The following is a 72,089-nucleotide window of genomic DNA, read 5'->3' as shown; positions in this document are numbered from 1 at the left end:
ATTTGGCTGCAAAACTTGTGCTATTCTTCAATAAGAAAAATTAATGATCCCAGAGGTAATTCAGAGTTCATTAAGCCACTGCCTTGGTTTCATAAGGGCAGAAAGCTTTCACTAGAAGCTGTGGGGTGGGGCCACTTCTGTCAAAGCAGTGGTGTCTGTGAAGCTGTCACATAGAGGGGAAACATAACTAGCACCCCACTGAGTCATGGGGTGACGTTGCGTCTCCAGTGGGCCTGGAGGGCAGAGAGCATTGAGTCCAAGAATATGATACTTAAGCCTTAAGTATAATGGCATTTGCCTTGCTAGGTTTTACACTTCTGTAGGATCCATCACTCCTTTCTTTCTTCTTATGCTTTTCTTCTGAAATGGAAACATCTATTCTATGTCTGTTTCACTGTTGTAATTTAGAAGCATAGAACTTGTTAGGTTTTATAGGTCATAGCTAGACAGGAGTTCTGAATCATACCTCGAGTATCATCCATATCTAATTTAGGTAATATTTAGATGAGACTTTGGATTTTAGCATAAATTCTGGAACAAGTTAAAAGTTTTAGGCTGTTAGGATAAAATGAATGTATTATGCATGTGAGAAGGACATACATTTTAGTGGTCCTGAAGTGGAATGATATGGACTGCAAGTTTGTGTCCCCCCAAAGTTCTTATGCTGAAACCCTAATTTCCAAATTGCTCATTGGAAATGGAGCCTTTAGGAGATAAATAAATTATGAAGGTAGACCCCCCAATGATGGGATTAATGTCCTTATAATAAGAGATACAAGAGAGCTGTTTTCTGTCTCTCTCTGTCTCCCCATTTCTGTCTCTGTATCTCTGTTGGCTGTGTGATGATACTAAAATGTAATATACATAAAGGTGAAAAACAGCTCAAAGATAATAAACAGGACTAGAAAAAGAAAAACCAAAGGTTGGCTATAGTTTTTTGTTGAAACATAACTTTTCTATAGTCAAACCCCTGTTTGATCAAAAATAAAATAAGAGTATTCCCATTTACAAAGTAAGTTTGTGCCCATTAGTTTGGGCATATTTACATAAGTGGAGCAAAAATGGTGACTAGCTTTTTAAAATTTTATTTGCTGGAAGTAAAAATAGGGCTTTTGAAGTTTTTTTTTCTGGAAATTCTAATATTTGAATTATTAGAAGTTCATTTTTTTCTGGAAGTTTTAGGAATACTTAAGTTATATAAGTATTTTCTCTAAGCTAATTAAAATAAATCTATTTTGAGAAAGTTTATGAATTAATTTAGTCATATGTTCTGGAGGTAGAAAATATCACATATACGACTCTCTCTAAAAATCAATGGGAGAGAAGACAAAATGGCGGCAGAATAGATGGATGTGGCCTGAGCCTTGTCCTGGAGCAAATAGAATGAGCAGCTAAAACAAATAACATCCAACCCAAATTGGCGAAGGAGACTCAGCTGGTGAGAGTTTGCAGCCGGGAAGGGCAGAGGACCCCTGGAGAAAGGTAAAATCAAGAATTCACTGAGCAGGAGAGTCTGCCAGACCTCTGAGCCCAGAGGGTCAAAGGGAGTCTGCACAGCACCAAGCCACATCCTTGGGGACAGGCACAGTGTCTGACTGTGGAAAGAAGGTCCACAGGACTGCTGGAGGCAGGGGATTCTAGATCTGGGTTCACAGTCATGAAAAGCTGAGCTCAGAGGGGGCAGCTGAAGGGCTGACCAGACTACGCAGTGCCGGCAGGAGAGGAGCTTGTAAAGGCGCAGTCCTTCCCCTCTCTGTGGCCTGTGATTTTCTTCACTGAACCTAGTTAATAGGACCTTTCAGATACAGACACTTACCCGTGGCTGAGGTGCGGGAGAAGGTGCGTACTTGTGGAAACTGGGGAGAAGTGGCAGTGAGTCTGGCACTGAGTCATACTTGAGCCTGGACCTGGGCAGCCATTTTGTCCTGAAGAGATATCCCCTCCCTCCAGTCTCCAGGCAACCAATACAACCACACCGAGATTCCACCCTGAATGGTACAAAGGATTAAAAAAAAAAATCTGAGCCCTAACCTGTTTGGCTCAGTGGATAGAACGTCGGCCTGCGGACTGAAGGGTCCCAGGTTCGATTCCGGTCAAGGGCATGTACCTTGGTTGCGGGCACATCCCCAGTAGGGAGTGTGCAGGAGGCAGCTGATCGATGTTTCTCTCTCATCGATGTTTCTAGCTCTCTATCCCTCTCCCTTCCTCCCTGTAAAATATCAATAAAATATATTTTTTAAAAAAATGTGAATAGTCCCTGAGAATCCACAGGGACTGGTGTAAAGACAGACCTTCAGTCCCAGCAACAGGAAACTGAGAAACAGTACAGTACAGAAGACTGGGATCTTAAGCCAGCCAAAGAAACAACACTTTACTTTTTCATTTTTATTTTTATTATTATCATTTTGTTATCTCTTTTTTTCTTTGTTTTCTGTTTTTGTTTGTTGCTTTATTTTCTATTTCTTTTTGCATTATTTTTCCATCCACTCTATTTTATATTGTTTTTATTTTTAAATCCATTTTTGAAATCAATTTTTTTGTAAATTTATTATTATTATTTTCCTCTCATTCTCTCTCTTTTTATGCACTCTTCCCCTTTCTACTTCCTCTATAATGAATTGAAGTCCTCCCCATATTCATCCAATTCTTAACATATAAGCTCAGCCTCTACAGATTCTGCCCCCACCCTCTTTGTTGGGTGTTTGGTGTTTGTATTTTTTTGTTTTATTTTTTGTTTTATATATTGGTTCTGTGGGGTTTTCCATATATATATATATATATATATATATATATATATATATATATATCCCTTTTCTTCCTTTTTCTTTTCTCTCTTATCTTTTTCTCTCTCTTCAATATCATTTGTGCTCTCTTATCTCTCCCCTAATTCTCTTTGCTCAGGTGGTCACTTATATTGGGGTTATTGGTGTCGTGAGTGCATTCGTGCTTTGTTCCCTTTGTGTTGTGTCTTGTAGAGGTGAATTTTATCCTGTCTGGCCAGGGTGCTAGAGAGCGAGCCACGTAACCAGACAACTGGAGAGGAAACTCCATCCACGAACGGGTCAATAACACCTCAGACCCAACTACAGAGGCAGGAAGAAGGCAGCAGTGAGGGAGAGAGCATGAGTGAATGAGGGAACAAAAGAGGAGTGTGTGGTTGGTTGGGGTGTGTGTGTGTGTGCGTGAGACACAGTTAGATCCCGCAGGACCTTCGGGGGCAGGCTAAACAGGCTCACCTAACTAGGCAGCCTCTGCTACCATTGCAAACAGTACCGGGAGGCTGGCTTATCCTCAGAGGCCTAGACTTTTTGAAGGGGAGAGCTGCTGTAACTGGGAGCCTAGCCTCACCTCCACCCAAGGTGACCTCAGATAACACCTGGGACTCTACAGCCACCCCTGCCAAAGACCTGATAACTCGGCTGTGGTCCCAGTCACACCAGGCACAGGCTCTTGTGAGTTCTGAAGCATGCTCCCTTCTGACTGGCCCAACACTTTAGCCCAGGGCATTGCAACCACGTGAGCAGCAGACACGTGAGCAGCCTGCTCCTGTCCAAGGAGCAGCAGCCCTGCGAGCAGCCTGCTCCAGCAGCAGCCTTACATGGCCTGCCCCTGTCCAAGAAGCAGCAGCTGTGTGAGTGGCCTGCTCCCCTGTCCAAAATGTAATAACCATGTAAGCAGCCTGCCACGTCCGAGGAGCAGCAGTCGCATGAGCAGCCCGCCTAACTGAGGAGCGGCAGCCCTGTGCATCCCGCCCCTGCCTGAGGAGCACACACCCTGAACCTGCCTGAGGAGCAGCAGCTGTGCAAGCAGGCTGCCCCCTTCAGGGGAGCAGCAGCTATGTGAGAAGCCTGTCCCCCATCTGAGGAGCAGGAGCTTAGCGAGCAGCCTGCACCCGTAAAAGGAGCAGAAGCCCTGCAAGCAACCTGCCCCTGTCCAAGGAGAGGCAGCCTCACGAGCATCCCACCCCATGTGAGGAATAGCAGCAGCACACAGCCAGCACCATCCAAAGAGCAGCAGCCACATAAGTAGTCTGTCCCTGTCCGAGGAGCAGCAGCCACGTGAGCAGCCCACCTCCATCCAAGGAGCAGCAGCTGTGCACAGTCTGCCCTCATCTGAGGAGCAGCAGCCTCATGATCAGCGCACCCCATGTCCAAGGAACAGCAGCTGTGAAAGCAGCATCCCCCACCAGCCAGTGGAAACACCACTGCTGTGAACAGCACCCACCAGAGGAGCCGCTACCAACAGAGGAGCAGCCCCTGCATGACTCGACATCTAGATCAGTCAGTGAGACCAAAAATGGGTAGACAAAGAAACCTCCCCCCCAAAAAAAAGAAAAGGAGGAATCGCCAGAAAAGCAGCTAAGTGAAACAGAGGCATGCAATATGTCAGAGAAAGAATTCAGAATAAGGGTCATACACTTCATAAACCAGATGGAGGAAAAAATCAACAACTTATGTAAGAATCAAGAAGAAATGAAGAGTGATATAGCTGCAATAAAAAACACCATGGAAAGTTTCAACAGTACACTAGGAGAAGCAGAGGACTGAATTAGTGAATTAGAAGACAGGGAAGCAAAACACACCCAAACTGAACTGCAATTGGAGAAAAAAATCCTAAGGGAGTTATGGCACAACATGAAACGAAACAACATATGAGTAATAGGAGTTCCAGAACAACAGGAAGAGGAACAAGGGTTAGAAAACCTATTTGAAGAAATAATGTCAGAAAACTTCCCTGATGTGGAGAAGAAAAAATTCACAGAAGCACAGAGAATTCCAAACAAGATGAGCCCCAAAAGAACCACACCAAGAGACATCATAATTACGATGGCAAATGTTCAGGACAAAGAGGGAATCTTAAAGGCTGCAAGAGAGAGACAGAAACTTACATACAAAGGATCTCCCATTAGATTATCAAATGATTTCTCATTTGACATCTTCAAAGCATTTCACTCCAAAGCCACAGAATATACATTCTTATCAAGTGCTCATGGGACATTTTCAAACATAGACCACATATTGGGTCACAAGCAAAGTCTCCCCAAATTCAAGAAGATTGAAATCATATCAAGCATTTTCTCAGACCACAATGGAATAATCCACTTATATAAAAACCCTGGGTGGTGTTCATCACGACCAGAATCGAGACCAAGTGGAAGGAAATCAGTCCTGCAGGGGTTGTCTTGGCAACGGCTGCACCCTCCCCTGAGCTGTTTCCTGGAGCTGTTTCCTGTAAGGGCGGGGTTTGAGGCAGGAACCCGCCCTGGGAGCATGGAGGCATATCTTTATAAAGTGTGCCATGCCAACACAGCCAAGGGTGAACCTGAGTGGGGGCGGCTGAAAGGCTTAGAAAAGACAGTCAAGAGAATGAAAGCCGGGTCTCGGTGGGACGATACCTCTCTGAGAGACAGTGACCATGCCCACAGCCATGCCTTTATTTTATAGCAGATGCTACGAGGCAAAGTAAGGGCGTGACCGAGATGTTTACAACATTCTCCTGGGTTTCAATCCTACTCAACTACATGCACCTGAACTCTATCAAGCCTACATCACTCAGGCACGTGGGGCCACGTGTTGGGACCATAGGTTCAAGCTTACAACGCAGCTGTTGGCTATAATTGTGCTGGGAGGGCCCTGCCCTCCAAGCTGGGACTTGCACATGGCAATGAGAGGACTGTGCCCTCTCATCAGTCCAAGGCTTGAACCTGTCCAAAGCACTGTAGTGGCTCCCCAAAATAAAGTTTTAATTCTGTTTCTTTGTTACTAATGTTGTGGTCCCACCCCATAACAAAGAAACAATTTCTGGAGGGTGAGGCCCAGGAATCAGGATTTTAAAAAGATTCCCAGGTGATTCTAATGTGCAGCCAAGGTTGAGAACCACTGCTATAGATAATATTAAAAATCTATCTAAACATGCAATTCTTTGTCCAAAAAATGAGCATGTTCAAAAATTAAATGAAGAAAATTTGGATATACTTGATGGAGATTTTCACACATATTTGAGTGATGATTCCATTGATTCCACAGAAGATGCTGAAAAGGAAAATTTTCCCATCGAATTTCTTTTTTAAAATATATTTTATTGATTTTTTACAGAGAGGAAGGGAGAGAGATAGAGAGTTAGAAATATCGATGAGAGAGAAACATCGATTAGCTGCCTCCTGCACATCCCCTACTGGGGATGTGCCCACAACCCAGGTACATGCCCTTGACCAGAATCAAACCAGGGACCCTTCAGGCCGCAGGCCGACGCTCTATCCACTGAGCCAAACCGGTTTCGGCGAATTTCTTAATAGTATTACTCCTTCGGGAATGCCGTGTCTTAAATTAAAATTGAAAGTGGGTGCAATCATCATGCTATTGAGAAATCTCAACAGTAAATGGGGTCTTTGTAATGGTATGAGATTTATTATCAAAAAATTACGACCTAACATTATCGAAGCTGAAGTATGAACAGGATCTGCAGAGGGAGAGGCTGTTCTGATTCCAAGAATTAATGTGTCCCCATCTGTCACTGGCCTCCCATTTAAATTGATTCGACGATGGTTTCCCATGATGCCAGCATTTGTGATGACTATTAATAAATCACAAGGACAAACTCTAGACAAAGTAGGCATATTCCTACCTGAACCTGTTTTTGCACATGGTCAGTTATATGTTGCTTTCTCTCGAGTTTGAAGAGCATGTGATGTTACAGTTAAAGTTCTAAGTACTTCATCACAAGGGAAATTAGTCAAGCACTCTGAAAGCGTTTTCACTCTTAATGTGGTGTACAGGGAGATATTAGAATAAGTTTAATCACTTTATCAGTCATTGTTTGCATCACTGTTGTTTTTATATCATGTTTTTGTTGTTTTCATATCATGTTTTTGTCATTTTTATATCATGCCTCTATTGTTGTTATATCCCTTTGTTACTGTTTATTTATTAATAAATTTATATATTATTTTCATATACATTTTACTAATTTCCTTTCATCTCTTACACTTCTATTATAGAGAAAGGGCAAATAGCAATATTAATTCCCTTTTTAAAAAAATATATTTTATTGATTTTTTACAGAGAGGAAGGGACAGGGATAGAGAGTTAGAAACATCAATGAGAGAGAAACATCGATCAGCTGCCTCCTGCACACTCCCCACTGAGGATGTGCCTGCAACCAAGGTACATGCCCTTGACCAGAATCGAACCTGGGACCCTTGAGTCTGCAGGCCGATGCTCTATCCACTGAGCCAAACCGGTTAGGGTAATTAATTCCCTTTTAATGTACACAAATTTCGTGCACCGGGCTACTAGTATTAGAAATAAACTACAATAAAAACAATCCAAATAATTCAAACACTTGGAAACTGAAAAGCATGCTATTAAACAATGATTGGGTTTCCAAACAGATCAAAGAAGAAATTTAAAACACCCTGGAAACGAATGACAATAAAAACACAACAATCCAAAATCTATGGTACACATTGAAAGCAGTCTTGAGACGAAGTTCATAGCTCTACAGGCCTACCTCAAAAAATAAGAAAAAATGGTAATAAATTATCTAACTCTGCAACTTTAAGAATTAGAAAGAGAGCAACAAGAAAAGCCCGGAGTAAGTAGAAGGAAGGAAATAATAAAGATCAGAGCAGAAATAAACGACATAAAGACCAAAAAATAATAGAAAAGATGAAACTAACAGCTGGTTTTTTGAAAGAATAAACAAGATCGATGAACTTCTAGCCAGGCTCACCAAAAAACAAAGGGAGAGGACCCAAATAAACAAAATCAGAAATGAAAGAGGTGAAGTAACAACCGACCCCACAAACATACAAAAGATTATAAAAAAAATACTATGAACAACTCTATTCCAACAAACTAAACAACTTCGACAAAATGGACATGTTCCTAGAAAAATACAAACTTCCAAAACTACATTAGGAACAATCAAAGAACCTGAATAGGCTGATTAGTACTGACGAAATTGAAACAGTAATAATAATAAAAAAAACTTCCAGCAAACAAAAGCCCTGGACTGGATGGCTTCACAGTGGAGTTTTATCAAACATTCAAAGAAGAACTAAAACCTATCCTTCTCAGACTATTCCAAAAAATTCAAGAGGAAGTCACCCTTTCAAGTTCTTTCTATGAAGCCACCATTACCCTAATCACAAAAGCAGATAAAGACACTACAAAAAAGAGCATTATAGGCCAATATCCCTGATGAACACAGATGCTAAAATCCTCAACAAAATTCTAGCAAATCGAATCCAGCATTACATTAGAAAGATCATACACCATGACCAAGTCCGATTTATTTTAGGGATGCAAGGCTGGTGCAATATCCACAAATCAATAAACGTGAAAACTCACATAAACAAATTGAGAGACAAAAATCACATAATCTTATCAATTGATGCAGAAAAAGTGTTTGACAAAATCCAACACCCTTTCTTGATAAAAACTCTCAGCAAAGTAGGAATAGAGGGATCCTTTCTCAAAATAATAAAAGCCTTATATGACAAACCTACAGCCAACATCATACTCAATGGGCAAAAACTAAAACCACTTACCCTAAGAACAGGAAGAAGACAGAGATGCTCACTTTCACCACTCCTGTTCAACATAGTACTGGAAGTGCTAGTCATAGCAATCAAACAACAAGAAGAAATAAAATGCATCTAAATTGGAAAAACAAGAAGTAAAATGGTCATTATTCGCAGATGACATCATATTGTACATAGTAAACCCTAAAGACTTCATCAAAAAACTACTAGACTTAATAAATGAATTTGGCAATGTAGCAGAATATAAAATTAACGCCAAGAACTCTATGGCTTTTTTTATACATCTATAATGAACTCACAGAATGAGAAATTAAAAAAACAATCCCGTTTACCATCAACAAAAAAATTAAGATACCTAGGAATAAACTTAACTAAGGAGGTGAAAGACCTGTACTCAGAAAACCACAGGATGTTGAAAAAAGATAGAGGAAGATATAAACAAATGGAAGAATATACCGTGTTCATGGATTGGTACAATCAACATCATTAAAATGTCCATACTACCCAACGCAATCTATAGATTCAGTGTAATACCCATTAAAATATCAATGGCATATTTCAAAGACCTAGAACAAACTCTCCAAAAATTCATCTTTATCAAAAAACACCCCCGAATATCTGCAGCAATCTTGAGAAAGAAGAACAATGCTGGAGGGATCACAATACTAGAGATAAAGGTATATTACAAAGCCACTGTTCTCAAAACTGCCTGGTACTGGCACAAGAACAGACATATAGACCAATGGAACAGAACAGAGAACCCAAAAATCGACCCAAGCCACTATGCTCAATCAATATTTGACAGAGGAGGCAAGAGCGTACAATGGAATCAAGACAGTCTCTTCAATAAATAGTGTTGGGGAAATTGGACAGATACATGCAAGAAAATGAAACTAGACCACCAACTTATACCATACACAAAAACAAAATCAAAATGGATAAAAGACTTAAACTAAGACTAGAAACCATAAAAATATCTCAGAAGAACCCACAGGCAGCAAAATAGCAGACATATATCATAGCAATATCTTACCGATACAGCTCCTATGGCAATGGAAACTAATGAGAAAATAAACAAATGGGAGTACATAAAAATAAAATCTTCTGAACACCAAAAGAAACCATCAACAGAATAACAAGAAAGCCCACTACATGGGAGATCATATTTGCCAATGTTATCTCTGATAAGGGTTTAATTTCCAAAATTTATAGGGAACTCACACAACTTAACAAAAGGAAGATTAACAATCCAATAAAAAAAATGTTCAAAGGACCTAAATAGATACTTTTTGAAAGAGGACATACTGAAGGCCAAGAGACATATGAAAACATGTTCAAAGTCACTAATCATCTGAAAGATGCAAATCAAAACAACAATGAGGTACTATCTCACACCTATCAGAATGGCTATCATCAACATTCAACAAAGCAAAGGATGGGGAGAAAAGCAAGCCCTCTTGCACTGCTGGTGGGAATGCAGACTCTTGTAGCCACTGTGGAAAACAGTATGGCATTTCCTCAAAAAATAAAAATGGAACTTCCACTTGACCCAATAATACCACTTCTAGGAATATATCCCAAGAAAACAGAAACACCATTTAGAAAGGATATATGCACCCCTATGCTCATAGCAGCACAATTTACAATAGCTAAGATTTGGAAACAGCCTAAGTGCCCATCAGCAGATGAGTGGATTAAAATACTGTGGTACATCTACACAGTGGAATACTATGCTTCTTTAAAAAAGAAGAAATTCTTACCATTTGCAACAGCATGGATGGAACTGGAGAGCATTATGCCAAGCTAAATAAGCCAGTCAGAGAAAGATAAACATCACATGATCTCACTCATTTGTGGAATATAATGAACCTCATAAACTGATGAACAAAAATAGATACAGAGACAAAGAAGCATCAAACACGCTGTCAAACCTCAGCAGGAAGGTAGAGGAGGGTTGGGGTGTGGGTAAGAGATCAGCCAAATGAGTTGTATACATGCATATAAGCATAACCAATGGACATAGTCACTAGGGGGTTGAGGGCATGTGCCGGATGGGTGGGGGAGGCCAGGGGGTGGTCAATAGGGGAAAAGGGAGTCATATGTTCTATTATTTGTAATACTTTAAACATTTTTAAAAAGAAATAGATAGATCTAATATGAAAATAAATAAATCACTGCCAGTTCTGTATTATAAAAGACCTCAGACAGAGTAAAACAAAAGCCTGTTAATTATTCTCAATTAACCAGCATTAATCAAAGGGCTAACAAAAATCCCTCAGCCTCTTTGGAAGGCTCATGGAAGCTTTGTTTAAGCATACCAACATTATCCCAGATTCAGAATTGGGACAACTAATTTTAAAGGACAAATTTATCACTCAGGCTATCCCAGATATCAGGAAGTTTCAAGAATTGGCTAGTGGTCCCAAAAGTACTTTAGAACATCTCCTGAAAGTTACCACCTCTGTATTCTATAATAAAGACCAAAATGAGGAATAAGGAGAAACAGGGGAAGCCAGGCCAAAAACAAGGCTCTTTGTGCCAAGCTTCAGCAAGGCAAGGGCCCGAGTCAGAGCCCGGAGGTGAACGGTCAGTCCCAGTCACCTGCTACAACTGTAGACAGGTTGGACTTATCCGCCAGAGTTGCCCCAAGGGGCATGGTGGCTCCTAAAGCCCTGTTCTGCCTGTCAGGGAAACCACTGGAAGTCGGACTGCCCCTGGAGACGGGGGTCCCTTGAGGAAGTATTGGCAACCACCTGACCCAACAAGATGACAGGTCTTGGGGTTTCATAACCTAGTTCCTCAAAGGACTGCCATCTCCACCCAGGAAACCCGGGTAAGCCTGACAATGGAGGGCAAGGAAATGAATTTCCTCCCCCTGGAGCCACCTTCTCTGTACTCCTCCCAAACCCTGGTAAATCATCCTCAGAGGCTGTAGCTGTTACAGGCATGCCTGGGAAGCCAATAAGGAAATATTTTTCTTAGCCTTTAGGGCGCAGCTAGGGTAAGTTTGAAGTATAGTAACATCCATCTTGGGTAAAAACTGCTGTTTAAAATTTTAACCCTGCTATTCTGGCTTCTGTAAACATTTGCTTGCTTAAATAATAGGGAAAATAAGACTACTCCCCACTCCAGAGAGGCCATAAACTATGCCCCAGACAGAGTTGTCAGTGCTGGCACCAGGCCAGGCCTTGAGATATGGTCTCACGGCCCTGTCCCAGCAAACAGAACTTTTTCTCAGAAGGTCCGGAAGTCTCATTCCAAATTTGGAAAACAAAGAGCTGAAAAACATATAATTGAAAAGACTTCCACCATACTGGGCCCCAGAATTTGAGAAGCAAGAGTTTCTCTGGGCCTGCTAGTGCTAGCAAAAATGAACAGGACTCCAAATAAATTTGGCTTATTGATTAAGGCGTCTTCTGATTTACAATATAACATTTGGGGGCTCGCCTGGGACAGTGCTTACCAGCACTCTGTCTCAGATGCTGAGGGCTGACGACCTCCCCTGGCCTGGCTGCTGGCCCCCAGGGAAGGTCCCCAGGGAAGGCGCCACCTGGAAAGCTTCCAGGGCCCCGGAGACACTCCTTGGTGGTTCTGGCAGCCAAATGGAGGATGCCTGCCATGCCCTACATTCTATTGGAGTCAGAAAAAAAAAAGCAACAACAATAAACCTCCCCAGGGCAAGTAAATCTGATTAAGTGAATTCAAGTTCATTTTCCTGTTTGTGTGTGTGACCAGTCATTTTGCTACTGTGAAGAAGGAATGGACTTCTCTGGTAGGCTCTCACTGAGACGTTGGTTGAGAATCCTGTTCTTGGGGTGTGGGTTCAGGGAGGGCCCCCACGTCTGTTTCTGTTAGGCCTCCAAGTCTGTTTTTGTTAGGGGAATTGGGCAGGAATCCGACTGTTTAACTTCGAGCATATGTCTGCTGAAGTGCAGTCCGAGTTCAAGCCTGCCTCTGTGGGTAGGGGAGGTGGCTTGGACTGACTGGTATGTAAATGTCCTGTGTTTTGTGTGCTTTTGTTATCTGTGAGAGATGTCTGGCTAAAAACATAAGAATATTTGTTAAATGTCTTTGTCTCTGTTTAATTTGTTTAGGGCAAGCAAGCCCTGCTTTGGTGGGGGGATTTTGCTGTGTTGGGTTAAATTTTAAATTCTAAGGTTAATTTAAAGGTACAAAATTTGTAAAGCTGGCTAAGTTCCAAACTACTTGCAAGGAAAAGCAAGAAAAGAAGTGTAAAGTTATAAAAATGTCAAAGAGAAATTCAAGACAAAGGGCTAATTTATTGCTAGCCTGTTAGTTACTGGCTTCCTGGCAGGAAATGGGGAGAAGGGGAAAGATAAAAAACTAAAGGAGAAAAAAAGGAGCTGAGTTCCACTGCCTGGAGACAAAGGATGTGGTGGGGGGAATGGAGCGGATAGACGGACAAAGGCAAAGGGCTATTCGGAGAAGCCAGGGTCTGGTTGCAGGGTGCATTTCTCTGGTCAGTGTGGGGGTCCCTGCCACTGTCGCTGGCTAGAGGCAGAAACAAGTGCCTTTCCCAGTGGGAAGAGAGAGAGGGGGAGTGATTTAGGGGTCGGCTATGGCTGTCTGGAAAAGGAGAGCCTTTGTTTAAGGCTTGCTGCTGATTCAGGGGACCCTAAGATCCAGATCCTAAAGGGTTAAAGAAAATAAAGCAGGGCAGTAGGAGGAGTCAAAAGCAGACCAGACCCTTATCAGCAAAGCCCCTTGCAGCCAGAAAAAAAGATCAATAAAAACCTATCTTTCCCTACTCTCTTCACTGATGCCCCCCTTGGTCTCAGCCCACCTGCAGAAGTACAGAAAAGCTGTTAAAAGAAGCTCAGAATATCTATGTACATAAAATAAGAAAGAGAAAAAACTGAAACATTAACTGCTAGACAAGTTTTAACTTACCTGCTCTTAGTTTTATTACAGAAGGAAAGGTCTCTTATACGTTGTTAAAGGTATATTTTCTTGAAAGTAAACGTACATTTAAAGTATGTTCATAAATGTTAATCTAAGAAATACTGGCTGTTTATTTCTGGTAATTATTAAAAATTAAAGTTTCCAAGAGTAAAGAATTCTAATACATTTTAAAGAAAAAAAAAAGAAAGAATATTAAAGTTGAGATACTTAATATAAGGACTGAGGCATGGTTATGCATTTTTGAAGACACCCAGTTGGGGGGGTGGCGGGGGGCCAGATGCCCTGTTCTTACTTACAGAGAAGCCTGTGGGAAAGGTCAAGGTCCCTGCCAGGGAAGCTATGTGCAAACTTGTCTCTCCCTAAAGCCCTGGCTGTGTTTGGCTCGCCACTAGGATTCAAGCAGTGATGATAAACAGGCCCTGTAACTGATAAAAAGGGTTAACAGGAGAGGGTAAAGAAAAGGCACTTTTCGTAGACCTAAGAGCCTTCAGGATTTTCAGAGGCTCCTAGAGAGGAGGAGTCTGACTGAGGGACTAGCAGAGACCCCGTTAGGTTAGGAGGACTGGAGGCTGCATATTGAACTTATAGACTGCAGTTTGCTAGGCAGAGGTCCAAGCCCAGTTGTGTAGGGGTTAAGATGCCTATATATAGCAAAACAACTTTCTCCCATGCCAGAATACATTTTAGGGAAATTGGACAGACTGTGTTTATGGCTAGAAAGAAGAACTGACTGCCACGCACAGTCCTGATAGTGGCCTGCAGAAAACTGTATAATAGACTTAGATAATGCCTGCATCTTCATGGACATAACTCCAGAAAGACAAGGACAATTTTGCTTTGTGTAGGAAGGTAAAAAAATAGACTTTAGTCACCTCCCTGAGATGTTGGTATAGCCCTACCATGTGTCATGTTTGTTAGCAGAAAATTTGGCTGCCTGAAGTAGCCACAGTGCCCATATTGTACCTCATTATGTTAATATGTTAATTACCTTTAATTCTCTTACAGATTTGAATGCAGTTGCCAAAAGGGCAGGTGCCCAAATGGGCAAGGGAAAAATACCCATCAGATTTTGGTCTCTATTGAAAGACCGTTGGCAGCCTGCATACTGCCTTGCGGGCCTGTGTGACCGCCCATGTCAGGGTTGGCACAAACCTCAACGTTAGGAAAGTGGGGGAGGCCTGTATGGAACAGAGGGGAATGGTAAGTACCAGCCCTCTGTCATAGGAATTACAGACCCTGTGAGGTCCTGTGACATGTGAGACCCTGTAAAGGGATAAAGCTCCCTTAGTCTGTTCTGAGAGGGCGTGTCACCCCTCCCAGAGACCATCTGTAGTTTAAGGACAAGTCAAGTAAGGGGAACCCTACTACAGGGACAGCTGTGACTATCTATTTGAATATGGACACATTGTAAATTTCTTCATGCCATTTGAAGACAGTTACTGTTTTGTTAAAATACATTTAGAAAAATATTACTCTGAAGAGTCCATGAAAAGGACTGGCAAGGAAAATCAGAAGATCTTAAAGCAAGTCAGTATATTTTTCTCCTTATATAATTCCTCTGAAATTTAGCAATGCTTAAAAATCATGGCAATACACTTCTTTGCATAAATTCAATAAGACTGGTTTCCAATAGTGGTTTTATTGACCAAAAACTTTGACTGGAGTATCATGTCTTAAAGAGCCCTGTCTGAACTCTGAAGACTTGAAGCCAATAAGAATGCCATGGAGAAAGACTGGTATCCTGCTTGGTAGTCCTGAAAATAGCTGACGCTGGAGTGTCAGGCCCATACCCTACCATCGCTGGTGGTTGGTCAGAGTAGAAGGGGGCAATAAGAGTGCCTCTGCATCCCTGCGGAACCCCCACGCACCCTGGGCTGCAAGGAGTAGGAGGGCTACTGAGATGGGCCTTAAAGCCTAGAGCATGGCCTCAGGTAGAGCCACTGCAGGTGAGGAATTCACCTAACCTAGCAGATACTGCAGGCAGGCCTGACAACAGCTGGATGGGTTGGTTTCCCTGCCCTATGGAGTACATTGAGACTCAATCATGAAATTCCAGCAAAGGTGGACAGTTTACCATTCTTGTGTTTATGCAAACAATCAGGCCAAATTGAATGCAATAGATAAGTTGGTCTTAATTTGGCTCTTTAATAAACATAAGGGTGATTTTAAGGAGAAAAATTATATTTCAATAGGAGTTTTTAGAACTAAAATGTTTTCTTTCCCTTCCACCAGACCATTTGTCATAACTCTTGCTGTTCTAATTGCTCAATAATACTAAGTTTTATAATACAGTTTGTCTCTGCCAGGTCACAAGCCCACCTCCTTCCGTGCCTAGGCCTCATCGTCCCTCTGACGAAAATCAAGGATCTCTTGGCTCTGAAAGAAAACTTCGTCCCTCCTCAGCATGGAAGTAGTCAGAGGAGCCCACTGCCATCCATTTTCCCTGAAAGAATTCATAGGCAGGATCCTTGAGGGGATATGTTAGGCAGTTAGACATAAATAAGCAGAGCAAGGACGATGGGCCAACTGGAGAAGAAATAAATGGGACCCTGAGATGTGCTTCTCACCACTCCAACTGCTCTGAAGCCAGAAATGAAGAAACCTGTGTACTCCCTCTCCCTTCCTCTAAGAAAGCCAACAGGTTTAGAACAGCTAATAGAGATAAAATCAGTAAGCCCTGAAGCCCCAGATGTTACTCCAGACCAGGTCTCTTGACTGCCATCACAATTCCTTGGGTGATAAAGATGAAAAAAAGACTCGAGCTGCTGAATACCCTACTCCCTAGCTTTGAGTCTTCTATTGAATACCCAAGGCTGAAAATCAGCTTGAGGATCAAGGGGTGGGGATGATGAGAAAAATAAGACATTTGGGGGGGGGGGGCGGTGCTAGCAGCTTGACTCTGTATCCTTAATGCACATTCTTGTTAGCCTATAGTCTAGTCACTGCCCCTTCCTTAATTATCTGGTCTTGCAAGACCTGTTTACCTAAATATTCCCATTTTACAGAGGCCATAAACTATGAACAATACACAACCTCTGAAGGGGTTATCAGTGCTGGCACCAGGCCAGGCCTTTAGGTGTGGTCTCACGGCCCCCATCTCAACACACTGGGCTTTTTGAAAAGCCCACAAAAGGTCCAGAAGTCTGATCCTTATTTGGGGAACAATGAAACCAAAGGGTATAAAGAGAAAGCTTTCTCCATATTGGCTCACTCAGGATTTGAAGAACTGACCCCTGAATCACTGTACTAGTACATGTGAAACATCTGAAAATAAATGGTTTTTTCTTATACCTCTGGGTACTCCTGCGTATTTTTCAGTCACCTAGTAAATTCTGTAACATGATAGCAGAAATCTAATTAGTGTCATTTGCTGTCCACAACCCAAGGACAAATGAAGTTAGAAAATAAACCTTATTTCAAACTAATTTAAATTGGCAAGTTGAAATAAGTGAATATTCAGGGGAACTTAGTTGTCACCTACTAAAAAACAAGTTACTACAATTTTTATATTACACCCCTATTATTTGTACCAAAAAATACTAGACAGGAACCTATTCCTGGAGAATTAACTGTTTTTACTGGTGGTTCATCTAATGCTAAAGCTGCTTATCATACAGTAAATTCAGACTGAGTCATCCAGACCAGTCACACTTCTGTGCAAAGAATTGAATTAGAAGCTATCAAGGCTGCTTTGCAGGATTTCCAAAAGCCTCTTAATATTATTTCTGATTCTGCCTATACTACTGGTAAACAGAATTGAGACTGCTTGATTAAAATGGCTTAGTGACCAAAGTCTATTTATACTATTTAAACAGATACAGCAAATTGTACAGCAAAGACAATATCCCTTTTATATTACTCATATCAGGGCTCATACCACCCTGCCTGGTCCTTTAACAAAAGGAAATGCATACTTTATTACAACAGGCACATTATGGGAATACAATTCCCAAGGACAGGCAATTATAGAACACCAACATCAGTGGCTAAAATCCCAACTTGAAAAACAAAAAGGGGGAATAGTGATGCTGGAGAACTCTCCTGTAGGTAAACTACATCAAGCCTTAATTACTTTAAATATTTTCACTTGTAATGCTGATGGCAAGACACCTATGGAATTACACTGGTGTCAGAATAAACCAAAGGAAAACTTTTTGGTTAGATGGAAAGATCCTGAGTCTGGTTTATGGAAGGGTCCCTTTGTTAACCTTTGGTTGAGGATATGCTTGTGTATTTCCAGAAAACTCCTCCAAGCCTGTGTGGATTCCTGCAAGGAACATTAAATTTCAACATGGATGGAGAAAGGAACTGATCAGATTAATGAGGACCTTGCACCTGGAGCCTCACCCTGTTCCTGTGTCTGCAGACAATTGACTATTCCAGCCACAGATAGCAGTAGCCCCAAGCAACACTCTGAAGATAAGGAATGGGAGGAGAATGAGACAGAGGAGAAACAGTCCAGAGATCACCTGGGGGATGATAAAGAAGCCTTGCCATGCTAGCAGCCATCAGTTGTGCGATGGTGCAGGTTTCCCTGGACAAAACCAGAGAAGGTCTGACCTGCATTGTCATTGCCCACCATTTGTCCACCATCCAGAACTTGAATATCATTGCTGTCATGTCACAGGGGACAGTGATTGAGAAGGGGACCCATTAAGAACTGATGGCCCAGAAAGGAACCTACTACAAACTAGTTCCTTAGATGCTTGGCAGCAATTTAAAAAGGACATGAAAGAACTCAATCCTTTTCATTGGATCTCCCTACATTTGACTCTTAGCATAACCACTATTATCTCTCATTCTCGTTCTTATATATTTATTTCTCCTCTGCAGATGAGGAATGAAGAGTCTTTTTTTTAATATATTTTATTGATTTTTTACAGAGAGGAAGGGAGAGGGATAGAGAGCCAGAAACATCGATAAGAGAGAAACACCGATCAGCTTCCTCCTGCACACTTCCCACTAGGGATGTGCCCGCAACCAAGGTACATGCCCTTGACTGGAATTGAACCTGGGACCCTCGAGTCCGCAGGCCGACGTTCTATCCACTGAGCCAAACCAGTCAGGGCAGGAATGAAGAGTCTTAAAAGGACTCAAGCCCTACAGACAGCATACACTTTTCAATATTTATTAAGAAAAAAAAAAGGGGGAGATGCTGTAAGACACCACTTTCTCAATCCTATCTAATAAAACGGTAATATGCAAATTGACCATCACTCCAACACACAAGATGGCCGCCCCATGTGGTCAAAGATGGCTGCCCTCATGTGGACACAAGATGGCCACCACAAGATGGCCTGCAGGGGAGGGCAGTTGGGGGTGACCAGGCCTGCATGGGAGGGCAGTGGGGGGTACCAGGCCTGCAGGGGAGAGCAGTTGGGGGTGACCAGGAAATCAGGGGAGGGCAGTTAGGGATGACCAGGCTGGCAGGGGAGTGCAGATAGGGGCAATCGAGACAGCAGGGGAGGTCAGTTAGGGGCAATTGGGCTGGCAGGAGAGCAGTTAGGCATCAATCAGGCTGGCTGGCAGGGGAGTGGTTAGGAGGTGATCAGACTGGCAGGCAGAAGCAGTTAGGGGCAATCAGGCAGGCAGGCAAGCGGTTGGGAGCCAGCAGTCCTGGGTTGTGAGAGGGATGTCTGACTGCCAGTTTAGGCCCGATCCCACCGGCTGTCGGACATCCCTCAAGGGGTCCTTGATTGGAGAGGGTGCAGGCTGGGTTGAGGGACAAACACTGCCCCCCCCCATGCACGAATTTCATGCACCAGGCCTCTAGTACTGTCATAAGAGTGCACCAAGGAACTCAGAAGGCCAATGGACCTTGGGTGTTAGCAGGGTTGTGTTGAGATAGTGGTGGCTCAAGGCAATTCCCTATCCTGATAATCCTTTTACTGTTTACCAAACTTTATCTTTGATTGATATGCCTGTATACATTGTTAAAGGAAAAATGTGTATTCAAGTGAATAAAAGCAGACGGGACCCAGTTTCAGTGTGCTCTTCACAAAAGAGACACCCCTGGCCCCCAATGCCTTTTAAATTCATTTTTCTTGTATAGCATTTTCATTTGTGTGTCAGCCCCTCCTTCAGATCCTGAAACCTAGCTGTGCAGGTTGTGGCAATTTTAGGGGGAAAATGTGTTTCAATAGATTCCATACACTCATTTGTGGATGTTAGACTCGAGTTCTGTTCATTATCTTCAAAGTTTTATTTTTCACCCATGAGTTAAACTAAACTAAATGCTGAATTTTTTTTCTAGTTTTCTTAAATATTTAGCTACAACCCTCCAAACTAATGTCTCTTTCCTTCCACCAGACCATTTGTCATAATTCTTGTTGTTTTAGCTTTCCCCCCAATAATACTAAATTTTATAAAACGGTTTGTTTCCACAAAGTTACAAGCCCTACTTGTACTCAGGAAATACCACCCCTAGACACCATCACAACCTCCTTTTGTGCCCAGGCCTCATCGTCCCTCTGACAGGGAGCAAGGATTTTTGGCTCTGAAGGAAAAATGTTGACCCCTTTCAGCAAGAAGCAGTCACAGAAAAGAGACCCTGCGGCCCTCTTCTCTGAAAGAATCCAGTGCCAAAAATCCTTGAGGGGTGGAGGGGCTGTAGACCCCCAGGGCAAGGACAATGGGCCAGGTACAGAATCTCACCAGAGCAGAAAGCTCTGGATGTCTAGAAAGGGACAAAACTGGAAAAACAAGAATATTGATCCCAGGGGAACCTATCTTCCCCTTTCATATCACTAGTAAGGCAATTTAGATCCCATGAACTTTTCCTCCCTAAATATAACATCTAGGCCTCAGTTATATTTCAGCTTCAGGCCCAGAAAAGCAGCAACACCACATAAGCGACACCAAGGGTGCCTCAGGACCAGCTTTTACCTCCCAAGTCACTCAGCAGGTTTTCTCAGCCTTGGGTATGACATACAAACTCCAACTGGCATAGTAATCAAACACTGACTATAATTAATGATTTGGTATGTGCTAGGGATTTTTTTCTACATCCCTTCTTTTTTTCCCTCACCTGAGGATATTTTCCCATTGATTTTTAGAGAGAGGGAAAGAGAGAGGGAAAGACAGAGAGAAATATCAATGTGAGAGGAACACATTGATTGGTTGCCTCCTGCACATGCCCTGACAAGGGCCCTGGCTGGGGAGGAGCCTGCAACTGAGGTACCTGTCCTTGACCATAATCGAACCCTTCAGTCCCCATGCCAACACTCCATCTACTGAGCCAAACCGTCTAGGGCTCTACATCCCTTCTTATCAGGAGACAGAGTTCTACTCAAACAAGGATAATCAAATGGATGGAGACCTGTACTCTAGTCCAGAGGTCACCAACCGGTGGTCCACAGACCACTGGTGATCCATGAGGTCCGAAAGGTTGGCGACCGCTGCGAGTCTAGTCTATCTCTCACCCAACATAGACATAGCCCCCCAATAATCAGTCTTTACCTATCCCCATAACCCATCATATCTGACACAAAAGGGCAGTCAGATAATCCCTCTCCTCATAACCCTAGGTATCTCAGCAGGTGTTTGGGACTGGTATATGGGACTCAACCACTGTTCTATCATATTTTGAACTCCTGTCTCAGAAACTACAAGAAAGCCTAGATGACATTGCAAAAAGTTTAGTTCAAATACAGGATCAGATAGATTCACTAGCAGCTGTCACTCTCCAAAACTGGAGGACTAGACCTCCTAACAATGGAGAAAGGGAGTCTATGCCTCTTTCTGGATGAGGAATGTTGTTTTTATGTCAATCAGTCTATCCTACTCAGGGATGCCACCCAAAAATTAACAGAAAAGGGCACAAAGATTAGAGAATGTCAATCAAATTCATGGGACTACTGGCTAAAGAATATAAATTGGTATACCTAGCTACTTCCCTCCATAGAATCATTAACATTCCTATTCCTCGTCGTTTTTGGCCCATGTATTCTGTGTCATTTTTCATATTTCCTTCAGGACCACTTTTGAGGCTTCACCAACCAGTCTTTTGGGGAAATCATGTTGCTGCAACTCCTTGCTCCAACCACGAAGAATCAATACAGTGTTCCAGCTGACTACAATAAAAGTCCATCCCTTTATGATCTTGATGTCCTCTCTCACCAGGAGATAACTATGGAAGAAGTGACCTCTGTCCCTATCCCATAAAATAAAAAGGCTGGAATGTTAAGTCTGATCGAATAATCAAATTGATATCCCACCCCCTAGGAAACTGACCTTTAGATCATTTTGCAACCGACATTCCCTTTAACTTAGGCCACATTCTATTTGCCAAGACCAGTAACTTTCCCCTCCGGACTTGCCAAGGATCCAGACTCGTCCAGAGAATTCTCCGCCAAAAAAAAGCCCACCTAGAGTCCTTTAAAATCTCTGACTCCCCAGTCCCTGACAGTGGCACCATTTTGGCGCACAGCTCATCTGGCTTCCAGATGACTTAATAAATTTATAATTCTTTAACACTTTCAGCCTCATGTGTACCTCCTTCAGTGACCCTAACAGTAAGGACCTGCTTCTTGGCTTGTAGACAGCTATTTTCTCAACATATCCTCATATGGATGACACAGAGAGATCATCTTTCTTATGTCTCATCTTATAAAGGCACCAGCCACATTCATGAAGGCTGCACTTTCATGAACTATTTGGGAGATCCCTACCCAAATACCATTACATTGAAAATTATGGCTTCAACATATGAATTTTGAGGGAACACAATCATGTAGTCCATAAGATTTCATTCCTGACTCCTTCTCACACGTTCTCACATGAAAAATTCACCAATTCCATCTCAACAGCCCTAAATGTTTTAACTCATTCCAAATCAACTCTAAAGTCCCAATTCCAAAATCTTATTTACATCAGCCATTGATGAAGCTTGAGGTATGATTCATCCTGAGGCAAAATTCCTTTCCAGCTGTGAACCTGTGAAACCAAATAAGTTATGTGCTCCCAAAATATAATGGTGGGGCAGGCATAGGTTAGACATTCTCATTCCAAGAGACATAGGAGAGAAGAAAGAGGTGACAGGTTAAAAACAAGTTCAAAAGTTAGCAAGACAAATCCCTTTAGATCAGTGGTTCTCAACCTTCCTAATGCCGCGACCCTTTAATACAGTTCCTCATGTTGTGGTGACCCCAACCATAAAATTATTTTCCTTGCTACTTCATAACTGTAATTTTGCTACTGTTATGAATCGTAATGTAAATATCTGATATGCAGGATGTATTGAGGCGACCCCTGTGAAAGGGTCGACCCCAAGGGGGTCTCGACCCACAGGTTGAGAACCACTGCTTTAGATCTTTAGATCTTCAGGCATGAGAATATTTATTTGGCTCAATGCTCTGCCTTCTAGGCCCATTGGGATGGCAATGTCATTGTAAAGTCCCAGCTTAACTAAAAGGATAAAATTAAAAATTAAGAATAGATATGTAGAAGTTTGAGTATTAACTGTAGTTAAGTTTTATGGTTTCTCCCTTTTTTTTTTAATTTTCGAGGATGTTTATTAAAGCTGGGGACAGTGAAACAAGGAAGGGTCTAGGACAGTGGTCGGCAAACTCATTAGTCAACAGAGCCAAATATCAACAGTACAACGATTGAAATTTCTTTTGAGAGCCAAATTTTTTAAACTTAAACTATATAGGTAGGTACATTGTTATTAACTTAATTAGGGTACTCCTAAGGCTTAAGAAGAGCCACACTCAAGGGGCCAAAGAGCCGCATGTGGCTCGCGAGCCACAGTTTGCCGACCATGGGCCTAGGATAACAGGAAAGGGACTAGGTCAGGAAATGAGCCTAGACAGGGGTGGGCAAACTTTTTGACTCAAGGGCCACAATGGGTTCTTAAACTGGACCGGAGGGCCGGAACAAAAGCATGGATGGAGTGTTTGTGTGAACTAATATAAATTTAAAGTAAACATCATTACATAAAAGGGTACGGTCTTCTTTTTTTTTTAGTTTTATTCATTTCAAACGGGCCGGATCCGGCCCGCGGGCCATAGTTTGCCCACGGCTGGCCTAGGAAGTTTTGTGGTTCCTTGAAATGAAATCTCAGTTAATAATCAGTTTTTTCAAACAAGAGCTAGTTCCCAAAAATGTAAGAACAGATAACAATGCTAAAATAGAATGATTTAAAGATAGGAATTCTTCTAATGTTAGAGCCTTAAATTATTGATTTAGTTGTTTTGCAAGAATGTAGTTGTTTTCAATGAATCTAGATGTGGACAAAAAAGGGGACACATATTAAACCTGACAAGCTCAGAGGAGGCTGGCAGGCCTTATAAAGTCAGAGACCTGAAGTTACCACATAGGATGGTCAGAAATTAAAACTTTCTAACTAAAATTGAGTCATGGCCTGTAGTCATGTCCTAGGCTGGTATCTTCCCTGACAAAGGGCAATCTTTACTATTGTCTTTTTGTATCTACTATAACAAACCTTTGGAATGTTAGGGTAATTTCCTTTTTTTTTCTGACCCCTTACTGCATCAGAGCAGAGACCACAAAACCCCTCACTGTTATTGTTATCCTGTTAATTGTTAACTGCTAACTACCCTATACCCACCAATGTAAAAGACGTATGTGTCTATTCTTTTACTTTTTATCCAATCTCAGAAATTTCCCCACTTTGCTTTCCTCCACCTCCTTAATCTATCACCAATGGATTTCATGTAACCCCTTATGCTTCCTCCTTTGATTGTACATAATATGTAAAATAAGGTGAAAAACTGCCATTCTCTGGTGCATTTTCTCCATCTCTTGAGATTTTGCTTCCTGGCAATTGTCATCAGTTTGGCTCAAATAAACTCATACAAATTCTCTATGGGTTTAAACATTTCTTATGGTGACATAGAGATAGCATGGGGAAAAGACCTCAGGCTACAAGAAATTCACAATAACAGAAGATGACTCCTTAGATACCATGGCAACTCAGAAGAACTGAGGTAAAAGTCCTATAAAACTGCCCTCTACCCCAAATCATTAATTTCCTTTATCAGATTTAGAATCACTTATGTGGTAGGCAGTTACACAGACATGAGCAGACCAAGGATGATAAGCCAGGTACAGAAGGTCAATTGGGTGGAAAGCCCTGGGTGCCTAGCAATGGACAGAACTGGAAAAATAATACACCCCCCCCCCCCCCCCCCTTTCTTCCCCTAGCATGTCATGCGGTTTAGACCTCCTAGCAATCCCCTTTTAATATCATAATTTTGTCTGTGCAAGAACCAGGAACACAAGAATATCATTTTGTGTAAAATTTGAAAGCCATCGATCACATAGTGGAAGATATCCATGCTGTAGTGCACAATCCATAGACATTGTTAATTACTTTGTCAGGTAAATTTTATTGGTTAACTATATTAGATTTAAAATATGCTTTTGTATACATTTGGACTCAGAGTCTCAGGAATTGTTCACTTTTGAATGGGAGGTTCCAGAAACTAAAAACAAAACAAATATTGCCAGACCATCCTTCCTTAACGCTTTAAAATTTCTCCTAATTTTTTTTTACATTTTAAACTTATTTTAAAAATTTTCAATCAAATATTATTTTCAATATTATATTGTATTGTTTTGAAAGGTACAGCATAGTGATTAAACAATCATATACTTTAAAAAGTGTTCTCCCTGTTATTTCCAGTACCCACCAGGCACCAAACATAGTTATGACAATATTGTTGACTATATTCCTTATGTCGTATTTTACATCCCTGTGACTATTCTTTAACTACCAATTTGTACTTGTTAAACCCTGAACCTCTTTCATGTAGTCCCCCAACCTCCATCCCCTCTGGTAACCATCAGTCAGGTCTCAGTGTCCATGAGTCTGTTTCAATTTTGTTTGCTCCTTTGTTTTGTTTGTTAGATTCCACATATAAGTGAAATCATATGGTTTTTGTCTTCCTCTAACTGACTTATTTCACTAAGCATAATACCCTCCAGGTCCATCCATATGGTCCTAAAAGATAACATTTCATGCTTTTATAGCTGAGTAATATTCCATTGTGTATACATATATGGCAGCTTTTTCATCAACTCATCTATTGAAGGGCACATGAGTTGCTTTCATATCTTTGCTATTGAAAATAATGCTGCAGAAATAAGCCAGTCAGAGAAAGATAAATATCACATGATCTCACTCATTTGTGGAATATAATGAACAATATAAACTGATGAACTAAAATAGATCCAGAGACACAGAAGCATCAAACAGACCTTCGAGCCTCAGAGGGAAGGCAGGGGAGGGTGGGTAAGAGATCAACCAATGGAATTGTATGCATGTATATAAGCATAACCAAAGAACGCAAACAGTAGGGGGTGGGCAGGGACATGTGCTGGGGTGGGGGGGGGAGCAGGTGGGGAGAGGTCAATGGTGGAAAAAGGAGACATATGTAATACTTTCAACAATAAAGAATTTTTTTAAAAAAGAAAAGAACGCTGTAATAAACATGGGGGTCCATATATTCTTTAGAATTCGTGTTTTGGGTTTCTTCGGATAAGTACTCAGAAATGGAATCGCTGGATCATAAGGAAATTCTAATTTTAATTATTTGAGAAACCTGCATACTGTTTTCCACTGTAGCTGCACCAATCTGCATTCCCACCAACAGTGCACAAGGGGTCCTTTTTCACTACATCCTCACCAACACTTGTTTGTTGATGTACTGAAGATAACCACTCTGACAGGTGTAAGGTGGTATGTCATTTGGGTTTTAGTTTGCATTTCTCTAATGATTAGTGACATTGATCATCTTTTCATAGGTATATTTGCCACCTGTATGTCTTTTTTGGAGAACTGTCTATTCAGGTCCTTTGCCCATTTTTTAACTGGATTGTTTCCTTGGTGTTGAGTTGTATGAGTTCTTCATAAACCATGGATATTAACCCCTTATCAGATGCATCACTGGTGAATATGTTCTCACATTCAATAGATTGTCTTTTCTTTTTGTTGATGGTTTCTTCTGCTGTGCAAAAACATTTTAGTTTGGTGTATTCCCATTTATTTATCTTTTGTTTCCCTTGCCCTAGAAGATATATTAAAAATTCCTAAGAAAAATGTCTGAGATTTTACTGCTTATGATTTTTTCCAGGATTTTTATGGCTTTTCAAGTCTTACATTTAATTCTTTAATCTATTTTAAGTTTATTCTGATATATGTTGTAAAAAGGTGGTCTAGTTTCATATTCTTTTTGCAGGTATATGTCCAATTTTCACAACACTGTGTACTGAATGAAATATGTTTAGAATATATATATATGGTTCAGGTTCAGGTTTGGGTTATAGGGTAGAGTCAAGGTTAGTGTCCTTTGTCATATATTAATTGACAAAATAGGCATGGGTTTATTTATGAGTGCTCTATTCTGTTCCATTGATCTATATGTCTGTTTTCATTCCAGAACCATACTGTTTTGATAACAATAGCCTTGTAGTATACTTTTATATCAGGTAGAGTGATAGCTCCAACTTTATTCTTTTTTCTCAAGACTGCTGTTACTATTTGTGGTCGTTTGTGGTTCCATATAAAATTTTGGATTATTTGTTCTAGTTCTGTGAAATATGCTATTGGTATTTGGATAGGAATTGCATTGAATCTATAGATTGCTTTGGATAGTATGGACATTTTAATAATGTTAATTATTCCTATCCATAAGCAGATTATATGGTTCCATTTGTTTGTGTCTTCTTTAATTTCTTTATTCTATATATAATAATTTTCCAACTATAGGAAATTTACCTTCTTGGTTAAATTTATTCCTAGGTATTTTATTTATTTAATACAACTGTACTAGTAAATGGGATTGTTTTCTTAGTTTCTCTTTCTGATCATTATTAATGCTTAAAAATCAACTGAATCACCTATGTTCATTACAGCATTATTGACAATATCCCAGATTTGGAAACAGCCCAAGAGTCCATAAGTAAATGAGTGGATATAAAAGTTGTGGTACATTTACACAATGAAATATTAATTGGCCATAAAAAAGGAAGAAAATTTTACCTTTTGTGTGGATGGACCTTGAGAACATTATGTTAAGTGAAATAAGCCAGTCAGAGAAAGACAAGTGCCATATGATTTCACTCATATGTGGAATCTAAAGAACAAAATGAACTAACACACAAGATAGAGACAGACATAAAGAGTGCAGGCTGACAGCTGTGGAGGTAAGAAGCTGCATGGAAAGGTGAAGGTATTGAGAAAAAGAAAATAAAAAATTCATGGACAGGGACAACAGTGTTGTGATTTCCAGGGGAAGTGCGGGGAGGGGAAATGGAGAAAGGTATAGGGGGATAAATGGTGATGGATGGAGACTTGACTTGGGGTGGTAAGCACACAATACATTGTACAGATGCTGTGCTGTAGAATTGTGCACCTGAAACCAGTATAGTCTTATTAACCAGTGTCACTACAATAAATTCAATTCAAAGAAAAATAAATATTTTTTAAAAAATTAAAAATACAACTGATTTCTGAATATTTTTTATCCTGCTACTTAAATTCATGTACCAGTTCTAGAATTTTTTGGTGACATCTTTAGGGTTCCCTATATACAGTACCATGCCATCTCAAATAATACAGTTTTATTTCTTCCTTTCCAAGAATAATGCCTTTTATTTCTACTTATCTGATTGCTGTGATGAGGACTTCCAGTACTATGTTGAATTAATAGTGAATGTGGACATCCTTATCTTGTTCCTGATCTTAAGAGAAACACTTTATTTTTTTTGCATTGATTATGTTGTTGCCTGTAAGTTTGTCATATATGGCCTTTATTATGTTGAGATATATTCCCGCTATTCTCACTTAACTGAGAGATTTTTTTTAAATCATAAATTGGCCTGGATTTTATCAAATATTTTTTCTGCCTCTATTGATATCATATGATTTCCATTTTTAATTTTATTTATGCGGTGTACCATGTTGATTGGTTTGCAAATATTGTAAGAAAATTGAATCACACAAATAAATCCTATTTTATCATTGTGTATGATCTTTTTAATGTACTAGTATTGATGAATTTTGTTTGATAATATTTTGTTGAGAATTTTCACATCTATGTACATCAGGAATATTGGCATATAATTTTATTTGTAATAACTTCATCAGGTTTTGAAATTAGTATAATGCTAGCCTCATAAATTGAGCTTAAGAGTCTTCCCTCCTTTTAAATTTTTTGGAATAGTTTGAGAAGGATGGGTGTTAGTTCTTTGAAATTTTGATATCATTTACCTCTGAACCATCAGTCCCAGACTTTAGTATGTTAGGAGATTTTTATTATTATGACATCAATTTTATTACTTGTAATCCTTCTGTTCAGATTTTTTGTATCTTCTTGATTTGATTTTGGAAGATTGTATATTTCTAGGAAATTATCATTTTTTTCAGATTTTCCAGTTTGTTGGAATATTGTTGTTCATAATAATTTTCTTATAGTCCTTTGTATTTCTGTGGTGTCAGCTGTTACTTCTCTCTCTTTTTTTCTTGATGAGTCTGGTTTAACGTTTATCAATCTTATTTATATATATATTTAATCCTCACCTGAGAATATTTTTTCCATTGCTTTTCAGAGAGAGTGCAAGGAGGGAGGGAGAGAGGGAGGAAGGGGGAGGAGGGACAGAGAAAGAGAAACATCAAATGTGAGAGACACACATTAACTGGTTGCCTCCCACACATTGCCCCAACTTGGGTTGGAGAACAAACTGCAACCCAGGTACAGACCCTTGACTGGGAATCAAACCCACAACTCTTTGATCTTCAGGCCAACACTCTAACTACTGAGCCAAACCACCCAGGGCTATCTTTTTATCTTTACAAAGAACTTGCTCTTGGTTTCACTGATCTTTTGTATTTTTTAGACACTATTTCATTTATTTCAGCTTCAACTTTTATTAGTTCATTTCTTTTACTCACTTTGAGCTTTGTTTATTATTTCTGTAGCTCCTTTAGGTATAAGATTCAATTGTTTATTTGAGATTTTTCATGTTTCTTGTAAGAGGCCTATAATACTATGTATTTGCCACTTAGGACTGCTTTAACTGTGTCCCACAGATTTTAGGTTGTTGTGTTTTCATTTTCATTTGTCTCAAGATAACTTTTAATTTCTTCTTTAATCACATTGTTAACCCATATGCTGTTTAGAAACATGTTATTTAGCCTCCATGTGTTTGTGTGTTTTTAAGGGTTTTTTCTTGTAATTGATTTGTAGTTTCATTCCATTGTAGTCAGAGAAGATGCTTGATATGTTTTCAATCTTAAATTTATTGAGACTTGTTTTGGTTTTGTTTCCTAACATGTGGTCTGTCCTAGACAATAGACAGTGTGTATTCTGCTGCTTTTATGTGAAATGCTATGAAAATATCAATTAAATCCATCTGGTCTAGTGTGTCATTTAAGGGTGTTCTTTCCTTGTTGATTTTCTGTCTGGAAAATCTATCCATTGATGTAAATAGGGTGTTAAAAATCCTCTACTATTACTGTCTTACTGTTGATCTCTCCCTTTATATCCATCGGGATTTGCTTTATATACTTAGGTGCTCCTATGTTGGGTGCATTAATCTTTACAAGGGTTATATAATCTTGTTGGATTAATCTCTTTATAATTATGTAATATACTACTTTGTCTCTTATAGTCTTCTTAAATTTTTATTTATTTTTTATATATTTTTTATTGATTTCAGAGAGGAAGGGAGAGAGAGAGAGAGAGAGAGAGAGAGAGAGAGAGAAACATCAATGTGTAGAGAGAATCATTGATCAGCTTCCCCCTGCATGTCCCACACTGGGAACAAGCTCACAATGTGAGCATGTGCCCGGACTGGGAATTGAACCCTGACCTCCTGGTTCATAGGTTGATGCTCAACCATTGAGCAACACCAGCCTAGCAATAGCCCCATTTTAAAAAGTCTACTTTGTCTGATATAAATACTGCTACCCAGCTTTCTGTTCATTTTCATTTGCATGAAATACCTTTGTCCATCCTTTTACTTTCAGTCTGTGTATGCCTTTCATTCTGTGGTAGGTCTGTTGTAAATAGCATATATATGTGGCTTGCTTCTTATCTATTTGGGCACTCTATGTCTTTTGATTAGAGTATTTGAGCCATTTACATTTAAAGCGATTATTGACAGGTATGTAGTTATTGCTGTTTTATTCTTTATAACTACGTTTCTCTCTCTTTTTTTTCTTTCTCCGTCTTAAAGAAGATCTTCAACATTTCTTGTAATTCTGGTTTGGTGGTGGTGAACTCTGTTAACTTTTCCTTGTTTGGAAAGCTCTTTATTTCTCCATCAATTTGAAATGACAGCCTTGCTGGGTAGAGTAGTCTTGGTTGTAGATCCCTTATTTTAATAATTTTGAATATTTCATGACAATTCCTTCTGACTTGAAATGTTTCTGTTGAGAAATGAGCTGACAGTCTTATGGGTGCTCCCTTGTAGGTAACTGTCTCCCTCTTGCTGCTTTTAAAATTCTTTCTCTGTCTTTAACCTTTGAAATTTTAATTATGATAAACCATGATGTGGGCCTCTTTGGGTTCATCTTGCTTGGGACTGTCTGTGCATCCTGGACTTGCATGGCTTGTTCATTCATCAGGTTAGAGATGTTTTCAGTCATTATTTCTTCAAATAGGTTCTCAATTCCTTACTCTCTCTCTTCTCCTCTGGTACCCCTATGGTGTTGATATTTTGATGTTTTTTGTTGTGCCGGGGGTACCTTACGCTATTTTCATAAAAAATGGTTTGTTCTTTTTGCTGCTCTGATTGGGTATGTTCTGTGACCATGTCTTTCAAATAAATGATTAGAGCCTCTGCTTCATCTAACCTATTGTTGATACTTTCTAGTGCATTCTTCATTTCAGATATTGTGTTCTTAATTTCTGACTGATTCTTTTTATGTTGTCTTTATGCTTACTATCTCATTGTTTAAGTTCTCAGCGAGTTCATCCATTTTCCCCTAAGTTCTTGAGCATCTCTATAACCATTGTTTTGAACTCTGTATGTGGTAGATTTCTTGTCTCCATTTCATTTAGTTATTTTTTTTCTGGGGATGTCTCCTGTTATTTCATTTGGGGCATGTTTCTTTACCTCTCCATTTTGGCTGCCTCTCTATATTTGCTTCTGTGTGTTAGGTAGATCTGCTATGTCTCCCAGTCTTCATTGGGTTATGTAGTAGGTATCCTGTGGGGCTCAGTAGTACAATCTCTGTTATCACCTGAGGAAGATGCTCCAGGAATGTCCCTTGTATTGGTTATGTGAATCATCCTGTTGTAGTTGATTCTTGATTGTTCCTGCATCCTTCAAGCATGGGAGGGGCCAAAGTGCCCACCAAGGCTAACTTACACCATCAGCAAACCTCCTAGAAGTTCAGCAAAAGGCCCAAGGAACCCCAAGATACGTCTCTGCCTGCCTCAACCTGCTGGCTGCCTATTAGGCTCAGTCACTGAAAGAGTACACACATTGCATGAAGTAGGTTCTCAGTGAGTTACCAAGAGGGGCAACTGGTGTTTAACAGATTGATACAGCCTCAAACTCAGTGTCAGTGTTGAGTCTGAAGCCACTCAGCAAAAGTCCCAGGGCACACCAATGCCAGGCACCTGAGTATCTCTAGAGGTTTGTGTTAAGGTGAGGTCTCAGGGAGTTTTCATGGTGAGGTCAGCAAATTTCATCAAGCCCAAATAGGCCCAAATTTGGCCATGTGAAGAAAGGGTTCTGCATGCACAAGAACATTAGCATCAGTCAGGCATGCGAGTGAAAATTGGCCCTCACTCTAGAGCCACACAACTCTGTCTGTTCTGGTTTCTGGCCAGACCACTTCAAGATTCCTAATTCAGCATGGCAAGACCACTTGGAGTCAGGAGGTTGGGGCTAGTGGGTCTCTTTTAGGGTATATCTCTGGTTAGGCTTTGAGGAAGTGGGGGGGATTGCCCCATACTCCTGAGCTGCACAATTCTTTGCTCAGACCTCTACAACAGGGGTCCAACAACTGACTCCTCCAAAGGGTGTGGGCTTGTCAGGGTAAGTAAACAGGGAGTTGGGAGAGTGGGACTACTGAATTCCCCCAGGCTGATGACATATGGAGGAAAGTGGTCAACCCCGGAAAGATGGTGTCTCTAGGTGGGGTCAAATAGGGACTCAGCCCAGGGACACTGGAGGTTGTCCCTTCAGCTCTCTACACGGAGCCACACAACCCTTTCTCTCCTCACATGATTCCAGTTTGCTCTGATCTTCCCTCTCCCTTCAAATGTGGTTCATGGCTGGGGACAAGATTTTGTGCAATAGCCCTTTAATATGGCAACAGAGTTCCTAGCAGAGTACCATATCTCCCTGGCAGACAGAATCCCTGCTGATTTTCATAGCCAGATGCTATGTGGGTGCCTCTTCCTGGCTCTGGTATCCTGGGCTATGAAGTCCAGCATGGGTTTGAGATCCCATACTACTCAGCAGGGACCTTTAAAGCTGAGATAGTTTTCCAGATTCTCAGCCATCACTGGCAGGTGCTAGGCCAGCATTTTTCATGTCTCTGTCCTTCCTTCCAGTCTCAATGTCACTTCTTCTGTAAATCCTTGATTATAAGACTTTTGTTCAACTAGTATTCAGTTGGTTAATCATGTTGATTGTTCTATATTTTAGTTGTAATCCCAGCTAACTTCTTCCTACTCTGACACCATGTTGGATTTTCTATGTTCTTACAATTTTTGAAGAGCTCTTGGCCAGAGACTTATGAGACCTCCAATTAGAAGAGGGGATCCCACTCTACTATGTAGATGACATCATGATTGACAGCAAAACAGGAATTCTCTGATAAAAACACAATAGTGACTTTAAATTTCCTGGCTTCATAAGGCTATATAGTCTCTGAGATGAAGGGCCAGATTTCTCCACCATTGGGTTTTGAGCTTTCTAATGAACAAAGAGATCTACTCCCTGATAGGAGGGAGGCATTAGCCAGAGTAGCCATACTTACTAAAACAAACAAACAAACAAACAAAACAAAAACAAACACAACAACCAAAAAAATAGCTATGAGGATTTTGGAAAATGGCTGGGTTTTGTCAAATTTAGATTCCAAGTTTTGGCTTGAGATCCAAACCCCTTTATGAGGCTCTTAAAGGGGAACCCAAGGAATATTTGGACTGTACTGGAGAATGCTATAAGGAATTCTATACTATCAAGAAACAGCTATTTACTGCTCCAAACTCTCAGTCTTCTAGGTATAAGAAAGCCATTTGACTTGTTTGTACTGGAAAGTCAAGGAAATAATGTTGGAGTTTTAACGTAGACTCTGGAAAACATCAGGCATCCAGCTGCATTCTTTTCTAAATAATCCTATATAATAAAGAGGTAATATGCAAATTAACTCTCACACCCTCACAAGATGGCTGCCTATGACCAGGCCGGCAGGGGGGTTAGTGAGGGATGACCAAACAACTGAACAAGCAGGCTGCGTGGGGCAACCAGGCCGGCAGGGGGGTTAGTGAAGGACGACCAAACGAATAAACAAGCAGGCTGCGTGGGGTGACCAGGCCAGCGGGGGTGGGGGGCAGTTGGGAGCTACCAGGCCAGCAGTGGGGCAGTAAGAGGCAACCAGGCTGGTGGGCGGGGGGGGGGGCAGTTAGGGGCAACCAGGCTGGCAGGGGGGTGCAGTTGGGGGTGACCAGGCTGGCAGGGGGGGCATTTGGGAAAAATTAGGCTGGCGGGGGGGGGCAGTGAGGGGCAACTAGGCCAGCAGGGGGGGGAAGTTGGGGGCAACCAGGTTGGCAGAGGGGGGAAGTTAAGGGCGACCAGGCCGGCAGGGGGTGCAGTTAGGGGTGATCAGGCCGGCACACAGAAGCAGTAAGGGGTAATCAGGACAGAATGGGGGGCAGTTAGGGGCAACCAGGCTGGCAGGAAGGTGAGCGATTAGGAGCCAGCGGTCCAGGATTGTGAGAGGGATGTGTGACTGCTGGGTTAGGCCCGATTCCTGGGATTGGACCTAAACCGGCAGTGAGACATCCCCCAAGGGGTCCCAGATTGGAGAGGGTGCAGGCTGGGCTGAGGGGAAGCTGCCCCCCCGCCCCCCCGCCGTGCACGAATTTCATGTACTGGGCCTCTAGTTAGATATAATAACTAAGGGATGGCCAACATGTTTGAAGGTAGTTGTTGCTAATTTCGACTTATTACAAGAAGCTGAAAAGTTGAACCTGGGTCAACCAACCACAGTGTACACTCTGCATTGTGTATTTACCTTACTAGAACAAAAAGGGGGTGGGTACTGTTTAACAGCAGGTTGAATAGGTAAATACCAAGCCATCTTGTTGGACAATCCTAATGTAACTTTAAAAGCTATTTCTAATTTAAATCCTGCCACAGATTATTGAACAAGTGTACTCTAGCAGATCTGATTTAATCAACCAGCCTTTGTCAGATCCTAATTTGGAGTTGTTCACTGATGAAAACAGCTTCATGAATTAAGGACAACGAAGAGCTGGGTATGCCATGGTAACCCTTAGGAAGAACTAGAAGGAGTGGCTCATCCACCAGGTACCTTTGCCTAGAAAGCAGAATTCATTGCTCTTATAGAGCCCTTCACTTAGGTAAAAACAAAAAAGTAAATATTTACACCAATTCTAAATGTTGCTGGTGTGGTTCATGCCCAAGGAACCATTTGGAAAGAAACAGGACTTTTAACTGCAGGGAATAAAGGAATTAAACATGTCCAAGAAATATTGAATTTATTAGAAGCTGTAATGAAACCAAAATAACTGGCTATAATTCACTGCCCAGGGCATTAGAAGCCAGAATGTACACTCTCCCAGAAGAATGGTCAGGCTGATAAGGCTGCCAAACTAGCAGCCAGGACTAAAACCCCAAAGTATCAAATAATAGCTCTAATTCTGAAAGTAAATTTGACAAAATATCATATGCAATATTCCCATGAAGATTTAAAGAGAGCCAAAAAATGGTGATTTAACCAAAAGCCTGATATTAAAACTGGGTGCATATCCAATGAGCAGGGGAAAGTTTTTATCTATGAACACCTCATAGAAGATACATCCACCATCAAAGTACACATTATGGAAGAGATGCCACTCTCTAATGGATCCTACAGTTTGTAGCAAGAAAAAATATGCAAAAATCTATACAGAAAAATAAGATATGTACCATTTGTGCTTGAAATGATCCAAAACTAGAACCTCCACTCCCAACAAGATTTCAACTCAGAGGAGTGGAACCAGGGGAAGATTGACAGATTGACTTTACAATAACTCCTAATGCAACAGGTAACTTTGGATACTTGCTTGTATTTTTGGATACCTTCACAGATTGGGTTGAAGTTTTCCCTTGCTGATCAGAGAAAGCCTCCAATGTAACTAAAGCCCTTTTCAAGGAAATTGCACCTAGGTTCATACCAGAATTTCTCTAAAAATTTAAATATCAACTGGAAAGTACATGCTTCATGGAAGCCACAATCAACTGGAAAAACTGAAAAAATGAACCATATTTTAAAAAGGACTTTAGGTGAAATTTGCCAAGAGGCAAATTTAGCTTGGGATAAAGTATCACCCATTGCTTTATTGAGGATAAGGGTGGCCCCTTGAAGTAGGCATGTTTTACTCCTATATGAAATTTTATATGGGAGACACTTCCCATAGACTCCAGGTAAGAGATATTGATGGGGTACACATAGAAGACTTAGACTGTGAAATATGTTCAATCATTAGGAAACACATTAACTGTTATTCATAAGTTTTCTTCCAGCAGGTTACCATACCCAACAGATGTGACTTTATATCACATACCACACGAGTCCAAAAGATTGGGTACCACTGAAATCCTGGAGAAATCAATATCATGAAGACCAATTACAGCCCCATTGAATAGGACCATACAAGGTGCTTCTAGTCACCCATTTTCCAGTGAAACTTTGAGCAGTCAAGCTGTGGGTTCACCACACACAAGTGAACCAAATACCATCAGACTCTCCAATAGAAAATAGACACTGGAAATACTCCACCTGGATCAGTGAGCCTCTAAAATACTCTTTTGGAAGACTAAACTAAAACTACTCTTTTGGAAGACTAAACTAAAGGAATCCACAGTTAAGTAGAGCTCAATGCATCATTCCTGTGGATTTTTATACCTTCTTTTTGCTTTTAGTTTTCTAATTTTCTTTTTTATTACAATATAATAAACTCCTCCCAGAGGAATTGAATAATTATTTTGTACTTATAATATTACAAGGCTATAGAATACTTTTTAAAATTATTTTTCTTACTTTTTAAGGTGTTTCCAACTTGTTGGCTTGGAAAAAACACCTTAGTTATCTCAAAGTGTAGCCAATGGTGGAAATCTGAGTTATTGTTGTATTTGCCATATGATTCCACAAACAACTCAAGATAAATATATAATCTTAGTACCAGTAATTAATTTTAATGCTGTACCAGATACTGTAAATTATTATAACTTCTTCCCCTTAAATTTTACTACCTTCCAAGTGCAATTAATCTTCAAGGATATCCTCACACAATGCTTTAACCTAGCTGAAGTGTTATCTATTGCAGGACAATTAACTGTGGGCTCTCCATGATCTCTCCACTACCTAGTTAAGAGATGTCATACTCAAAATCCTGCAAAATATACTACAGACAAATTTGTTAAAACAACAAAAAAATGATACCTATCTATGCCCAAAAGTCCAAAAAGTTGTATAGCATGTAAATGGACCTTGGAAAGCCTGCAATAATTTTCCTCCATGGTTTGACAATGTCATTTCTACTTTCCATAAAAATGGGAAAATAAATGAAACTACTCTTGGGAAAATAACTTATGTTCCCCCAGCATACAGATTCATGTATGGTATAGGGAGTAACCCTCAGACATGGGGTTGGGCACATCATTGTTTGGATAGCTGGTAAATTGAAGGCTCATGTTTACTAAAACACTTTATAACACTTATTTTCCTGCTCAAGAGAAAGCATCGTGGCCTTACCTCCAATAGCCCTTCCATTTAAAAGAGAAATGTTACCTGGATATGAGCACAGCATAGGGCAATGTACACTTGGCATCTTCATACCAAGTGCAGAAGTCTATGTCAATAGAGGCGTAATTTGCATACTTTGTCACTATTGGGCAAGTTGCTGAGGATACTGCCAAGAGCCTTGCTGCCCAACAAACTTCCTTGAATTTTCTAGCCTGGGGTATTCTCGACACTAAAATATACATTGATTACATATTGGCAAAATAAGGGGGAATATAACACACTGTACCTACATTAATACTTCTAGAGAAGTTGAAACTTGAATAAGGCAGAATTATCCAGAAGGCTACCTGGTTACAGGATGTAAGAATAGAATAGCCATTACATGATCCTTTTTCCTGGTTACCTTCTGGAATAGGGGAATTCTTTTGTTTGATTATTACAATAATGCATTTTAATGATGGTTTTTAGAATATTATGTTTCTTAATATTTAAAGGCTGTGTGCTTCTAACTAAATATTTCATCTCTGGAACTAAAACCAGGGCTGTCAAAGAGGGAATAAACATTATGGTAATTCAGAAATCCCATGTTAAACCAAGAAATAAGGAATATTTTCAAATAAAACCTAAGCAGTTTTATTTCTCTAATCCTGGTCTTTGCCCCTTACCAGCAGACTTCTAGCTAGAATGATCATCACACCATATCCCTCAAGAATGAGGAATGAACAAAATACAGTGGTGATTAAAGCCATGGCTTAACTAAAGAATACCAATAGAGTGGTGACAACTTGTAGGGGGTGTAGGGGTTGGGTGGTGGAGTGTAAAGGGGGGAAATAGGAGACATCTGTAATACTGTCAACAATAAAATATATATTTTTAAAAGAATAAAATTTAAAGTTAAAGATAGAAATGTAGGAACTTGAGTATTAACTGTAGTTAAGTTTTGTGGTTTCTTGAAATGAAATCTCAGTCAGCAATCTTTTTTGAACATTAGCCAGTTCTTAAAAATTTAATATAGAAAACAATGTTATACTAATGTGATTTAAAGACAGATTTTAATAGCATTAGAGACTAAAGATGTTGATTTAGTTGTTTTGCAGGAATCAAGAAACTCACTGAATCTAGAGATAACATGGGGTAAAGACCTACGTTTACAATAACGGGAGAAAACTCCTTAGATACCATGGCAACACAGAAGAATTGAAGGAAGAGTACTGCAAAACTGTCCTGTACCATAAATCACTAATTTCCTTTATCAGATTTAGAATCATTTAGTTCTTCTCCCTTTGCATATAAAGCCCCCTTTCAAACCCTTCAGAAAGACAAATTTGGGCTTTCTCCCCATGTTCTAGTTTGGTTGCCTTTAAAAAATAAACCCTTTATTTATTGCATACTCACTGCTTTAGTGATTGGTCTTAATGCCCATTGGGCATATAAACTTGGGTTCCATTACCACCCTCATGGGCACCACCCACACCATGGTTCTCTGCAGGGGCCCCATCCATGCACAACTCTGCCAGGCAGGAGTCATGCCCCCAGGGCTCTGCTGGATAGGGGTCTCACTCCCATGGTTTTGGTTGGAGGCTGTCTGACCTGCTGAAACTAAGGTAATGGTCCTAAAGATCTCCAAATCACCTTCAGGGTCATTCTCTTATATGGAAGAACAGTGCTGCTCCCAAATGAATAGCTTTATGGTCCAGTACTGTAAAGTCTAAGAAGTTCAGCAGTTTCCCTTCATTTAATCCTGTCTGTCATTTCAGGTCAAAGTGTCAGTTGTTCCTGCTGGTGTGGCTGATAAGGTCCCTGGTTCATTGCCATACTAATCTCTTTATCAAATGGTATGTTAGCCCCACACTTGGTGTTCTCTTCAGAACATGCTTTCTCATTTTTTTGCAATATGGACAGGGTGAGAATTTTCCAAATCTTTAAATTATGGTTCATTATTGCTTAACAATTCCTTCTTCACTTCATGTCTCTCTTACATTTTACTATAAGTAGTCAGGGAAAACTGAACTGTCCTTCAACACTTTGCTTAGAAATCTCCTCAGCTAAATATCCAATTCATTGCTCCCAAATTCCACCTTCCACAAAACACTATAACATGAACAAAATTTAGAGAAGTTATTTGATACTTTATAACAAGCATTGCCTTTTCTCCATTGTTCAATAACACATTCCTTATTTCTATCTGGGACCTCATCAGAATGGCCTTTATTGTCCATATTTCTACCATTCTCTACATGATTATTTATGTATTCTTAAGAAAACAGAACCTTTCTCTCCAGCTCTTTTTCCTCTCTGAGTTCTCACCAGAATTGCCTTTAGCATTCCTTCATGGCAATATTGGCTTTTTCTAGCATGTGCCTCAAAATTCTTCCAGCCCCAACCCATTATTTAGTTTCAAAGCTGCTTCCACATTTTAGATATTTTTACAGCAGCAACCCACTTTTTTGTACTAATTTCAGTCTCGATCAGGTTGGACTACTATTACAAAAATACCACAGACTGAGTGGTTTAAGAAACATAAATTTTTCCCCCCTGAAGTTCATGCCTGCCCTGAGGGAAAAATGTATTCTCAACTGCAGGTTTCCTGATCCCTAATTGCCAGCTGGTGATGTAAATTGTGAGATTACATGTGCAAACCTGGCCATGAATTTCACTTGTGCCCCATCCTCACCCTGCATAAGTGGCTGTGTTTGTGCTTCAGGGTAAGCCTCTTTTTCTTGACAATTCAGAACATTCAAGATTTAATTAAAAAAAACACAAGGGCACTTAAAACCATCATTTTAAAAAATAGCTAAAATTATTGTTCCAGTTGACTGGTGGTTAACTAGTTGGTAACTAGAATACTATTGTAATCATTATTTTACATTCATGTAACATATCACACGTGTTATCTGTGAGATAATACACATTACATATTCATATAACATATGATTAAATAATGTCACACATGTTAGGTGTACAATATTGTTAAAGTAATAGAGTGTGTACAATATATTCAAGTACTGAAGTATTAATATAGCATTAATTAATTTAGTGTTAAAATAATACAATGTCATTAAAGTAATACAGTGAACTGATGAGAGATCTAATTTTAGGATGGACTTAACATTTATTCCCTGATTCAACTGCAATTTTGGGAAAGTGATAGGGAACCACTCCTCATTGACTACATTTCAGTGCATAAAGAGACATAAATTTTTTTCACAGTTCTGGAGGCTGTAAAGTCCCAATGAAGGTGGCAGAAGATCTTGTGTCTGGTGAAGGCCTGCTTCTCTCATTGTATCCCCCCATGACAGAGGGGAGCGGAGCAGAGAGGGGAGGGGAGGGGATGGGAGGAGAAGGGAGGGGAAAGGAAGAGAGGGGAGGGGAAGGGAGGGGAGAGGAAAGGTGGGGAGGGGAGGGGAGAGAGGAGAACTTTCTGGTATCTCTTCTTATAGAGGCACTAATACCATCCATGCTCATGACCTAATTACCTCTAAAAGGCTCCATATATAGGATGGGGCCAACATAGGTTTACAGTTGTGAGTACCGGGAACAAAGAGTTTATTCTTGTGTTATTTTTTATTATTGCATTATTTTCAATATGAACAACCGTTACATAATAAAGTAGGTTTTCTGAATGGGTATATTAAAAAAATTGACAAATTAGTTTGCTTGTTTTAACTTATGTAGACATGATTGTGTAATTAAAATTAAGCATGTATAAAAAGTTTAATTTCACAGAAAAGTTTTCTATATGTATTACAATAATTTTAAATTTTACAATAATTTTAAATTTATACTGAATAGGTCTAGTCAATGCATGCATTCACATCACCACGAGTAAACAAATGCACACGGCTGGGGCATGGCTTAGCACACCTCAGAACATCTTTTGTTTCCTTTGCCCGAGAAGATATATCAGAAAAAAATATTGCTACAAGAAATGTCTGAGATTTTACTACCTATTTTTTTTCTAAGACTTTTATGGTTTGGAGTATAACATTGAAGGCTTTAACCCATTCTGAGTTTATTGTGGTGTATGGTATAAGAAGGGGTCTAATTTCATTTCTTTGCATGTCATCTAATTTTCCCAACACTGTTTAGTGAATAAACTATCTTTACCCCATTGTATGTTCTTGCCTCCTTTATCAAATATTAATTGACTATTAAAACATGGGTTTATTTCTGGGTTCTATATTCTGTTCCATTTATCTATATATCTGGTGTGTTTTTTTTATGCCAGTATCATGCTGTTTTAATTACTATGACCTTATAGTATTGTTTGATATCAAGTAGCATGATACCTCCAATTTTGTTCTTTCTCAAGATTGCTGTGACTATTCAGGATCTTTTGTGGTTCCATATAACATTTTGGAATATTAGTTCTAGTTCTGTTAAATACATTATTGGTGCCCTAGCTGGTTTGACTCAGTAGATAGAGCATCGGCTGTGGATGGAAAGATCCCAGGTTCGATTCCAGTCAAGGGCACATGCCCAGGTTGCAGGCTCGATCCCCAGTGGGGGACATGCAGGAGGCAGCCAATCAATGATTTTCTCTCATCATTGATGTTTCTCTCTCTCTCTCTCTCTCTCTCTCTCTCTCTCTCTCTCTCTTTCCCTCTCCCTTCCTCTCTGAAATCAATAAAAATATATTTTAAAAAATACATTATTGGTATCTTGATAGGATTGTAATGAATCTATAGATTGCTCTGGGTAGTATGGACATTTTAATTATTTAAATTCTTCCTACCCATGAACAGGATATATGCTTCCAATTATTTGTATCTTCTCTAATTTCTTCAATGTCTTCTAATTTTCTGAGTACACGCTTTTTACATCCTTGGTTAAATTTATTCCTAGGTGTGTTTTTTTTTATGCAATTGTATGTGGGATTGTTTTCTTAGTTTTTATTTCTGGTAGTTCATTATTTATTTCTGGTAGTTGCATTGGTTTATAACAATGCAACTGATTTCTAGATATTTATTTTGTATCCTGCTACTTTACTGAATTCATTTATCAGTTCTAGTAGTTTTTGGTGGAATCTTTAAGGTTCTCTATATACAGTAGCACATCATCTTCAAATAATGGGTTTAACTTCTTTCTAACTTGGATGCCTTTTATTTTTTTTCTTCTTGTCTGATTTCTATGACTAGGACTTCCAGTGCAATGGCGAATAAGAGTGGTAAAAGTGGACATTGCTGTCTTGTTCCTGATTTTAAGGGAAAAGCTTTTAGTTTTTGCCCATTGAGTATGATGTTGGCTATGGGTTTGTCATATATGCCTTTTATTATATTGAGGTATGTTTCCCGTATTCCTACTTTGCTCAGAGTTTTTTTTTTATCATAAATGGTGCCTCATTTTATCAAATGCTTTTTCTACATCTATTGATATGATCATGTGGTTTTTATTTTTCATTTTGTTTATATGGTATATCATCTTTACTGATTTGCTGATATTGTTCCAAACTTGCATCCCCACAATAAACCCCACTTATGGTGTAGGATCCTTTTCATGTATTGCTGGACCTGATTGCTAATAAATCATACACTTTAAATACAAACAGTTTATTGCTTGTCAATTTTATCTAAAGTTGAGAACAAGCCAGTGATGTATATTCTCACCCCTTTTTCCTATATCATGCAGGGGATCTTAACACCTCCAATAAGACAAGAAAAAGAAATAAATGGCATACAGATTGGAAATAAATAAATAAGACTTTTTCTACCCTGACAGCTTCGAAAATTACAAAGAATCTAAAAAATAATACTAGAACTAATAAACAATTTTATTAAAGTCACAGGATACAAGAGCTATGTACAAAATATTTATTTTTATATTTCCACATACTAGCATATGGAACCAGTAAAATATTAAATACAAACAAAACAGTACCATTTACAATAGCTCCAAAATTCATTAAATAGTTACTTACAAATCTAACAGAAAAGTGCAAAATCAGTATACTAAGAATTACAAAACACTGATAAAAGAAATCAAAGGAGGTCTAAATAAATGGAGAGATACAACATTTTCATGGATTATAAACCTGAGTATTGTTAAGATGTCAATTCTCTCCAAAATTATTTATAGATTTAATACAATGCCAATCAAAATCCCAGTAGAACTGTTTATAGAAATTCACAAATACATTCGAAAATAAGTATGTAAAAGGAAAAAAGCTAACAGAGTCTAAACAAATTTTTAAAAGACTAGGAAGTTGGAGAACTCACACTATCTCATGTCAAAACATAATGTAAAGCTTCAATAGTCAAGACAATGTAGTATTATTAAAAAGATAAGACACATTGGATAATGAAAATAATAGAGTTCAGAAATAATTTCATGCATATAGAGTATCCCCCAAAATGTATACACACTTTTTAAAATACTTTTTTAAAATGTATTTCAGAGAGGGAGAGAGAGATTGAAACATCAATGATGAGAGAGAATCACTGATCGGCTTTCTACTGCATGCCCCTGGCTGGGGACCAAGCTCGCAATTCAGGCATGTGCCCTTGACTGGAATTGAACCTGGGACCCTTCAGTCCACAGGCTGACACTCTATCCACTGAGCCAAACCGACTAGGGCTGTATACACACTTTAACAGCTGATAGCTCAAATTTGAAAATGAAATGTATTTGAATAAACACTGCCTTTATAATTGTTCAAAGTGTATGTATATATATTTTTTGGGAAACACCCTATATATGTCCAAGTGAAGTTTGACAGCAATTCAATTCAATGACAAAATATATGTGTTTTTTGAAAGTTGTAGAAAAACTGGACATCCATATGTAAAAAATGAACCTCAACCCATACAAATGGACCTCATATCATATAAATAAATTAACTCAAAGTAAGTCATATCTAAATATAAAACCCAAAATTCTAGAACTTCTGGAAGAAAGCAAAGGAGAATAATTTTAGTGACCTCAGATAGGGCAAAAATATCTTAAATGCAACATAACAGACAAATCATAAAATAAAAAATTGATAAATGAAACTCCATCAAAATATTGGTTTTTTGCTACTTGAAAGTCACTTTATAAAATTAAATAATACTAACTGAAGACTGGGGGAAATATTTGAAAACATATTTGATAAAGGACTTGTGTGTCAGTGGTCCTTAAAACCACCCTGAGCCCTAGACGGTTTGGATCAGTGGATAGAGCACTGGCCTGCAGACTTAAGGGGTTCCAGATTCAATTCTGATCAAGGGCATATGCCCAGGTTGCGGGCTCGATTCCCAGCATGAAGCAAACAGCTGATCAATGAGTCTCTCTCATCATTGAAGTTTCTATCTCTCTCTTCCTCTCCCTTCCTCTCCGAAATCAATCCTATATAATAAAGAGGTAATATGCAAATTAACCCTCATGCCCTCACAAGATGGCTGCCTATGACCAGGACAGCAGGGGATTTGTGAAGGATAACCAAACGACTAAACAAGCAGGCTGCATGGGGTGACCAGGCTGGCAGGGGGGTTAGTAAGGGACAACCAAACAACTGAACAGCAGGCTGTGTGGGGTGACCAGGCCAGCAGGGGGGCAGTTGGGGGCAATTAGGCTGGCAGGGGGGGCAGTAAGAGGTGACCAGGCTGGCGGGGGGGCAGTTAGGGGCAACCAGGCTGGTAGGGGGGCAGTTAGGGGCAACCAGGCTGGTAGGGGGGGGCAGTTAGGGGTGATCAGGCCTGCATGCAAAGGCAGTGAGAGGCGATCAGGCCGGCGGCGGGGGGAGGGCAGTTAGGGGTGACCAGGCAGGCAGGCAGGTGAGCAATTAGGAGCCAGTGGTCCAGGATTGTGAGAGGGATGTCCCAGGGATCAGGCCTAAACTGGCAGTCAGACATCCCCTGAGGGGTCCCAGATTGGAGAGGGTGCAGGCTGGGCTGAGGGGATTCTCCCTCCCTGCACAAATTTTGTGCACTGGGCCTCTAGTAAAAATATATTTGAAAACAAAAACAAAGCAACCATGCTGATATTTGGTGATTCTCGAGGAAGACTCATAGTGCTCAGCATATAGTTATATTCACATCTTTGACTTATCACAGTGAAAGGATAGAGAGCAAAATCAACAAAGAAAAATGTGTGTGGGACAAAGTCTAAGGGAAATGAAGTGCAAGTATCCAAAAATTCTCTCTCAGCGATGTCCCATTTAATTCCTCTAGCAACAAGATATGACAACACATGGGAAATGCTGTCTACCAGGTATGCTCATTGAGAATTGGTGCCAATTTTGCAGGTTTTTGGATGGTGGAAGTGAGAAGGAGCTGATTACATAATTCCAGACTCCCACAAGGAAAGCAGGTATTCAACATAAACCATATTGTATCTACAGTTTAGACACAGTGAGTCATTGCTATAAGGAGATGATGGGAATCCTTCCTAGTTCCTAGATAGCAGTCTCTGGGTTACTATGATAATTCTTTTCTACACAACTTATATGTGGAATATATAAAGTACTTTTTAAAAATTTTCTTTATTGATTAAGGTATTACATATGTGTCCTTATCCCCCCGTTGCTCCCCACCCTCTCACTCATGTCCTCACCCACATGGTGTCCGTGTCCATTGGTTATGCTTATATGCATGCATACAAGTCCTTTGGTTGATCTCTAACCCCTTCCCTCCACCTTCCCCTGCCATCCCTCTGAGGTTTGATGGTCTGATTGATGCTTCTCTGTCTCTGGATCTGTTTTTGTTCATTAGTTTATGTTGTTCATTATATTCCACAAATGAATGAGATCATGTGATATTGATTTTTCTCTGATTAACTTATTTTGTTTAGCTCTCCAGGTCCATCCATGCTGTTGCGAATGGTAGGAGTTCCTTCCTTTTTACAGCAGTGTAATATTCCATTGTATAGATGTACCACTGTTTTTTAATCCACTCATCTGCTGATGGGCACTTAGGCTGTTTCCAAATCTTAGCTATTGTAAATTTTGATGCTATGAACATAGGGGTGCATATATTCTTTCTGATTGGTGTTTCTAGTTTCTTGGGATATATTCCTAGAAATGGGATCACTGGGTCAAATGGGAGTTCCATTTTTAGTTTTTTGAGGAAACTACAAGGATGATACAATATCTGCAAATCAATAAATGTGATACATCACATAAACAAATTAAGAGATAAAAATCACATAATCATACCATTTGATGCAGAAAAAGCATTTGACAAAATCCAATACCCTTTCTTGATAAAAACCCTCAGCAAAGTGGGAATAGAGGGATCATACCTCAACATAATAAAAGCCTTATATGACAAACCTACAGACAACATCATACTCAATGGGCAAAAACTAAAACCATTTCACCTAAGAACAGGTACAAGACAGGAATGCCCACTTTCACCACTCCTGTTCGACATAGTACTGGAAGTGCTAGCCATAGCAATTAGACAAGAAAAAGAAATAAAAGGTTTCCAAACTGGAAAAGAAATGTCATTATTTGCAGATGACATGATACTGTACATAGAAAAGCCTAAAGACTCCATCAAAAAATTATTAGACTTAATAAATGAATTTGGCAATGTAAAGTACTTTTTGAAACTCAATATGAGAACAATCTAATACAAAATGGGGACAAGATTTAAACAGACACTTTACCAAAAAGATATAAGGGTAGTATACAAAAATGCTCAAAATAATTTGGGAACTTGTAAATTAATATCACACACCCAGATGGCTTCAATGGTAAATCCTACCAAACGTTTTAGGAAGAAATATTATTAAATCTACACAAACTTTTACAAAATTGAAAAGAAGGATATGTTTCCTAACTCATTCTATAAGGCATAAATTGCTACTTAACACTTAGTAAAGTCTCAAGAAAGGCTACAAGTTGTTAATATAAAAAAGTAAGGATTCAACACCTTTTCCTCTATTTAATTTAACTAACACCAATTGTTGAAAAATTCTCACTTTTCATCCAATTACTTGTGAGGCAGTTTCCCACTACTTTTTCATAAATTAAACACATACATATTTACTTAAGTCATTTACATATAACATATCAAAGAAAAATATGTATTTATGTATAGCATATATGCCAATAGAATGTAGGCTCCATGTGAGCAAAGATGTTGCTGTGTCCATTGCTGTGTCATTAGCACCTTAAATGTTGGTGCCACGGTAAGCACTGAATAAATATTTGGTGAGTTGTTATATGAGGGTTTCTTCCTGGGCTAAATATCCTATCCATTGATTAACCTGTCAGTTCTTACTCCAGTACTACATTATTTTAAATAGTCTAGCTTTAAAATTCATTTTAATATCTGATCATCGAAGTTCCCATCATTATTCTTTTTTTTCCAAAATGTTCTTGCCCAATCCTGCTTATTTATTCTCACAAACAGAATGTTAGAACAATTTTGTCAAGTTCTGAAAATATTTTTAAATATGTTTTTCATTATTAAATGTTGTCATGTTAAGAATTTCAAAACAGGCAAAAATAAAAGTATAATAAGCACTCTACTTACTAGGAGGTCAGATTTCAGGAAACTGTAAACAGTAAGGAGAAAAAACACCTCTAATTAAGCCCCTGAGATAGCAATTCTTAATAACACAGCTTTATAACAAAATCAGGTATTATGGTACAATAGTGATAAAGTGGGCTTTTTCATCATTCATTACTCAAACATTTGTGGTAACTATTAGAAAGTATCTAAGATCTATTTAAGGAACTACTATAAACCTGGAAAAACATGAGAAACTTTGGTAGCATAACTGACAAATGTGCTCTATGTTGGGAAACAAAACTTGCCTTAACAAATTTAAGAAAATTGAAATAATAACAAACATATTCTATGACCACAATGCTTTGAAATTAGACATCTACTGCAAAAAAGGAAACATAAAACACACACACACACACACACACACACACACACACACACAAACGTGGAGATTAAACAACATGCTACTGAAAAATGACAGGGTCAAAAAAGAAAGGAGAGATCAAAAGATACATGCCAGTCCTTGTTTGTCGATTTATTGATGGTAGCCATTCTGGCAGGTGTGAGGTGATACCTCATTGTAGTTTTCTTTAATGTTTTATTGATCTTTAGAGATAGAGGAAGTGAGAAGGATAGATATAGAAACATTGATGAGAAACATCATTGATCTGCTGCCTCCTGCATGACCCCTATTGGGGATCAAGCCCCAAACCCAGGCATGCGCCCTGAATGGGAATCAAACCAATGACCTCTTGGTTCATGGGTCCATGCTCAGCCAATAAGGCATACCAGCTGGGTTCATTCTAGTTTTAATTTGCATCTCTATGATGATTAGTGATGTTGAGCATTTTTTCATATGTCCTCTTTGGAGAAGTATCTATGCAGGTCCTTTGCCCATTTTTTAAATGGATTTTTTGTAATCCTAGTGCTGAGTTGTATGTGTTGTTTATATATTTTGGAAAATAACCCTTTATCAGATGTATATGGGCAAATAGGTGCTCCTATACAGTGGGTTCCCTGTTCATTTTGTTGATGGTTTCTTTTGCTGTGGCAAAGCATTTTGGTTAGATGTAGTCCCATCTGTTTATTTTTTCCTTTGTTTCTCTTTCCCTAGCCATGGTCGGCCAACTGCGGCTCGCGAGCCACATGCGGCTCTTTGGCCCCTTGAGTGTGGCTCTTAAGCCTTAGGAATACCCTAATTAAGTTAACAACAATGTACCTACCTATGTAGTTTAAGTTTAAAAAATTTGGCTCTCAAAAGAAATTTCAATTGTTGTACTGTTGATATTTGGCTCTGTTGACTAATGAGTTTGCCGACCACTGCAGGGGATGTATCCATACACATATTGCTATGAGAAATGTCTGAGCTTTTTCTGCCTATGATTTCTCCCAGGATTTTTATGGTTTCACAATTTACATTGAAGTCTTTTATCCATTTTTAGTTTATTCTTGTGTAGGGTGTAAGTTGGTGGTCTAGTTTCTTCTTTTCTTCCTCTTCTTCTTCTCCTCCTCCTCCTCCTCCTCCTCCTCCTCCTCCTCTTCTTCCTCCTCCTCCTCCTCCTTTTTTGCATAGACCTGTCCAATTTCCTCAACACTATTATTGAAGAGACTTTCTTTACTCTATTTTATGCTCTTGCCTCCTTTGTCAAATATTAATTGACCATAATGGCGGGGGTCAATTTCTGAAGTGTCTGTTCTCTTCCATTGCTCTATATGTCTGTTCTTGTGCTGTACCAGGATTTTTATTATTATTATTACAGTAGCTTTGTAGTATAACTTGATATCTGGTATTGTGATCCCTCCAACTTTGTTCTTCTTTCTCAAGATTGCTGTAGTTATTTGTGGTCTTTTTTGGTTCCATATACATTTTTGGAGTATTTGTTCTAGATCTGTGAAATATGCCTTTGGTATTTTAATAGGGATTGCACTGAATCAATAGATTGCTTTGGGTAGTATGGACATTTTAATTATGTTAATTCTTGTAATACATGAACACAATATATGCTTCCACTTATTTGAAACTTCTTCTATTTCTTTTTTCAATGTCCTATAGTTTTCCAAGCACAGGTATTTTACCTCCTTGGTTAAGTTTATTCCGACGTATCTTACTTTGTTGTTGTTGCAATGATAAATGGGATTTTTTTAGTGTTTCTTTCTGAGAGTTCATTATTGGTGTATAAAAAATGTCATTGATTTCTGGATGTTAGTTTTGTATTAGGTTTGGGGGGTGAGTCTTTAGGTTTCTATGTACAATATTATGTCATCTGCTAATAATAACAGATTAACTTACTCCTTTCCAATTTGAATGACTTTTACTTTTTCTTTTTGTCTCATTGTTGTAGCTAGGATTTCCTGTAGTATGCTGAATAAGAGTGATGAAAACGGACATCCTATCTTGTTCCTGATTTTAAGGGAAACACTTTCAGTTTTTGCCAATTGAATATGATGTTGACTGTAGGTTTGTCATATATGGCCTTTATTATGTTGAGGTATGATCCTTCTATTTGCACTTTGCTGAGATTTTTTTAAATCATAAATGAGTGTTGGATTTTGTTGAATGCTTTTTCTGCATCTATTGATATGATCATATGATTTTTATCCTTCAGTTTGTCTACATAATATATCATATTTATTGATTTGTGAATATTGTTCCAGTCTTGTGTCTCCAGAATAAATCCCACTTGGTCCTGGTGTATGATGTTTGTAATACATTGTTGGATCCAATTTGCTAATATTTTGTTGCAGATTTTAACAACTATGTTCATCAGGGATACTGAGCTGTATTTTCTTTGTATGTGGTGTTTTTATCTGGTTTTGGAATTAGGATAATGGTGGCCTTGTAAAAAGAGCTTGGAAGTGTTCCTTTCTATTGAATTTTTTGGAATAGTTTGAGGAGGATAGCTGTCAGTTCTTTGAATGTCTGTTAAAAATTCACCCATGAAGCCATCCATTGTAGGACTTTTGTTTGCTGGAAGTTTTTTTTATTATTATTGCTTCAATTTCATTCATTGTTATTGGTCGATTCAGGTTTTCTGATTCTAATTCAGTTTTAAGGTTATATGTTTCTAGGAATTTGTCCATTTTGTCCAGGTTGTGCAATATATAAATATGTAGTTGTTCATACTATTTACTTACAGTCTTGTATATTTTTGTCAAGTCAGTTATTTTGTATTTTTATAAATTTTTCCATTTCGCCTATGTTGTCCAGTTTGTTGGTAGATAGTTGTTCACAGTATTTTCTTACAATCCTTTGTATTTCTGTACAGTTAGTTGTTACTTCACCTATTTCATTTATTTTATTTTATTTATTTGGGTCCTCTCTCTTTGTTGATGAATCTAGCTAGTGGTTCATCAATCTTGTTTATCTTTTCAAAGAACCAGCTCTTGGCTTCATTGATCTTTCATCTTGCTTTTTTAGTCTCTATGTCATTTATTTCTGCTCTGGTCATTATTATTTCCTTCTACTTACTCTGGGCATTGCTTGTTGTTCTCTTTCTAATTCTTTTAGTGGAAGCATTAGGTTATTTGAGCTTTTCCTTGTTTCTTGAGGTAGGCCTGTAATGCTGTGAACTTTCCTCTCAGGACTGCATTCACTGTGTCCCATAGATTTTGGGTTGTTGTGCACTCATTTTTTTTTTGTTTCTAGAAAGTTTTTAATTTCTTGATTTCATTGGTAACCAATTCATTGTATGATAAAATGCTATTTAGCCTCCATGTATTTGAATGTTTTTCAGTTTTTTATAGTGATTGTCAAAATTATCTTTTATCTCTTTGATAGATATTATTCTCCCCTAAACAATCTTCTCTTTAACTAGAAATGTATGCATTTTCCCACTCTATGGTGCTTTTTAAAATCAGTTTTCTATACACCATTAGAAAATCAAAACAATCTCTAAACACCTTTTTGGTTTAGAATTTAACAGTATAATTTTTCAGTCATCCAGAATGTGTTAACCTGAAGCCTGCAAGCCTTGATGTTGATACAAATAAAACCTGAGCCACAACCACAATTATCTTCTTTCTAGCTTTCTTCCATTGTCTAATAACATGATCACCAATGATAATGTTAGTCAGCTAAATGAACACTTGAACAGGTTGGAGAACAAAGGGTAAGACAAAACAGAAGTGCGATAGTGGTGTATAGAAGTTACTATGAAACTGTTGAAAACTAAGAAAGATGACCAGATTCGGGGGGTGCGGGGATGTTAACTCTTTTATTGATGCAGCTAGTTCTCTACTAAAGAAAAACAATAGCAACTAGAGTTGTGTAAATTGTTCTATTGATGGCAGTGGGAAAGACAGAAATAGCAATTATTTGGGAAATCTATGCCAAGTTACCCAAGTTGCTAGAAAACTTCTTTGTATGGGAAAATGGCCTTCCCTGGACAATATATTCTGGACTGGTTGGATTCCAAAATGTGTGCCTTTCTCTGCAGTTGTATTGAATTTTAATCTTCTTAAGTGCACTCTCTAGTATCAATTTTGGGAATCAGAATAGATCAAGGCTCTGGTTAGATGGAGGTGCTTTATTAGCATTCATTGCTCTGTTGGCATCTCTCCAGTCACAGATTAGTGAATAAGCTGTATGGGCTCTAGAAAACAATGCAAGTATTCCAGTGCTTTGGTTATCAAGAATTATGCAATATAAACACCTTGTTGATTCTACTTCCAGCTCTGGATTCATAATATTTAGCACATGGTTATTTATGTAGCCTTACCTGGACACTTTCAAAATCTTTATTGTAATAAGTACCGTATTCCCTCATTAGATTCTGTTAAGCAAATTCTTCCTACTTTAGTTCATCTCCTGCATCATGACTATCTAGAACAGCGGTTCTCAACCTGTGGGTCGTGACCCCTTTGGCGGTCGAACGACCCTTTCACAGGGGTCGCCTAAGACCATCCTGCATATCAGATATTTACATTATGATTCATAACAGTAGCAACATTACAGTTATGAAGTAGCAACGAAAATAATTTTATGGTTGGGTCACAACATGAGGAACTGTATTTAAAGGGCCAGAAGGTTGAGAACCACTGACTTAGAAGTATTTAGAGATATCTGCTGAGTTATGTCCTACCTTACTAATGGCCCAAATAAACTAATTGAAATAATTGTAAAAACAAGAGTTTTGCCACAGATTATAAAACTTATAGGAGCTATTGATTTTCCAACTGTGACTTCTGCCTTAAAAGTCATAGGAAATACTATCTCTGGGACAAATGAATAAACTTAGGTTGTAGGAGACAGTGGAGCATTTTCAGTATTCCAAGTTTGTTAAATAAGACCAAAGTTAACATTTTGGACAATGTAAAAAATCACAGCCTCCTGTCAGAAACACATAAAGCAAGTCTCTCTCTCTCTCTTTTAATAATGGACAACTTGTACTTCTTTATTTTTAAATTAAGCTGTATTGTTGAAAGTATTACATATGTCCTTTTTGTTGTTTTTTCCCATAGACCCTCTCCACCCTGCACTCAACCTTCCCAGGCCTTCACCACTCTATTGTCTGTGTCCATGGGCTATGCATATATGTATGTAAATTCTCCAGGTAATCACTCCCCACCCACCCACCCACCTACCCTCTGAAATTCGTCAGTCTGTTCCATGCTTCTATTTATCTGAATATTTTGTTCATCAGTTTATTTTGTTCATTAGATTCCACATATGAGTGAGAAAGAAAGAACTCTTACCACTTCCAACACCATTTTTTTTGTTATATCCATTCCTTGTTGACCTGTTGACTTCTTGAATGCAGATACACACAGATGTATGGTCAGTCATCAACCATAGAAGTGAAGAAACAATTGAACAGATTGTTACTATACCCATGTGGCATGAAAGAACCGATAATGAATTTTTAAACCACAAAATATATCATGATTGTCCTGGTTATTCTGGACATATCTTTATGGCTCCCAATAAACTACCTTAAACTGAAAAAAATTCTTAGTATAGTGATTGGAAAGTGTGGAGACCTGGACAAAATTGAATCTCTTTAAAATTGTGAAAATAAGTTTGTGTACAAAATTTTATTATGCTTGACTGAGAAAAATTTCTCTGTAGAGGAAGAAAGAATATCACACCAAAATCTATCTCTGATGGCTACAGTTCAGAATTGTACTCCTGGGAATTTCAGTTTTAGATTTTATAGCTGAAGTCATTTGTTACATACTATGTTATGTATAAGTTTGTTTTATGGTTTCTTTAGATATACTTTTTTAGATGTGTTTTGTAATGCAGCACTTTTTACAGTCCTAACTTAGACATACTATTTCAAATCTCTTTCTCTTTCCAATGGGATTCTTATTTCTATGTGTAATTTGAACTAGTGAACTCTGCAGTATCCTGGAAATAAAAACTAAATCCCACCCTTTTCTTTACATAAAACAGCAACATTTGTCAAAAGCAATATAGACTGTTACAAAGGGTTTGGGTTTCATAGTCAAGGAGCAGGTGGAAAGGAGCTCCTGGCTTGCAGATTGGTGTGTGATCACCCAGCGCTCAAGGGCAGGGCTGAGGGAGAGGCCTGGGTCTCTGGGTGGGAAGGCTGAGCAACACTGGCAGGGAGGAGCCTAGGGGCCATGAGGGTCTGCTTTTCTATATGAACCTTGAAACTTCAGACAGATGCCGGGCCCCTGCTCCATGGAGGGAGCTTTAGGGCAGGAGTGTGGCTTTGGGAGGACTGTGGCCTTCACCACAGTCCCCTCCTTCACTCACACACACACACACACACACACACACACACACACACACACAATGGCCCTTTGAGGGAACAGAACTAATTGCAAGGGGGAAGAGAATTCGGAGCAAGGAGTGGTGGTTCTGAGAAAAGGAAAATATTAAGTAAAACAAAACAAAACAAAAAAGTACAGATTCATTTATTAAATAAAAGCATATTTATTCAAAATGTAATATGTATCAATCACAGCTCTAAGTGACAGACATACATAGGCAAACAAAATAGGTGTGCCCTCACATTCTAAAGCTTACTGTCTATGGGGAAGACAGACCATAAGCAGATAATCTCACAAATAAATATAAAATTATAAATTGTGGTAAGTACTTTGAGGGAAAAGTAAAGGAAAAATTAGATTAGATGAGAAGGAAATGACATATAAGCAAAGAGTGAGAGGTGCATAGGAGTTAAGGAAAGAACTAGATTTGAGAAACTGACAGAAAGATGAAGTGGCTAAACCATAGAATGAGACTAGAGGAAAGTCTATAATGGTTGGCACAGAGCAGATCATAGATGTTCTTGTAAAATATGTTACAATTTTGAATTTTAACCTAAGTGCAATAGAAATCTACTGAAAAATTTTAACCAGGACCTTGGCCAGGTAGCTTAGTTGGTTAGGGCATCACCCCAATATACCAAGGTTGCAGGTTCGATCCTTGGTCAAAGCATCGAACCAAGAATCAACCAATGAATGCATAAATAAGTGGGAAAATAAATTGATATTTCTCTCTCTCAAATTAATAAATGAAAATAAAAATAATTTCACTGGGGAGTAACATGACCAGAGATGTATTGCTAAAAGACAGCTGCTATATAGAGACTGGATCAAAATGGGGAAAAGGAAAAAGAAGTCATTGTCCTATAGCTCATTTTTTCCTTGATATCTCAGCAATATGAAAATTAACATGTAAACTCAATATTTAATCTCAGTCCAAGATTCTCTGCTCAATTTATATGTAACTGCTTAAAAGGTCCTGGCATCTACTACCATTGTCTCTGACTCAGCTTACTAGTCTACCAATGCCATTCATCATAAGATCCACCTTCTACAGTATCTCACAGATTCAGTCAGTTGAGGTCTCTTACCTAGCAAGATTTGGAATTCAGTTCATCTATAAAGAATACCCCCATTTTTTCCTCTATTTGGGAAGCAGTATGGATTAACAATTATGTGTATAGGCTAAATAATCAGACTGTTCAGGTTCAAATCCTTACTCTACTACTTATCATTTGTGCAATATCAGAAATGTCACTTTATGTTTATCACTCATAAAGTTGTTGTAATGATTAAATGAGATAATATATGCCCAGATCTTAGCGGAGTTCCTAACATAGATTAAGAATTCAATGAGAGAGTGAGAGAGAACAAACCTCTCCAACCTCTGAATCCTACCTACATTCATTACTTTCCCCCATGCATAGCTATGTTTCTTCAAAGAGTCTACTTTCACAAGTCTCTACTTTCTCACCTCCCATTCATATTTTAAATACATGCAATCTGGAAATCTCTAAAACCTCTTCATAGGAGATCTAATCCACACCAATAGCTTCCAATCTCACCTCTACTCTGCCAACTCTCAAATATTTTTATTTCTCTTGTCTTATTTTCTCCTCTGAGAAACAGATTCATATGTCAAATTGTCTACTGGAAAGCTCTACCTGAATAATAATAGATGTAATTTAACCTTTTATCATTCAAGCCCCTAAAAATCTTATCTCTTATGGTCTTTACCATTTTGAGCTGCTATAACAAAATAACAGAGACTTGGTGGCTTATAAAGAACAAACATTAATTTCTCACAGTTTCTGGAGGTTGAGAAGTCCAGGATAATGGGGCTGACAGATTAAGTGTCTGGTGAGGGCCTACTTCCTGGGTGGTGTTCTTTTTTTCACTGTAACTTCACATGGCAGAAGGAGAGATCTAGCTCTCTGAGGTCTCTTTTATATAGGCAGTAATCTCAATTATGAAGGCTCTGGCTTCATGACCTAATCAACCCCCAAAGGCTTCAACTCCTAACACGATCACCTTGAGGGTTAGGATTTTAACATGTAAATTTTGAGGGGATACAAACATTCACACCATAGCATTTAATATACACTTCTGTTTACTCTACCAAATTATTCTTCCTACCATTCTCAATGCCTTTTTCTCAGTCTTACCCCATGTCTTTGTTCATGATCTTTCTTCCCAGACTACTCTCCTACTGCCTATCAAATTTTCTAGATCACTGTTTCTCAAAATTTAATGTGCACCCCAACCACCTAGGGATATTTTCAATATCCAAATTCAGGAAACTGAGTGTTGGACCAAAGAATATGCATTTCTTTTCCCCACAGTTTTATTGAAAAACTAGTGGCCCAGTGCATGGATTCGTGCACACTGAAAGTAAATTCATTAGAAGGTGGCTGGCAAGGCAGGACTAAGTAAGACGGGCAGGACACCAACCTCCCGTGGTCCCTCCCCAGCTGGCCATACTTGGGGTGGTGCCATGGACATCTGCAGAGTGAGCAGGGTCCCTCTGGCAGGTGGGGTTCCTCGGCCTGGCCTGCGGGGATTGGACTGACACTGGCAGTCTGACATCCCCCAAGGGGTCCCAGAGTGTGAGAGGGCACTGCAAAGTTGCTGTCGCTCAGCAGCTCCTACATTGAGTATCTGCCCCCTGGTGGCCATTGTGTGTCACAGCTACCAGCTGGTCGGCCAGTCGGCTGGTCTGCCGGTCACTTAGACTTTTATATATATAGACTAGAGGCCTGGTGCATGAAAATTCATGCACTGGAGGAGGGGTCCCTCAGCCCGGCCTGCCCCCTCTCACAGTCTGGGAGCCCTCAGGGATGGGAGGCAACCTGGCGATCAGGAGATGGTGACACCCCATCACACCTATGCTGCTGCCACTGCCGGCAGTGCAAGCCTCAGCCGGCCCTGGTTACCTGAGCCTCAGGCGGCACTGGGTGGCTGGGCAGCTGCCATCTGAGGCTTGCTTGCACCTCAGGCATTGGCTGGGCAGCCACCATCCAAGGCTTGCCTGTGCCTTGGGCTGGCCCTGGGTGGCTGGGGGGCTAAGGAGACTGGGGGACTCCGAAGGCAGGCGCCCAGGGGGGGCTGAGGGGACTGGGCTCCGCTATCTTGTGGCTGTGGGTGCTGCCATCTTTGAGGGCAGGGCAGCAATTAGCATATTCCCTCCTTATTGACTGTGGGCGTTGCCATCTTTGTGATGGCGTGAGGGTCAATTAGCATATTCCATCTTCATTAGATAGGATAACTGTCATACAGCACTGTATAATTTTAAAGTGTACCACATGTTGATTTGATTTACATGCATTGTGAAATGATTGCCACAATAGATTCAGTTAACATCCATCTTTTCATATAGATACAATGAAAAGAAAAAAGAAGTCCAATGTGCTATCCATTGAGCAACAGAGGCAGGTATACTCATTCACTGCTGATGGGAATATACACTGGTACAGCCACTATAGAAAACAAGTATGGATTTTCCTCAAAAAAATTAAGAAGAGAGGATCAGAAGATGGTGGCTGGCAGGATAGAGGAGAGGGAGAGGGTGTGAATGAGTGAGGGGGTGAAAGGAGAGTGTATGGTTGTGTGTGGTGTATGTGTGAGTTAGGGACAGTTAAATCCGTCAGGAGTATCAGAGGCTGGCAGACCAGGCTCTCCTGGACAGGCAGCACCTACCACTGCTGCAGGCATGCCCCAGGCTATATGACTCGGGCACAGAGCCCACACCATCTTGAAGGGGAGAGTGGCTTCTTCTAGGAACTCATCAGCACCACCACTCTGACTGGCCTTGGACACTGCCCGCAACCCTGCATCCACTCCAGCCAAAATCCTGCTGCCCCACCTGCAGACCTGCAGGCCCTAGGATGTCCACCTCCAAGGGTGCACAGCTCCTGCAGCAGTAAGTGCGATTTCCCCCTCCCTGGATGCCAACTTTCAGACACCTCAGTCACGCCTTCCCAGTGCACAGGCCTCTTGAGCCCACTGCCCCATAGGTGGCTCTTGGGTGCCTCTGTGAGACCCAGCTGGGCACAGTTGTATCCAAACAAAGGCTCACGGGCCTGGCAACAGAAACTTGGTCTTCCCCCTCCCTGCCTGCCTGCACACAGACACTACAGCCATGTGGCTTCAGCACGAGGGCCTCTCTGAGTGTGACACCCTGGCAAATGGCTCCGGGTACCTCTGTGCACGCAAATCCAACCAAGGATGCACGCAAATCCAACCAAGGATGCAAGGCCCCGGCAGCAAAAACTGAGTCTTCTCCCTACCCAGCTGTCGACCGCCAGACACCACAGTCACGCCTTTCCAGTGCGTAGGCCTCCTGAGCTGCACCACCCCAACAGGTGGCTCTTGGATGTCTCTGTGAGCCCCTCTTGGACACACACAAATTCAACCAAGGGTGCAAGACAGCAAAATTTGGGACTTCCCCCTCCCCTGCTGCTGATCTCCAAACACCGCAGTTGTGCCTTTCTAGCACACAGGCCTCCTGAGCCTGCTGCCCCTACAGGTAGCTTCTGGGTGCTCTTTGAGCCCCAGCTGGGCACACTCACATTCAAACAAGGGTGCACGGCCCCGGCAGTAGAAATTCAGACTTCCCCCTTCCCGACTGCCTGGTCACAGACACCATGGCCATGTGGTTTCAGCACACAGGGCCCCTGAGGCCGCCATCTCATCAGGCAACTTCCAGGTGCCTCTGTGAGCCATGACTAGGCACACTCATATCCAACCAAGGGCACAAGGCCTTGGCAGCAGAAACTCAGACTCCTACCTCCTCGGCTGCCGACCTCCAGTCACAGCAGTCACACGGATCCAGCATGCAAATCCCCTGAGCCAGCTGCCCTGACAGGCACCCCCCAGGTACCTCTCTGAGCCGATGAAAGGCACAACCCTGGTGGATGGCATCCAGTCCCCGCAGTAGTGCCACTCTAGCACATGGGCCCTCTAAGCCCACTGCTCTAGCAGACAGCTCTGGGGTGCCTCTGTAAGCAGCCTCTGGGCATGGGGATCCAACCAAGAGCACACATCTTTCAAAGCAGAAACTGGGACTTCTCCCTCCATGAGGCCAGTGGCACATACTCCTGGCAGACCACTCCTGGGCCCCTCAGTGTGCCTCTTCAACCAAGGATGCACGGCTCCCTCAGAAGGATCCACAACATCGCCCTCCTGGACACCTTGGTGAGTTACTGAAGACACCTCCCTGGACAAAGTCACATTGTTTCAGCCACAGATTCCGAGATTCCCACATCCCCAGCTGCTGGCTCCTGAACCCCTTGTGATTCAGAGAGGGAAATCATTTTGGCCAGAGCCCCACTGCCTCAACCACAGACAAATAGAAACCAGCCCCACGCTGTCACAAGCTCTGGGACCCTCGTAGTGAGTTGCAGAATGACACTACTCCAGCAAGAGTCGCACAACACAGGCCAAAGTCACAATACCAGAGCCTAAGGCCCCGAGACTCCTTCCTCCCAGGCTGTGGACTCTGGGAACCCACAGTGAGCACATACCAGTGAGACCTCAGGCAACCCTTTTAACAAGAGCTGGAAGCATGATCACATCCAAAATAGCTTGCACAATGAAGCCGGGGGTGAGGCAAATTGCCAATCTGTGATGAGACTTTATCCATGAATAACAAACTAACATTCAAGACCCAAATACACCAAGAGAATCCAAATAGCTAAAGTAGGGAGCTCTGCTAGATCACAAATCCCAGGAGACCTGAGTGACTACACCACTGGGTCCCAAAAATAAACAACTACGTAGCACCACCCCCAAAAGAACCAGGGTAGCAAAGCACTTGGATCTAAGACATAGAAACAATTAAAACGTTACGTAAAAAATGGGGAGAGAAAAAAACAATCCTCAAAGGAAAGAAAAATAAGAATCATTAGAAAGAGAATTAAATGACATGGAGGCAAGTAACATGTCAGAGAAAGAACTCAGAGTAATGGTTATAAGGATGCTCAAATGGCTGGATGACAAATACACACAACTCAATGAGAATTATAAAGGGCTGAATGAGAATGTCACCAACAAAAAAAGGAAGCAAGAGGAAATGAAAAATAACATAGCTACAACAAGGAACACAATGATAAACTAGAAGAGGCTGAGGACCACATCAGTGAATTAGAAGACAATGCAGGAAAAAACACACAAACAGAGCAGAAACTGGAAAGAAAACTTAAAAAGCAGGAGGAGAGCCCAAGGGAGCTTTGGGACAACAGGAAATGAAACAACATCCGCACAATAGGCATAGCAGAAGGAGAGGAGGCAGAGCAAGGATCAGAAAACCTGTTTGAGGAAATAATGACAGAAAACTTCCCTGATGTTGGCAAGGAAAAAGTCACACAAGTCCAAGAAGCACATAGAGTCCCAAGCGAGATGAACCCAAAAAGACCAACACCAAGCTACATCATAATTAAAATGGCAATCATCAACAGCTAAGTAAGAATCTTAAAGGCTGCCAGAGATGGACAGAAAGTTACCTACAAGGGCTCTCCCATTAGAATATCAACTAATTCTCAACAGAAACACACCAGGCCAGAAGGGAATGGAATGAAATATACAAAGTCATGCAAAGAAAGGGACTGAATCCAAGAATATTATATCCAGCAGGGCTATCATTCAAAATTGAAGGTGGAATCAGGAGCATAACAGGAAAAAAAGGACCAAGAGAGTTTATTACCACCAAGCCAGCAATGCAAGAAATGCAAAAGGGACTGCTGTAAAAAGAAATAGAAAGGCAAGAAGGAACACAAGCATAAAAAATAAAAATGGTGACAAACAAGTACTTATCAATAATAACATTAAACGTAAATGGATAAAATGCACCAATCAAAAGACATAGGGTACCTAAATGGATAAGAAAATATGACCCATATATTTGCTGTCTGCAAGAGACCCACTTCAGAACAAGGGATTCACACAGACCGATAGTGAAGGGATGGAAAAATATTTTTCAGGCAAATGGAAATGAGAATAAAGCTGGAGTAGCAATACTTATATTCCACAAAATAGACCTCAAAGTGAAGGCCATAACAATGATAAGGAAGGCCACTTGATAATACTAAAGGGAGCAATTCAACAAGAAGATATAACTCTGGTAAAAACATATGCACTCAATACAGGAGCACCCAAATACAGAAAAAATCTTCTGGAAGATATCAAGGGAGAGATTGATAGCAAAACAATCATAGTAGGGGACTTTAATACCCCACTAAAACCACTGGATAAATCTTCTAAACAAAAAATCAGCAAAGAAAGAGCAATCCTAAATGACTCACTAGACCAGATGGATGTAATTGAGATCTTCAGTAAATTTCACTCCAAAGCTACAGAATATACATTCTTCTCAAGTGCACATGGGACATTTTCAAAGATAGACCACATATTAGGACATAGGCAAAGTCTCTTCAAATTCAAGAAGATAGAAATCATACAAAACATCTTTTCAGATCAAAATGGCATAAAATTAGAAGTAAACTACATTAAAAACAATGAAAAAGAAGCAAACACTTGGAGGCTATATAGTATGCTATTAATCAATGATTGGGTTACCAAAGAGATCAAAGAAGAAATAAAAAGCTTCCTGGAACACAAGAAGGTGGCTGCCGACGGGAAGGCAGACTGCAAGATAGTGTGTGAGTGAGAGAATGAAAGTGTGAAGGAAAACCCCTATTCTGCAAAACTACTGTTGGAATTCTCTGCTATCCTTTGGACGGCCTCTTATTCTGAAAGAGTAACTTTGCTTTCTAGCCTGCCTGAATAATGGGGGAGATAAATTAGCTGTCTGACCTTGTAGGCTAGAGACTAGATACACCCAATGCCATGCCAGGTGCATTTTTAATTGATAGAACTGTGTAGTTTTCAAGGCCGCCGCCAGTAAGCACACAAAGGGCTGGCTCATCTATAAAAAGGAAAGTTCTGCTTGTAGCTTTGCTTAGAATTTGGATTCATTTCCCTAAGCCCGCCATGGTGAATAAAGTGTAACTCCAAACTCTCAGAGCGCTGTTTGGTTCTTGTCCGGTTTTTCTGTAACAAAAGGAGAGGGCGTGGAAGTATGGAGAGTGTAAATTTGTTGGTGAGCGATAGATATACTCCAGGGGACTGTTGGAGACTGTGGATCAGACTCTCCTAACTGGGCAGCCTCCATTGCTGCTGAAATCTCTCCTGGAGTGGCCAGCTCTGCTGCAGAGACCAAGCCATCTTGAAGGGGAGAGTGGCTGTTATCGGAAGCATATACATCCAAGAACCCTGCAACCAGGGCACCCAGGGACCAGCTATGAACCCGGAAATACTGGATCTCAAGAAGCACGAATACGTGGACTTGGACGAGCCCCACTCCTCCTCACAGAAAGGTCAGATTTCACCTAGGGAAAGGTGAGGTCTGCAATCCAGATTGGAGAGAGGAACGCCTGTGGGGGAAGTCTGCACCCCACAAAGTCCGCGGCCATTGGGGCCAGCATGAAACTGCGAGTGTGGAAGGGGATCCACAGGGTTGCTGGCAGAAGGGAACTGTAAAGATCAGCCCATAGCAGGAGTGGGCGCAAAAAGGCAGCCTCAGATTTTACCAGTGTGCCAGCTGCTTAGTGCCAGGGGAAAAAGAACCTGCAGAACAGAATTGCGCACAGAGTTGGATGGTAAAAGTTGTGAGCTCGCGCACTTACTCTGGCTCTTTTTTTTTTTCTCTTTAAATCCGTGCCTTTGATTACTAAACCCAATACATAGGATCACCCAATTGGGGACACTCACAGAGACTGCAGGGGAAAGTTGTTTTTGTGGAACCTGGGGATCAAAGCGGGGAGTAATGATCAGGGAACCAGCTTGGGGCAGTCAATTCTCCCAAACCAGTATTAAGTGCAACAGGGAAAACAAAAACTAAATACTGGCTAGAGAGGACTTATAGCTCTTGAGTTCAATCCAGAAACACTGCCACCCAGGGGCTGAATCACAAATTGACTCTTCCTTAAACAAATAAAGGCACTCTGGGAAACAAAGAAATACGGCCTGCTTTAAAATTAGGACTGTGGTTTACAACAAGAGAAGCAGTGTATCGCAGGGAACTTCAATACTCTCCTGAATACCTGACAGGAAAAAGGTGTGCCAAACAGAAGAGTAGAAGAAGTGACTGACCTTCACTACTGCACACTTTTTTCACCTTTTACTTAAGAAACTAATTTTTTTCTTTTTTTCTCACTTGATTTTACCTTTTTAATTATTATATTTTTATTTTTCATTAGTATTATTACTACTACTACTGTAACCTTTTAAAAAAAGTGTCATTTTATTTTCTCTTTATTTTATTTTGGGATTAATGTTCTACATTCTATTTTCATTTTTCCTTTAGCATCATTTTACCCTATCTCAACTTTACCTTTATGCCAATACACCATACCTCACTTTTCCCCTTTTGTTGTCCTGTTCACTTACTCTATTCCTGCGTTAGATTTTCCATATTCTTAATTCTTACCACCTGTTAAAAATTCATCCTACTTACAAATCTAATTTCTGATCCCCTGCTCCAAGTCCATACGCACCTCTCCCTTTGCCTTCTTACTATCAAAATTTTATTCTCTCTTCAACTTTATTTTCTGTTGTTGTTATTATTATTTTGTTTTGGTTTTGTGTACTTTGTTTTTTTGTTTTGTTTTGTTTTGCCTTGCTTTCTCTCTGTCCTTTTGTTCTTGTTTGCTGGATTGTTGATTAGATTGTTGTTGGTTTTTTCTTTACCTTGTTTGTGAGATTGTTTCCCTTTTTTGTTTGATTTTTGTCTTTATTTCTTGCTTCTGTTTTTCCTCTCCTTGCTTGTTATTAGTTGTTGTTTGTAGTTTGCATTCACCTCTGGGTGTTTGTAGTTTGCATTTTTTGGGATTAGTTGTTGTTCTACTGGAGTTTTCTCCCCATATAAATAGCCCCCCCTTCTTTCTTATTCTCTTTCTTCTCTCGCTTACTTTTTTTCCTTTTCTCAATATCATGTTTGCAGTTTTTTCTTTTCTTATCCACTAATTCTCTTTTCTCGGGTGGTCACATTTATTTGGGGTTATTAGTATTGTGAATACATTTGTGTTCAGTGCCTCATGCACTGTGGCTTGTTGTGTTGTATTTTATGCCTTTGAATCAACACAGGATAGAGAGAGAGAGATACATAACCAGACACCCGGAGAAGAGAGATCATGGGGAGAAAAAGAAACAGACCGCAAATGAAAGAAAAGGAGGCATCACCAGAAAAGGAAGTAAACGAAAAGGAGACAAGCAATATGTCAGAGAAAGAATTCAAAGAAATGGTCATAAGGTGGCTGAAAAGAATGGAAGACAAATTCAACAATATGTGTAAGAACCAAGAGGAAATGAAGAAAAACCAAGAAGAAATGAAAAATGGCAATGCTGCTATAAAGAGCTCAATAGAAAGCATCAATAGTAGACTAGAAGAAGCAGAGGACGGCATCAGTGAGCTAGAAGACAAGGTAGGAAAAAATACCCAAGCAGAGCATTATCTAGAAAAAAACCTTAAAATACAGGAGGAGATCCTAAGGGAACTTTGGGACAACACAAAATGAAACAACATCCACATATAGGAGTGCCAGAAGGAGAAGAAACTGAGCAAGGAATAGAAAACCTGTTTGAAGAAATAATAACAGAAAACTTACTTGATATAGGAAAGAAAAAACTCACACAAATCCAAGAAGCTCACAGAGTCCCAAACAAAATGAACCCCAAAAGAACGATGCCAAGGCACATTATAATTAAATTGCCAAACACCAACAACAAAGTAAGAATCTTAAAAGCGGCCAGAGAGAGACAGAAAGTTACCTACAAAGGACCCCCCATCAGACTGGCAACAGAATTCTCAACAGAAACACATCAGGCAAGAAGGGAATGGAATGAAATATACAAAGGGTCTGAATCCAAGAATACTGTGCCCAGCAAGGTTATCAATCAAAATTGAGGGTGAAATCAGGAGCTTCACTGACAAAAAAGGACTAAGGGAGTTTATTACCACCAAACCAGCAATGCAAGAAATGCTAAAGGGTCTGCTGTAAAAAGAAGAAATAGAAAACGAAGAAGGAACACAGGCATAAAGAATAAAAATGGCGAAAAACAGGTAGTTATCAATAATAACTTTAAATGTTAATGGATTAAATGCCCCAATTAAAATACATAGGGTAGCTTAGTGCATAAGAAAACATGACTCATATATCTGCTCTCTACAGGAACCCCACCTCAGAAAAAAGGACTCACACATACTGACAGTGAAGTGATAGAAAAAGATTTTTCAGGCGAACCGAAATGAAAAGAAAGCTGGGGTAACAATACTAATATCTGACAAGTTAGATCTCAAAGTGAAGGACATAACAAGAGATAAGGAAGGTCACTTCATAATACTAAAGGGAGCAATCCTACAAGAAGAAATAACTCTGGTAAACATATACGCACCCAATACAGGAGCACCCAAATACATAAAAAACCTTCTAGAGGATATCAAGGGAGAGAGCAATAGCAATACAGTCATAGTAGGGGACTTTAATATCCCACTATCACCATTGGACAAATCCTCTAAACAAAAAATCAGCAAAGAAACATCAATCCTAAATGATGCACCAGATCAAATGGAATTAATTGACATCTTCAGAACATTTCACCCCAAAGCCACAGAATATATATTCTTCTCAAGTGCACATGGCTCATTTTCAAAGATAGACCATATATTGGGTCACAGGAAAAGTCTCTTCAAATTCGAGAAGATAGAAATCATAATAAGCGCAATCTCAGATCACAATGGCATAAAACTAGAAATCAACTACAATAAAAACAATTTTAAAAAATCAAACACCTGGAGGCTAAATAGCATGCCATTGAACAATGACTGGGTTACCAGAGAGATCAAAGAAGAAATAAAAAGCATCATGGCAATGAACGACAATAAAAAAACAACAATCCAAAATCTATGGGACACAGTGAAAGGAGTCTTGAGAAGGAAGTTCATATCATTACAGGCCTGCCTCAAAAAACAATAAACAATGGTAATAAATTATCTAACCATACAACTCAAAGAGTTAGAAAGAGAGCAACAAGAAAATTCCAGCGTAAGCAGAAGGAAGGAAATAATAAAGATCAGAGTGGAGACAAATGACATAGAAAACCAAAAAACAATACAAAAGATCCACGAAACAAAGAGCTGGTTCTTTGAAAGGATAAACAAGTTTGTTGAAGCTCTAGCCAGGCTCACCAAGAAGCAAAGAAAGAGGACCCAAATAAACAAAATCAGAAATGAAAGAGGTGAAATAACAACTGATCCCACAGAAATACAAACTATTATAAAAAAACACCATGAACAACTCTATTCCAACAAAATGGACAACGTAGGTGAAATGGACATATTCTTAGAAAAATATAAGCTCCCAAAACTCAACCAAGAAGAGTCAAAAAACCGGAATAGGTCAATAACTATTGAAGAAATTGAAACAGTGATCAAAAATCTTCCAGCAAACAAAAGCCCTGGTCCGGATTGCTTTATAGGGGAGTTCTACCAAGCATTCAAAGAAGAAGTAAAACCTATCCTCAGAATATTTCAAAAAATCAAGAGGAAGGCACACTTCCAAGCTCTTTCTCTGAAGCCAGCATTACCCTAATCCCAAAACCAGATAAAGACACCACAAAGAAAGAGAACTACAGGCCAATATCCTTGATGAACATAGATGCTAAAATCCTCAACAAAATCCTAGCAAATCAGATTCAGCAATACATTAGAAAGATCATACACCATGACCAAGTGGGATTTATTCCAGGGATGGTTCAATATCCACAAATCAATAAATATGATATATCACATAAACAAACTGTGAGACAAAAATCACATAATCACATCAATCGATGCCGAAAAAGCATTTGACAAAATCCAACACCCGTTCTTGATAAAAACTCTCAGCAAAGTGGGAATAGAGGGATCATAACTCAACATAATAAAGCCCTATACGACAAACCTACAGCAAACATCATACTCAATGGGCAAAAACTAAATCCATTTCCCCGAAGAACAGGAACAAGACAAGGATGCCCACTTTCTCATTCCTTTTTGACATAGTACTAGAAGTACTAGCCATTGCGATCAGACAAGAAGAAAAAAATAAAAGGCATCCAAATTGGTAAAGGAGAAGAAATACAGTCCTTATTTGCAGACAACATGATATAATATATAGAAAACCCTAAAGACTCCATCAAAAAACTACTAGACCTAATAAATGAATTTGGCAATGTAGCAGGATACAAAATTAACACCCAGAAATCTATGGTCTTTTTATACACCAATAATGAACTCACAGAAAGAGAAATGAAAAAAAGAACCAAATTTACCATTGCACCAAAAAAATTAAGATATCTAGGAATAAACTTAACCAAGGACGTAAGAGATCTGTACTCATAAAACTATAGAAAATTGAAAAAAAAAGATAGAGGAAGACATAAACAAATGGAAGAACATACCATGTTCATGAATTGGTAGAATCAACATCATTAAAATGTCCATACTACCTAAAGCAATCTATAGATTCAATGCAATACCTATTAAAATACCAATGGCATATTTCAAAGTTCTAGAACAAACTCTCCCAAAATTCATCTGGAATAAAAAAAGACTCTGAATAACCACAGCTATCCTGAGAAAGAAGACAGAAGTTGGAGGGATCACAATACCAGACATCAAACTATATTACTAAGCCACGGTTCTCAAAACTGCCTAGAACTGGCACAAGAACAGACATATAGACCAATGGAACAGAATAGAGGACACAGACATTGACCCAAGCCATTATACTCAATTAATATTCAACAAAGGAGGCAAGAGAATACAATGGAGTCAAAAGAGCCTCTTTAATAAATGGTGCTGGGAAATTTGGTCAGATACATGCAAAAAAATGAAACTAGATCACCAACTTACACCATACACAAAAACAAACTCAAAATGGATAAAGGACTTGAATGTAAGACGGGAAACCATAAAAATCCTACAAGACTCCATAGGCAGCTAAATTGCAGACATATGTTGTAGCAATATGTTTACAGACACAGATCCTAGGGCAAGAGAGACTAAGGAGAAAATAAACAAATGGGACTATATCAAAATAAAAAGCTTCTGCACAGCAAAAGAAACCATCAACAAAACAACAGAAAAGCCCACTGCATGGGAGAACATATTTGCCAATGTTATCTCAGATAAAGGTTTAATCTCCAACATTTACAGGGAACTCATACAACTCAACAAAAGGAAAATAAACAACTCAATCAAAAAATGGGCAAAGGACTTAAATAGAATCTTTTCGAAAGAGGACACTCAGAAAGCCAAGAGACCCATGAAAACATGCTCAAAGTCACTAATCATCCGAGAGATGCAAATCAAAATGGCAATGAGGTACTACCTCACACCTGTTAGAATGGCTATCATCAACAAATGAACAAATGCCAAGTGCTGGAGAGGATGCGGAGAAAAAGGCACCCTCCTTCACTGCTGGTGGGAATGCAGACTGGTGCAGCCATTGTGGAAAACAGTATGGCGCTTCCTCTAAAATTTAAAAATGGAACTGCCATTTGACCCAGTAATACCACTTCTAGGAATATATCCCAAGAAAACAGAAACATCAATCAGAAAGGATATATTCACCCCTATGTTCATAGCAGCACAATTTACAATAGCCAAGATTTGGAAACAGCCGAAATGCCCATCAAGAGATGTGTGGATTAGAAAACTATGGTACATCTACACAATGGAATACTATGCTGCTATAAAAAAGAAGGAATTATTACCATTTGCAGCAGCATGGATGGAACTGGAGAGCATTGTGCTAAGTGAAATAAGCCAAGAAGTGAAAGAAAAAACACCACATGATCTCACTCATTTATGGATAATAAAGAACATTATAACCTGATGAAGAAAAAGATACATACAGAGCCAGAGAAGCATTGAACAGACTGTCAAATTACAGTGGGAAGGCTGGGGAGTGTTGTGTGTGGGGGGGGAGAGGTAAGATGTCAACTGAAAGACTTGTATGCTTGCATATAAGCATAACCAATGGACACAAGACACTGGGGGTTGGGTGGGGGGTAAGGTCATGTGCCGGTGATTAGGGGAGGCTGGGGGAAGGTCAATGGGGGGAAAAAAGAGATATATGTACTACTATCTGTAATACTTTAAACAATAAAATAAAATTTAAAAAATACTACTAGACTAAATAAATGAATTTGTCAATGTATCGGGATACAAAATTAACACTCATAAATCTATGGCCTTTTTATACAGCAATAATGAACCCACAGAAAGAGAAATGCAAAAAAATCCCATTTACCATTGCACCAAAAAATTAAGATACCTAAGAATAAACTTAACTTTGGAAATAAAAGACCTGTACTCAGAAAACTACAGGACATTGAAAAAAGAAATAGAGGAAGACATAAACAAATGGAAGAACATACCATGTTCATGTAAATCAAAACAACAATGAGGTACCATCTCACATCTGTCAGAATGGCTATTATCAACAAATCAACAAACAGCAAGTGTTATTGAGGATGCAGAGAAAAAAAGGAACCCTCATGCACTGCTGGTGTGAATGCAGACTGATGCAGCCATTTTGGAAAACAGTATGGAGTTTCCTCAAAAAATTAAAAATGGAACTCCCATTTGATTCAGTGATCCCACTTCTAGGAATATACCTCAAGAAAAGAGAAACACCAGTCAGAAAGGATATATATACTCCTATGTTCATATCAGCACAATTTACAATAGCTAAGATTTGGAAACAGCCTAAGTGCCCATCAGCAGATGAGTGGATTAAAAAACTGTGGTACATCTACACAATGGAATACTATGAAGCTATAAAAAGAAGAGACTTTTACCATTTGCAACAGCATGGATGAAACTGGTTAGCATTATGCTAAGTGAAATAAGCCAGTTGGAGAAAGATAAATATCACATGATCTTAATCCTATGTGGGTATAATGGTCAACATAATTTGATGAACAAAAATAGATCCAGAGACAAATGGCAGGGGAAGTGTAGGGTTAGAGAGCAACCAAAGGACTTGTATGCATGCTTATTAGCATAACCAATGTTCACAGACACTGGGGCGGTGGGCGCTTGCCTTGGGTGGGAATGCTGGTCGGGGTTCAATCGGGGGAAAAGGAGACATATGTAAAATCTTAGGCAATAAATTAAAAAAAAAAGAGCATGGAGTTTCCTCAAACACTTAAAAATGGAGCTACCTTTTGAGCAGCAATCCCCATTCTGGGAATATATCTTAAGAATCCCAAAACAGCCCTAACCAGTTTGGGTCAGTGGATAGAGCGTCAGCCTGTGGACTGAAAGGTCCCAGGTTTGATTCCAGTCAAGGGCTTGTACCTTGTTTGCGGGCACATCCCCAGTAGGGGGTGTGCAGGAGGCAGCTGATTGATGTTTCTCTCTCATTGATGTTCCCAACTCTCTATCCCTCTCCCTTCCTCTCTGTATAACATCAATAAAATATATTATAAAAAAAGAATCCCAAAACACCAATCAGAAAGAATATATACACCCTTATTTCATAGTAGCATTATTTCCAATATCTAAGATCTGGATACATCAATAGTTCCCATGAATAGGACCCATGAATGGATAAAAAAGCTGTGGTAAATTTACACAATGGAATGCTAGGTGGCTGTAAAAAAGGAGTTCTTACCCTTTGAGACAGCATGGATGGACTGGGAGACTCTTATGCTAAGTGAAATAAGCCAGTCAGAGAAAGATAAATATCACATGATCTCACTCATTTATGGAATATAATGAACAACATAAACTGATAAACAAAAACATATCCAGAGACAGAGAAGCATTGATCAGACCATCAAACCTCAGAAGGAAGGTAGGGGAGGGTGGGGGTAAGGGGGAGAGATCAACCAAAGGACTTATATGCAAGCATATAGGCCTAACCAATGGACACAGACAAGAAGGGGGTGAGGGCATGAGTGGGAGTGTTGGGGGGTAATGTGGAGATAAGGACACATATGTAATAACTTAATCAATAAAGAAATTTAAAAAAAGAAACGACCTATTGGTGCATGGGTTGAAACTCAATCACTGAGCCACACTGCCCAAGCTAAAATTTCATTTCTTTATGAAAATATCCTACTGCTTCAATTATGTTTTTGCTCTTTGAAGTCAAAAGCTGTAGCTTATATAATTTTTATATCCCTTACCTCATTGTTTTTTAAACTACAGAGCAAAACCAATAAAATCAATATAGTGGGTCGTAACCAGCATTAAAAAAATAAAATAGGTAACATCAGAGAACATTGTACATAATAAGGATAAAGTGCCAATTATCAATTCTTTTCATTCATCTTCAATTGCTCATTTTAGTTAGCTCCTCCTGAGCATGAAGACCAGCAGCATGCAGCACCTTCCCATAGTAACCTTTTCTCTAGCATCCTTTTAAGTGTGGAGTGCCACCAGTGT

Source organism: Myotis lucifugus, unplaced genomic scaffold (genome assembly GCF_000147115.1).
Source record: "Myotis lucifugus unplaced genomic scaffold, Myoluc2.0 scaffold_4, whole genome shotgun sequence".
Lineage (NCBI taxonomy): Eukaryota > Metazoa > Chordata > Mammalia > Chiroptera > Vespertilionidae > Myotis > Myotis lucifugus.
Note: the sequence above shows the minus strand (reverse complement) of the source record.